This window comes from Arachis hypogaea, chromosome 6, assembly GCF_003086295.3.
Source record: "Arachis hypogaea cultivar Tifrunner chromosome 6, arahy.Tifrunner.gnm2.J5K5, whole genome shotgun sequence".
Classification (NCBI taxonomy): domain Eukaryota; kingdom Viridiplantae; phylum Streptophyta; class Magnoliopsida; order Fabales; family Fabaceae; genus Arachis; species Arachis hypogaea.
Window position 1 is genome coordinate 105,290,748 of NC_092041.1, and position 72,089 is coordinate 105,362,836.

Here is a 72,089-nt window from a genome sequence, read left to right on the forward strand (position 1 = left end):
TCTAGCCAAACTGACTACAAAAACACAATCTTTGTCTCCTGCAAGCACAAATCCCAACGCAGGTGTGGGTCCCTTTGCTCGACATCTTCTGCCTCTAGCCTTACGTGCACATTCTTTCATTTGACAAGTGGACTTCTATACATGTAGAACAAACTGCCAATCTACACACTAGCAAAGCCCTTTTTTTATAGTTCAGCTACACATCGAAATTTTTTTGGCAATAAAGTCTAATCAAGTTGGTCTAAACTCAATAAAAACTATTTTTATTACACCAGCGTGTACACATGCGTTTCACTAACGCAAACATATCCTTCTTCGTCTTCACATTCCTTCTTCTTCTTCGCGTTATTCGTTCTTCTTCTTCGCATTCCTCCTTCTTCGCCTTCGCATTACCCTTTTTCTTTTTTGCGTTCTTCCTTCTTCTTCTTCTTCGCATTCCTCCTTCTTCTTCGTCACATTCATTCTTCTTCTTCGCGTGTTTTCTCTCAATCGTTGTTCTTTTATTGCTGCTGTTATTGCTGCATTTTTTCTTTTTCTCCTTAGTTTAATTGAGGTTCATATGGATTCAAAAATAAACTCGATGCGTTTTTATAGATGATTGAGTCTTTTTGATTACTTATTCCAAACTGAACTAATTTCGATTCATTTGTGGGTTAAGTGAGGTTCACCTGATGCTGTTGTTAAGTATTGATCAAGTTTTTTATTCTTTGAGTAATTTCGGTTCATTACTTAGTTTATTTGAGATTCATTTGGATCCAGAAATGAATTCGATGTGTTTTTGTTATGATTGAGTCTTTTTGACTGCTTGTTCAAAACTGAACTAATTGAATGGAATGAAATGGAATCTAATGCAATTGAATAAAGTGATAATGAATAATTTCATTCTTTTTATTAAAAAATTTGGTCAATACTTATCAGCAGCATCAAGTAGACCTCAATTAACACTGCACACAAATGAACCGAAATTAGTTTAGTTTTGAACAAGTAGTAAAAAGACACAATCATCAACAAAACACACATCGAATTCATTTATGGATCCAAATGAACCTCAATTAAACTAAGAAGTGAACCGAAATTAGAACCAATAAAGATGGCATCAGAGAAAATATAACCAATAAAGATGTTAACAAAATATTGGTGTTATTGGTGATGACGATAATGAAAGAAAAAGAAGAAGAAGACGAAGAAGAATCTACGTGCGCAAATTTGAAAGAAGAAAAAGAAGGAGGAGGAAGAAGAAACAGAGAAGAAGGCGCATGATTTAAAAACAGTTATAACAACTTAGCTAGACTTGATTAAGTATTTTGCTTGGATGTTTTATGTTTTCATGTTGATTCTATTTGGAATGTTCTTTCTGAAATAGTTTCTATTTAGTTTTTTTTATATTCGCACCGTTATTTATGAAAACAATTTTTTTATTTGTTTATTTTTATAAGTGTATCATCAAATGATTACGTATAAATTGAAAGTATTTCATTGTAATGAATAGCAATCATAAACCCTAAACACTACAAGTTATTTACACAAATAAGTCCAACAAGTCGTTTACATTTATGTGTCTCTGCACGCTCTTCTTCTTCTTCTCCTTCTTCTTTTTCTTTGTCACCCGTAACATTTCGTCTTCTTTTTCTTCTCTTTCTTTTTCGTTATTTTTCTCTTTTGTTATCATCGTCACTAACACCACCTCCTCCTTCTCCTCCTCCTCCTCTTCCTCCTTTTTTTCTCATTGGACTTTCTTCTCCTCCTTTCTTTTTCTCCTTCTCCTCCATCATCTTCATCATCATGATCATCATCGTTATAGTCATTGTTGTCTTCTTCTTATACGTACCGTCGTTATCGTTATTATCGTTATTGTTATTGTTAACGTAGAAATTTTGTCATATTGATGACGTTGCCTGATCCAAAATTTTTGCCATAGAATTTTCTCAAGTTTCTTCTTGTTTTACTCTCTTAACAAGAATAAAAAGAAAAAAAAACAAACAAAGAAGAAAAAACACATAATGCTGCAAAATTTCTTAGAAGAAGATGAACCTACATTCATTCAATTAGAAGAAATAAAGAAATAAGGAAAAAAAGAAGAAGAAAAAAATGTAGCATCAAAGAAAATATTTTGTGTATTTGTAGCAAATTTCGGTGTAAAGCTAAGATATGTTTGTGTATTGTTAAGAAATTTCGGTGTATTTGTATTGATAAGTTCATCATATTTAAAACTCTTCCTCTTCCTCCTCATCTTTTGTTGCTTCTTCTTTTTCTTTTTCATCATCATCATCATCTTTTTTTTCTATTTATTTTTTTCTTCTTGTTTTACCTTCTCAAGTTTCTTTTTGTTTTACTCTCTTAATAAGAATAAATATAAAAAACTCAAACAAAGAAGAAGAAACACATAATGCTGCAAAATTACTTGGAAGAAAATGAACCTATATTCATTCAGCTAAAAGAAAGAAAGAGATAAGGAAAAAAAGAAGGAAAAATGCGTCATTAAAGAAAATATGTTTGTATATTTGTAGCGAATTTCGATGTAAAATAAAGACATTGATGTGTATTGTTAAGAATTTTGGTGTATTTGTATTGATAAGTTTTGCATAATTCAAAACTCTTCCTGTTCCTCATCTGTTGCTGCTTCTTCTTCTTATTTTTCATCATAATCATCATCATTATCATCATCATCATCATCTTCTTCTTCTTCTTTTCTTATTCATCTCTTTCTTCTTGTTTTACCTTCTCAAGTTTCTTCTTGTTTTACTCTCTTGAAAAGAATAAAAACAAAAAAAGTTAAATAAAGAATAAAAAGAAGCATATAATGCTACAAAATTACTTGGAAGAGGATGAACATACATTCATTCAACTAAAAATAAGAAAAAAATGCAACATTAAAGAAAACATTTGTGTATTTATAGCAAATTTCAGTATAAAACAGAGACATTTACGTGTATTGTTAAGAATTTTCGGGTTTTTATACTGATAAGTTCTACATAATTCAAAAATCTTCATTTTCCTCCTCCTCCTCATCTTCTGCTTCTTCTTCTTCTTCTTTTTCATCATCATCATCTTCTTCTTTTTTTTCTTATTTATCTTTTCCTTTTTGTTTTACCTTCTCAAGTTTTTTCTTGTTTTACTCTCTTAACAAGAATAAAAACAAAAATAATTAAACAAAGAAGAAGAAACACAAAATGCTGCAAAATTACTTGGAAGATGATGAACCTAAATTCATTCAACTAAAAGAAAGAAAAAATAAGAAAAAAAAGAAGAAGAGAAAAATGCATCATTAAAAAAAATATTTGTGTATTTGTAGCAAATTTTGGTGTAATACTAAGATATTTATATGTATTGTTAAGAATTTTCGATGTATTTGTACTAATAAGTTTTGCATAATTCAAAATTCTTTCTCTTCCTCCTCCTCATCATCTTCTACTGCTTCTTCTTTTTCTTCTTTTTCATCATCATCATCATCATCATCATCATCATCATCATCATTATCATCATCATCATCATACTTTTCTTTTTTTATTCATATTTTTTTCTTTGTTTTACCTCCTAAAAAAATACACAATATTGCAAAATCAATAGAAAGAGGAGAAAAAAAATACAGTAACAACAGCAGCAATAAAAAGAACGACGAAGAGGATAAAACACGCGAAGAAGAAGAAGAAGGAACACAAAGAAAAAGGAGGAGAAATGCAAAAAAGAAGGAGAAGAAAAAGGAGGAGGAGGAGGAAGATTAATGCGGGATACAAACATTGGAGGAGGAACAATGTGATTTTGGTTGTTTCTTTCGTGTTAAATGGATATTTTTGGAATTTAGAGTTTAGGATTTATGATTTTAGATTAAGTGTTCAGTTTTTAGGGTTTATAGTTTAGGATCCCGGTTTAGAGTACAGGGTTTAGGATTTTGGGTTTAGATTCCAGGATTTATGGCTTAGGGTTTAAGGTTTGGATTTATGGTTTAGGATTTTGAATTTATGGTTTAGGATTTAGGGTTCAGGTTTAGAGTATATGGTTTAGGTTTTGGGGTTTATATTTCAGGATTTATGGTTTAGGGTTTATGATTCAGATTTATGGTTTATGGTTTAGGGTTTCGTTGGTTTAAGGTTTAGGATTTACCGATTTACGGTTTAGGGTTCAATATTTATTTTTAGGATTTAGGGTTTAGTTGGTTTAAGGTTTAGGGTTCATGTTTTAGGATTCAGGGTTTAGTGTTCATAGTTCAGGTTTTTTATGGTTTAGGGTTTAGTGTTTAGTTGGTTTAAGGTTTAGGGTTTATGGTTTAGGGTTTAGGTTTAAGGGTTCATATTTTAGGGTTAAAGAATTAGGATTAGGGTTTATGTTTCAGGATTTAGGGTTTTAATATTTGCGGTTTATGGAATATGGGTCTAGTCTGTACGATCTTTTGGGTTTAAGGTTTAGTTGGTTTAATGTTTAAGGTTAAGGTTTAGAGTTTATGGTTTATGGTTCATGATTTAGGATTTAGGGCTTAATGTTTATGATTTATAAAAAATGGGTCTAGTGTATACGGTCTTTAGGTTTAGGGTTTAGGATTTGGGGTTTAGAATTTAAGATTTATGGTTTATGGGCCAGTATTTATGATTTTGAATTTCGTACGTTGTGTCCGTGATAAATGGTTTTTTTTATGTTAAATGGATTTTTTGTGTTTACAGGATGTTTTTCTATGTTACTATGATATGTTTTTTTTCGTGTTAATTGAATGTTTATTTTGTGTTATTATGATATTTTTCCGTGTTAATTTGTGGTTTTATATTTAAACTGGTATTTCAGATTTTTTTTTTGCACAGTATAGTGGTTCGTTTTATATATGTAATTAGGAAGGTTTTTATAGTTTTTTAAAAAAAAAAACTGAATACAACATTTGGTACAGGAAGATACTGAAATTTTTTAGTTTGCCAATGACGACATGGAAGAGGTTCATAAGGTTTGACTTGCAAATACAGAAACCATATTTTCTTGAAGTGTTAAACTCCTAACTTTTACTCAATTATGTCTTATTATTTGTGTTATAGATGCCTAACCATGATGGCATTTGTTATGAAGAAATCCCAGAACTAAGAATGGTTTTTGATGTGTTACAGCAGGCACAGGAATTTTATGCAAGTTATGCTAAGAAAGTAGGCTTTGTTACCAAGATCAGAAACACAAACTATGACAAATCCAACAAGGAACTAAAGTTATCCATCAACCAATCCATCCATTGCACTCGTGAAGTGAATCGAGTATCTCGAGTGAAGGCAGCAACTCGAGCACATAAGATATAGGCTACCAAATGCAACAAGGATGTATGTCATGTTGGACAAGGAAAAGATTATTTGGATGATGTAAAGATTAGAATTAAGGCATTTACATCTATGTTCGTCTAAATAGTCAATCCACTACCATCAAAACAGAGAGCTTAGTATCCATGTTAAGTGTGTGATTGAGGACAACGACGAGGTTCGAATACGACCAAACAAGACATACCTTGCACTTACTAATGAAGTAGGTGGTTGTTCGAATTTGAATATCTTAAAAAAGGATGTCAAAAATGACAGCTTCAAAGGGCTCGGTGTTCCAAGGATGCAATAGTTTAAATTCATTTTTGTATAGTCCGTTTTACAAGCTCTTTTTTTTAATTATGTTTAAGTTCTTGCCACAATTTTTCATACTACGAATCTCTCATTGACAAGATGCCAGTGTTCCTGTATATAAAAACTTACACTAGTAAGAACATCATTCATATAGAAATGTTTAATATGAGAAAGTCACTTACCTTTCCAGCTCAGCAAGGCACTCTTCCAAATTGGTTTTACTCTGTGCCTTGTTCAAGGGGGAATCTAGTTTCATTTTGTTGGGTTCATTTTTTGCATTTTCAATTATGTTGGTTTGTTCATTAATTCTGGCACCATCATGTTCAGGGACTCTAACAACATCAATAAAAACAAGTTGTTAGTCACAACATCTACATTTGGATGAACAAATATACTTAGTAACTAAAAAGAACATGATTTATAATATAAAAGAAACACTTAATATAACATAAAAAAACATCCATAATGATATATTTTATCAAACACTAAAGCTACGGATACTTTTCTTGTTGATTAGTCACTTCATTGGTTTCAACTGTGATTCGTTCGACAACGTATGTTTGTTGACATCATTGGATCCGTTGTCCTTTTCATCTATATTGTTGTTCTGATGAATGATTTTGTCATCCTCCTTCTTCGTCTTACCATGCCTGCGACTAGCTTGATTCAAGCGGCGTATCCTCTTTACAATGGGCTCAGTATCCTCGTCAACTTCTTCTTCAGGTGATGACACTTTCTTTTGCTACGAAGTATCTTTTTCCTTAGTTTTCTTTTGCGGTGTCCTTTTTCGCCTTTTCTTAACGAAAGTGACTTTTTCAAAAAGCATCGTAAGACAACCCTATTCAAGAAACACCAAAATTAACCAATGCCATATAAATACATTGAAATAGTACAAAGGCAATGAACGACAATCTAAACAACATTCAGTTAACTGTTTTGCTGGCCATAAAAATATTCATGGCTTTGGTTCTTCACATTGTTTTAGCAGGCCACTCTTTAGCTATTGAAAGTATAATATCTAATTTGTATTACCACAAACAACAACGGAATTATATTCATAGTTGAAAAAATTTCATCTCAAGTTCTCTAAAATAACCTTCAGTCTTACCAGCAAGGCATACAAGCATCCTTTACAGGTCTAGTTGTGTCTAAGCTGGTATCTTTGGATAGCCTTTTTTAGCCAATTGAAGATTTTCATTGGCTAGTTGAACCAACTAGGATCTGAAACATCTAGAACAGGAGAAATATGCCAAAGAGACAAGACTTGTTGTGTTATTGGGTAGAGGAACATCTGCATCAAAAGCAATATAAAATGTCTTCGAAATTCCATCCTATTAGCTTCACTGCCCATGGAGCACTCTTATATGTAGTCGTGAAGTTCTGTTGCTGTTGCACAGTTAAATTGATTCTTTATTGCCATGTGCGTTGGGTTCTCCTTGTCAAATTCTGAAAAAGTCATCCCCTACCAGATTCAATATTTTGAAAAGTAAGAAGCACAAATAATCTTAAATGATATATCGTTATGGAATAACGAAAGCAAAAGTTTACTTATCAACTTATGGCAACCCAAAGATTTGCCCAATTATTGCAGCATTAACTCTGATGGTATCAATGTCCAATACCATTTTATTTGAGGCTAGGTCATATGATCTTGCCAATGCTACCATGATTTTCTGCTTTAATGTCCATCGAGGGGTAAATCGTAAAAACTCAAATTCCATGGCATTTATCTCCAACGACTTTGCCTCAGCATTAGACTTTGTAAGCTGCTCAAAGATACTAAGTATGTAACTTGGAGTGCACCTTGTTTCCACCAATTTCTAATAACATATACAATTCTTAATGTAACACCACAAAATTCATGATAAAAATAAAGATAGATACAAATGATAAGAGTAATACCTTTTTAGGTCCGCCTTCTTTTTTTCGACGACCATATTGTTGATTGGTAAAACCTCAAAATATAAACAAACATCACGAAAAATATACGCAATATGTGATACGTAAATAACTCAACATAATGAATTAAAACACATGATACAATGTCCATTCAAATTTTACGATAACCAACACAAAATACATGGCTAATAAAATAAAAACCATCATTTTAACATAAAAAAACAACCAAATATGAGAATTTAACAATCTTGAATCGTAAACTATATATCTAAAACCCAAAATTATAACCCTAAAACTAAAACCCCACTCCTTTCCTCCAAAACACTATAAAATAATCCCTAAACCCTATACTCTAACTCGAAAAGCCTAAACCCTAAACCCTAAACAAGAAACATTAAATTCTAAACTATAAACCCTCCATTCAAACTTATAAACCCTAAACACTAAATCATAAATCATAAAATCTAAAAATAAAATGCTAATTCTAAAACCATTGAATTGTATCCAAAAACACTAACCATAAAAACCCAAAGCTCAAACCATAAATACATTAACAAATATTATTCAACTCTTAATTAAACAAAGATATCCAAAATTACATGAGATTAAACAAATGTTTGTATATATAAAGGTTTCATGTTTTTGTATGCATTACTATTAAAAAAATCTTTAAACTAACATCCATAACATATAAAAAATAAGAATACAAAACACTGAAGCCAAAAACCATTGAACTACATACTAAAAAAACGCTTCCGAAATTATCTTACAAAAGACTCCAAAAAATATATTTAAAAAATAGCCGAAATAGTATAAAAAAATAACAGAATAGCACAAAAAGAAACAACACTAAACCTTTGATAATAACATCAATTATTACATAATAATAAAAAAATACAATTTGTAACAACCGTGAAAAAATTTTTAAATAACATTCTTCACCCATTAAAAAAGATTCTAGAACACTCAAGCAAAAAAACTATTGAGCTACATTTTAAAAAATACATTCAAAATTTTCTTAAAAAATATTATAAAAATATATGAACAAAACATCTAAAACATTATTTAAAAAAAACTAAATAGCACAAGAAGAAACAACACTATACCTTTGATAACCACATCAATTACATAATAATAAATAAACTAATTCCACATACCAATTCATGAGTTCGAAAAAAAAATCAAATATATTGTAAAATTGATACTTTAGTTATAGCAATTAGAAAGCCAGGAACTAAATTGGGCGCAACTCGCCAATCTCAACGACCAAAGTGAGACTTAACTCATTTTTTCCTTTTCTCTTTCCTTTCTACCTTTTCCTCTTCTGAAATCAAAATTCTCTTCCTAAATACCATAACACCCACCAATTTTGATCTAACTGGATGTAAGAGTTAAACCATTTGGATGTGTATTAACAATATTACCTTCCAATTTAGACATAACATTAGATGCATCCGTTGAAAAATTAGTCATAATTTGAATCCCAAATTCATCTTATAATTTGCAAAAATGTAAAAAGGTTCCAAGGCTTAACTGGAAGCCATGAACCAAAATTGAAACTTTGATGAACAGTGAACACCCATCATCAAATGTTTCTCAAAGTTCAAATCTTTGGACTTCAATTAACATCTTTCTGCTAAAAACTTTCATGGTCAGGTTCAGGTTTGTTGAAACATAGTTTTAATTATTGCCACCCATCATCCAAATACAACTATTAATGAGTTAACTCCCTCACCTCTGGAGATGTCAGAAGATGAAATTAAAGCAAACCCATTGAGATTAACCACCAAAAGTTAATAACATTGGATCTTCATCGTTATCTTCAGTAACAACTCATAATAAAGTCTCTTTGGTACTGCAGCCATCAATGCCGCTAATGAGGAAATAGAGACTCGCCGCATTGTTGTTCCATCTACGGGAGCCATAGTTATGTTTTGCCTCATACTCATACTCGTCTAAGAAAAAAAAGAAGATTTTGATCGAAGGTAGATCTAGCCATTATTGAATTCATTATCGGCGGAAACTGGCGAAATTATGGGATAGGAAAACTAAAGCTAAACTATTTTTCTTCCTCCTACTCCAATTTTTCATCCTCTTATTCTTTGTTTTCTTGTTCTTGTTCTAACTCTTCATTTTTAGCTTTCTCATAGTTGTAGATTCTAAACTTTACTAAAGAACCCTCTCTTTCCAATCCCAAGATTTGCTCTCCTAGGGTTAGAGAAGTGTAGTGCTAAACATCCATTTTTCTATCGTGAAAGCCTCCGTCCCTGGTCGTGAGCCACCCCAAAGTAGCAACTAAGAAGGCATAACTCTTCTTTGGTCCTGAAACAAAACATGGCAGGTGAGTTAGAAGAACAAAATCATCAAAACACTAATGGAACAGTGGAAGAAGAAGAAGCACTGGTAATATATGACGATGAAGACATCTCTGAAGGAGTGAAAGACTACAAGAAAAGCATAGTGGGAAAGCTCATTACCAACAAACACATTAATGTAGCCTGAACACATTAATGCCTTGCTGCTAGTGAAGAGACCGGAAAGGAAAGAAGAAAAAATGGAGGAAGGATTAGACAATGATGATACTAAAATATAGATTTGGGGGTTGCCTGAACACTGTAAAACCCCTAAGTTAGGGAAGAAAATAGCGGCATGTATGGGAGATGTAAAGGAGTGTGCCATATACGAAGTAGGACGAGACCATAATAGATTTGTTAAAGCTACTGTCAAAATGAATATGGAGACATAGTTTAGGAAAGAGATACATGTGGGAAGAAGATGGACTCACTTGGGTTGACTTCAAGTATGAACAACTACTAACATGTTGCTATTATTGCGGGAGAATGGGTCATGAAGAGAGCGTGTGCGAGACAACAACAAAAGATGTGGAGGAATGTCAGGATAGTAACATGAGGCTGGAACCATGGCTGAAGGCAGATAAGGTAGGGAAAAAGTGAGCAAGAAAACCAGGAAAGAGATATAGCACCATAGCACGACGAAGGAAAAAATAGAAAACCAAAAGAAAAACTCACTGAAAAACTTATGGACAAGTTGCCTAACCTGACAATGTCGTCGGAACCAATGGTCATGATATTGGAGAAGATTTTGGCCAACCCCCTGTCACAGCAGCCCAAGTAGCCACCCATCTGAGAGTGGATCTGGGACATGTTGACAAAAAGGGGATAAAGCGAAAAGAGTTTTCAGTTGAGCTAATACGAAAAGAACTAAAAAGAGAAAGAAGAATGGAGGGAAATGGAAAGACAACAAAAAAGAGGAAGAAGTAGTCAACAATAGGAAAGGAGAAGAAGTGAAAGAGCTAGAAACCAAGAAAGGAAATGATATGGAGATAACACACACACTTAATGACATAACATATCAGCAGCTAAGGGGGAGAGGAAAAATAGTAGGAAATGGAAGAGGCAAGCCAGGGAATCAATCCCTAGCAAGGAAAACAAAATAGAGCTAGTTGAAATGAAACTGAAGAGGAAAAATCGTGGAGATGAGGGGGAGAAAGGAGAGGGAACAGAGCCACAAGCAAAGAAGATGCCGATGGAATTTGAGAGCACAACGACGGAGGCTGCTGGCAGCCCTGCCAAGCACCATGAATATACTAAGTTGGAATTACCATGGGCTTGGGAACCCATGGGCAATAAGAGCTTTTCACAAGCTCTTAAAACAGGAAGTTCTCAACCTTGTCTTTTTACATGAGGTATAAAGGAGAACTACAAAATGTTGTGGGAGTTGATTGTCACAGAGAGGGACGGCAAAGAGGAGGGGGGTTGGCTTCTCTATGGAACAATTCTTTGGAGGTCAATATAATGTGTATGTCTCCAAAACATATAAACATAGAAGTCAAGATCAAGGGAATAGATAAATGGTGGAGAGCGCGAGTTTTTATGGCTGTCCGGAAAATCAAAATAAACATACAAGCTGGAAGCTTCTCAAGACACTAGGCCAAGTCACCAACAGGCCATGGATGGTATTTGGAGATTTAACCAAGTGCTGAGCCAGCAAGAAAAAAGTAGAGGAAACCCTGTTACTTTTGCACATGTGAAAGGTTTCTAGGAAGCGGTTCAAACAAGAGAGTTGCTCGATTTAGGCTTTGTCGGACACTCTTTTATGTGGACAGGCAAGGGAGAACAATATTCAGGAAGACTAAACTGAGCGTGTGCAAACATGGACTAGAAAGAAGTGTTCCCAAAACTATTGTCCACCACCTTAATAGGTATAAATCAGACCACTGTCCAATTCTTTTAGATCTGGAAGGTGACAAAAGAAAGGTAGAAGAAGGGTGCATAGATTTCGTTTTAAAGAAATTTGGTTAACAAATGATGAATGCCAAAAGGTGGTGGAGGAAGCTTGGAAATCAAACACTAATAGCATCCATGAGAAGATAAAGCTATGCGGAGAAAAGCTAGACAGTTGGAGAGGAAAACTTTGGAAATATACCCAAGAGGATCAGAGAGGCACAAAAAACCTTGAACCAACTAAACACTTTAACACAAAGTGAAGAGTTTTGAGAAGAACAAGAAGCATAGAAGTATATTTGGATGAGCTCTTAAAGGTGGAAGAGGTGTGATGGAGTCAATGCTCAAGAGCGAATTGGCTAAAACACGGGAATTGAAATACCAAATTCTTTCATCACAAAGCTTCACAAAGAAAGAGGAGGAACCGGGTGGATGAAATTGTGGATGACAAAGGTTTTAAGCATGTTGAAGAAGAACATATTGATAGAGTAATGTCTGATTTCTTCGAGAGGCTGTTTATATCAGAAGGAACTTTTGAGGTAAAAGAGGTTGTAGAGGTGGTGATAAGGAGAGTTGATGAGGAGAAATTTAATATACTAAATGCCGACTTTACTAAAGAGGAGGTTTTCCAAGTCTTGCACTAGATGCACCCTACAAAGGCACTGACCCTGATAGAATGCCAACTCTTTTTTATCAAAAGATGTGTAAGGTTATGGGAGTGGATGTCACGGGAACGGTCCTAAGAATCTTGAATAAAGGAGCTGCCCCAAAACCATTGAACCACACACACTTATGCATGATTCTGAAGGTGGAGAAACCAAAACACACAAGAGAGTTCATGCCTATTTCTTTGTGTAATGTGGTGCTAAAATAGCAACCAAGACAATGGAAAATAGGATGAAACTTATTCTTCCCATGATTATTGGGGAGAATCAGAGTACTTTTGTTTCCGAGAGGTTGATAACGGATAATAGCTTAGTGGCTTGCGACATCTTCCACTACACGAAGAAGAAGGTGACTGGCAAAAAAGGATACACTAGGATGAAACTTGATATGGAGAAAGCTTATGATAGGATTGAATGGGAGTTCTTGAGGGAGGTTCTACAAGCTATGGGATTCTCGAAGAGATGGACCCAAACAATCTGGAATTGCATCAGCATGACATCCTTTTCCATTTTCATAAATGGTAGCCCCAGCAAACCATTCCAACCCTCAAGAGGATTAAGAGAAGGGAATCCGTTATCCCCTTATCTATTCATACTCTGTGTGGAGGTTTTATTAGGAATCTTGGTGAAGGCACCAAACAGCAAGATCATACAGGGAATAAGGATAATTAGAGACAACCTAGAAATTAATCATCTTTTCTTTGCAGACGACAGTATATTGTTTACTAGGGCATCAGGCCAAGCTATTCAAGCAGTCAAGGAAGCTTTAATTTCTTATCAAAGTGCGTCAAGACCACGAATAAACCTTGAGAAGTCGGAGTTGTCTTTTAGCCAAAATATAATAACTGACAGACAGATGATCATTCAAGATTGGGTAGGGATAAAGGCTATAAAAAGACACTCAAAGTACCATGGACTACTAACCTTTGTTGGAAGATCGAAGAAACAGGTTTCTTACCATGTCTAAGAGCAAGTTTGGAAGAAGTTGTTATCGAGAGTTGGAAAAGAGGTGTTAGTAAAGTCAGTGGCTTAAGCGATCCTAACGTACATAATGAGCTGTTTCAAACTTCCAACAAGCCTATGCTAGCACATCAGATCAATGATAAACAGATTTTATTGGGGATCAAAGAATGGAGAACGAAAGATACACTTGGTCAATTGGGATAAGCTATGCAAGTCAAAGCAATAGGGAGGCCTAGGATTCAGAGACATTGAGCCGTTCAACACGGCTCTCTTGGCGAAACAAGGTTGGAGATTAATGAAGAACCCAAATTCCCTAGCTTCCAGGATTATTGGGGGAAAATACTATAGGAGGAAAAAATTTCTGAACTCAGACTTAGGCTTCTCACCAAGTTATGCTTGGAAACGTATATGGCAAGCCAAAGGTGTAGTGGAAAGAGGAGGATACTGGAGGATAGGAGATGATAGAAATGTGAGGATATGAAGGGACCCTTGGCTACCCAAATAGAATGGCTTGAAGCCATGGACCACCCCGAATACATTGGAACATGATTCTACTATGTCAGAGCTTATAAATCAAGAGGATAAGAGCTAGAATTGGGAAGCAATTAGAGAAATCTTTTTACCATTTGAAGCTTAATAGATTACTGAAATCCCTATTTCTAGGACAGACCAATCAAACGTTTTCATATGGAAGAAGGCTAGGGATGGGAATTTCAGAGTCAAAATTGCATATCATGACATTTAAACACAGAATTAAAACCTTCATCTAGTCCAAAAATAGAGAGGAGGAGGAAAGTACCTGGAAAGAAGTGTGAAAGACAAAAGTTCTGCCAGGAGTCCTTAATTTTCTGTGACGTCTACTCCAAAGATCCCTCCCAACAAAAAAGAACCATTCAAGGAAAGGAATAGCAGGAAACCCGACATGCATAAGGTGTTGGAGCCATGAGGAAACCAAATCCCACTTGGCCAGAGACTGTACCATTGCTCGAAGATTTTTGTTTACATCCCCTTTTAATTTGAGGACTGAAGCATCAGACAGTCAAAACTTGAAGATATGGGTAATTGAGATGATGCAAAAGCTTTAGGAGAAGGAGAGATCCCTCTTTAGCTTCCTCCTGAATCAGTTATGGAGAGCCAGAAATCTGTTAGTTTTTGAAGGAATTGAGTCACAGGTTGATGAAGAAATTGGAAAGGCATGGAAGAATTGGAAAATTTTTTTGAAAGCACATTTAATTGAATAGAAGAAGATAAGACCACACTCTAACCTGCTGGCAAAATCAAGAAGCAGATGGAATTCCCAACCAAACTCCCTATTCAAAATAAATGTTGACGCAACAGTTAGGAAGAGCAATCCGAGAGGAATTGGAGCAGTGGTGAGAGACTCTTTGGGCCTTGTCTTAGCTGCAGCAATATAGCCCATCCCTTTCAGCGTACAAGTTTATGAAGCAGAAGCATTGGTTGCGTATTTTAAGAGTGAATTTTGCAAAAGATTGTTGCTTCATATATGTCATTTTGGAGAGCGATAATCTAAAAGTTGTGAACGCTTTGAAACAAGGTAAAGTCAATGGAACTTGTTTTGGCTCTCTCATCACTAATACATTATCCTTGTTAGGAGAATTTAGAGCAATTAATTTTAATCATGTAAAGAGACAAGAAAATATGGTAGCACATGAGCTTGCATAAATGGCCCTTACTAATCCTTATCAAGTGTGGATAGAAGTAACCCCACATTAAGTTCAGACTTTAGTTATGCTAGATATTTTACTAATCATTGAATGAAACAAGCTTTTTCTGTCCAAAAAAAAAAAGAATTCTAAACTTTGTTGCAAAATTGTTTTGATTAATTATAATTTTAGATTTGAAAATTTTAAGGATTGAGTATGTTGGGTGATGATGGATATTGTGTTAGTATTGTTGGTGATGATAATAGTAGCGATTCTTAGAGAATTTTAGAAGAAGAAGAGGTAGAAGAAGAAAAAAAAAGGGAGAAGGAAAAAGAGTAAAGGGTAATAATTGCATTTTAAACAAAATTAACCTATGATTAAGATTTTTGTTAGTTTTATCAACCAGACCTAATATTTTATGAATACTAAATTAGTTTTAGTGTGTTATGATTAATTTTGTCGACACTCACATTTTAATGGTCAGAAATTGTGATTTACTCATTAAAATATGTTATTGCAGAGTGAAAATACTAATTGCATTAGGAATAGTTCAACCTCCGTTTTTTATTTTTTATTTATTTTTTGTTTGAACCCTAAACTTTTGAGGTAGAGAGAGATATACCATGTGAGTTAAGGCTCATCCGCGTTTTTCATTCAATTATTACTTCATAATATCACTGTATTATCCGTGACTGATAATGGGTCTACCCCATGTAAGCATACTTTTTTGGTAAGTAGAGGCTAATAAAAAAAAAGAAAGCAAAACAAAAATAGCGATAAACAAAACAAGGATGAGTCGCCTAAATTATATTATCCATGAGCAATACGGTGGTTGTAGCCAATTTCCTGTATTTCATTTACTATGTGCCCCAAATTTTTGCCAACCAGTCAGCAACATTATTTGCACTTTGTTGTATTAACACAAAACACAATTCCCAACTTCTATGGTTCTTGAGTTCGAAATTTTTTTGTAGCAAAGCCTTCTCTTCATGTTCGCCAGGGAAGCACTAATGACTAACAAGAAGAAATGTATCCATTATTCCGCCTCACAGATAACATGGTTGCCACCAATCTCTAAAATAAAGTCATCAACAGACTACTCCAAATCGCCCAAATTTCTGCACAAAGAACACTAACTCCTGGCATTTTACCGGATCTGGCGTGAATCCAGTTGCCATATTCACCTCGTAGAACATAACCAAATCCAGCCAGCTCTTCTTCCTTGAATACACTTCTATCACATTTCAATTTCAAAATCCCATGCTCAAGTCAAGACCATAAACTAGGAGGCAGTTGAATCAGTTTATGGATTTTGAAAATTTTTCTATTTTGAAAGTTTTTGCCATAGCACACACTTTGAAACTAACCGAAAAAGCAGAGGAGCACTTATTCTTGATGAGTACTTCATTTTTGTCCAGCCAAATGCACCACAAACCCGCTACAAATATGTAGAAGTTATCACCTGCAAAACTCTTTAGAATCAAGTCTTGAAAGTTTGAATATTGGTGGGATTTGAGAATCCCAAAAGGGTCCAAACAACTTTTGACTTTGAACAATTCCTCAAGCAATGAAGGATAATCTCAGGGTGAGCTTGAGATCCAACGTAGCCAGTTTGCGTTGATATCGAAGAGCAGCGGTAAGAAGAGCATTTTAGCTCCCAACCAAAGAGCAAGTTTGAGTTTCTCCGAAATATGCAGCTTCCAAAGCCACCTCCAATCCTATGTATTTATGTTTAAATATATGTTTGATCTAATTTATTTTAAATGTGTATATTTATATTTTAACATGTATTTTACACTGATAGCTGATTTTTCTTGTTGGTTTAAGGGTTGCTGCATGCACATGCACAAGACAGAGTTCGAACTCCTGACACTTACTTAATTGGACGAGTAAGCTGACCACTCGACCAATCCAAGTTGGTTACTAATAACTGATTTTAATGTACATGTAGTATTATTCATTATAAAAATACCATTTAGCGTTTTTGCTAGTCTTATTAAAGAAAAGTGTTCATTGGTGATAAACAAAAATTTTAGGTATTTTTTTAATACCAATCTTGTTAAAAAAAAAACAGGTTTATCCATTCTAAAAGGATTTTGGATAGTCAACAAGCTATAACTTAAATAACATAGTCTTTCTGTACTCATCTAAATGGTAGCGAATTCGAATCTCCCTATTTTCGGTAAAAAATAAAAAAAAATAAAAAATTTTGAATGAGTATTGTTTTATTCTACTAATATAGTAATACTTGTCTCCTATTATATATTAATAGATGATCTGAGCGTTCAATACGTGACATGCAAATGAACTAAGCATCTCAATAGTCAATCCTAGTACAAGATTGACATATCTAAAAATTTCCCATTTTTTACATAGCAAATCTTCTTTCAGAAAATTGGGCACATGCCATTTCCAAAACTGATATAACAACAACCAACCCACATATTTATATACAATATTGCATAATGTTTGTAAAGCTATCTGAAACTACTAGGATGGAACCTGATGCAAGATTGTTTGAAGGGAAAGAACACCATAGCAACTAAGAGTTGCATAAACTACCGGAATGTACACATGATAGGATAGGCTAACAGGAGACTGTGAAGCAGAGAAAAACTGCATAAACTATCTAAACCTACAAAGGATAGAACCTGATACAAGTGAGGTGAAGGCGAAGGCCACAAAGGCCACGAAGGACAAAACCACAGATGCATTTGCCATGTCCGGGAATTTATCCTTACCCCAATTGGACTCCCAGTCATAAGCTCTAGTGGCAGCCGATGATGATGCCGACATTAGAAGATATGTCAAGATCTGTAATTGAAAACAAGCAATTCCTCAGTTTCTTTATAAGGTAAACTAGATAGCACGCCTTTCCAGATCATGATATGTGAGGCAGTTGCAAGTTCAATTATACCAAGTATGGACCACTAACAAATACTGACATAAAACATGTAGAAGCAGCCTGAAGCTATAATAAATAGAATATATAGAATGATATCTAATAATCGGTTATACACAATAAAAATAAAAATAAAATTTCAACCAAAGCTAAAATCAACACAGTGGAAAAGAGTGTAAGAAGGCATCAAAGAACTTTTTCCAAGAGCAGACCCCAAAAATTCTCAGCTGGATTTCCCAGCAAGTAGACTCAAGTTTTCCCTGTGGTCCCCTTGTTTATTACTTTTCATCATAAATCACCAGCACCAATCAATACTACAACAATTTTCTGAGTCACCATAATAACCAAAACCCAGAGATGGGGCTACTGTTTGTACAGTACTAACTAATGAACTACATAGCCATGAATTAAAACCTCTGAATGTGGGATAAGTACCTGATCCATTACAAAACTGAATAAAGCCCTCAGCTGGTGCTCCACAATGTGCTTTCTTGTGAAAATGTACTTCACTAGATCACATATCTGCAATACGGAATACATAAACCCAATAGCATTCACTGACAAGCTGTACCTGCAAAAACCATACACTAACTTTTATGTGTGTTCAAGCATGACTTGATAAACTAGCATTCACAGAAGAACTTTTGAATTAACCAACCAATTCAAGCATTACTTCATTGGGAAATATCATATTTGAGCATCTGAAATCCCATAGGGGGCATCGCTTTCCTAGCACCGATTTTTCCATACTTGGGAGTCAAATCAAGACCACGGTTAAGGGGAAGGAGTATGTGCCCCCAATCGAGTGACCAACCATGGGTTGGTTCCAATCAATCATGCTATATGTACGCCAAAAATCAGCCACCAAATCAGTTACCCATGTAAAATACATATTAATACAAAATATACATTGAAAATAAGTTTTTTTTTTTTGGTGACTACATTGAAAATAAGTTTAATAACACATGCATTTATACACAAGTATATGGTGGTAATTTGGTGGCTGATTTTTGGCGTGCACTAAACATTTTTTGTTGCAGACATTACTGACAACAAGAATCAAAATCCACTCTAAAGCACACTAACAACTTCAATAGCATAACAAAGAACCAATTCATAAAATGGGGAACCAAACCAATAAAAATTCACATAACAGAATATAACAAAAATAAAACAAAAAGCACAGAAAATAATTTTTATTTTAATTACTTTAATATGTACCTGAATTCCTTGTATCTATAGAAAGAGTCCTGTGCCCAGCCCTTTCGCTTATCGGCAGCCAGTACTGAGAGAGACATCAAACAGGATGCAAAAGTGGCGATTCGAAGACTCAGCAGAACTTTGTTCCACATCGCTATTTTCTTAGACCTCAACATACTCATCACATCTGGTCTCAACCGCCGATTAGTTCCGCCGCCTCCGCCGCCGTTGCCACCGCCATCACCTGCGGAGGCTTGTTTGACATCATTGACGCCGATGAAACCCTCTTCCGCTCCGGGATCTACCCTGGTGACCACGTTAGGCTCCACCTGGAACCGATGAGCCACCACAACCGGCACCGGCGCCGGCACAGGAGGGAACCTTTGGTCTTCGATTGGAGTGGCTTCGTCGCGGAGGGAGAAGTGGCCATCGGAGATCGAGGATTCCGGCGAGAAAACGGCTGGAGACTTCCTCGGCGGCGACGGCGAAGAGGACACGTGGCCGGTGGAGGAGTGGCCAGAGGAAATCGAAGAGTCGGAGATGGAGTGAAGCGGAGGCGAAGGGGATTTGCGGGTTCGTAGTGAAGAGGAAGGAGGAGAAGGAGAGTGGAAAGTGATGGTTGAAGATGAAGGTTCGGTGAGTGGGTTTTGGTGTTGATTTTCATTGTTACTGTTTTGGTTTTGGTTTGAAACTGAGTCTGATGCTACTGCTTCTACTTCTTTTTCCATTGTATTTGATTCTTTTTCTTCTACTTTTTCTGCGACCTCCTTTTTGGCGTCGGGATAGGCTAAGCTTTCTTTTTCGCTCATCGTATATGCTAGTTTTACCACTCAACTCTTGCCACTCAACAATGGCCACTATAAGATTTCCACTTTTGAGTTCGGAAACGGCCGATGGTAGGTGCTCTGTCTAATTGACAATCACACACAGTTTATTATCACGGCCATTACTGTTACTGTTACATGTCTACCGTCTACGCGTGTATGGCGACGTTCAATTATTTTGTACGGAATAAATAGGTATATCTAATTACGCATATTACTTTCATAAATATAATTAATTAATCATAAAAAAATTAAAATAATTAAAATTTTGTGTAAAATGTTTTATATTATTAAATAAATTAAAATTTAATTTAATTTAGAAATAAAAACATAACCTAATTAAGTTCATGAGTAGGAGCTAAATCTTAAAATAATTCTTAAACTTACACTCGAGCTTTAAAATAATTCATAAAGTTAATAATTACTCAAATTCGTCTCTCAACTTGTACTCTGGAACTTGTAATAGTTCAAGAAGCATTTTTTGTTCATCAAAACCTTAAAACGACATCGTTTTAAACAAAAAAAATTAGCGTAGAACTCCTAATTTAAAAAAAGAAAAAGAAAAAAAATATAGTGTAGAGCCTCCACCCCCTCCCAATTTCTAATTCTCTGTTTCCTTCCCATCCTATCCCCAACCCCTTTCCTCTCCCAACCTTCTCCTTTCTCTTCTTCATTCCAATCCGTCCCCTTTTTCTCCTCCAACCCTTTTCCTTCTCTAACCTGAGATCATTCTCCTTCCCCTTCTCTTTTCTAATCTGATGTCTTCTCCCTCTCCCTCCTCAACCATACTCTCATACTCACAAGAGATCTCCTCTACCTTTGTTGTCGCCGCCTCTCGCTGGCCTCCATTTCGCTGCCACCATTGCTCACCAGCCTCCATCTCCGCTTGGTCTCCCTCTTCTCTTCTTCGGCATGATTCTTTCTCTCAACTATGGTGATTTTTTTTAATTTTTTTAGTTATTCAATCATTGTTCTTTAATGTTCTGAATGATTATTACTGCTGATCCTGTTTTAATGTAACAACAATAGTTAATTTTAGTTATTTTCTATTCTGTAATTATTCTTTTTTTTGTTACTATTTTTTGTTATGCTTGTTGTTTAGGTTGATTGATGCTTAATTGCTTACTATTTAAATTGATTGATCTTTTTTAATTAATGGTGAATTTTTTTTGTGATATTTTGTGTTGTTAATTTTTATTTTTGTGATCTATTGAAGAAGAAAAAGGAGCACATAGTTGAAGAAGAAGAAGAAGGGGGTTGCTATTTTTTTTAATATAAAACGACGATGTTTTTCTATGCTTCTTTTTTTTTCTTTTTTTTCTTTTTTTTTTTGTTTTTTGTTCAAAACAACGTCGTTTCAAGGTTCCGATGAACGAAAAATGTTTTAAGGACTACTATGAGTTTCGGAGTACAAGTTTAGGGACGAATTTAAGTACCTATTAACTTCATGGATTACTTTAAGGTTCGAGTGTAAGTTCAAAGACTACTTTAAAACTTAACTCTCACGAGTAGGTTAGTATTATTCTACACATTTTTTATTTTGAAATTAAAACTATTCATCTTTTTCTGTTATTTTATTATTAAGGATGAATATGTAATGTGTTACCATTCCTGTCAATTATATTTTAACACATTTTTTCAATTATTCTCCACGAACATTTTTTTCATAGAAATCATTTATATTCATGTGTGTACGTTTTTTTGTGTTGTTACTGTACGTTCTTGTTCTTGTTCTTCTTGCTGCACGTTCTTCTTCGTTATTTTTCTCTCTTGTTTTTGTCGTCACTAACACCACCTCTTCCTCTTCCTCCTCCTCTTTCTCATTCTCTTTTCATTGGAATTTCTTCTTCCCCCCCCCCCCCCTTTTCCTCTTTCTCCTTCATTATTAGTTATCTTGTTGTTGAAGATAATGAATAATTCAAGTTCAGATTGTCAATTAAACTAAAACGAAATTGATTATTATTTTGAATCCAATCAAGTAGCTGACGTGTGGTTTGATTCTAGTTAATTTTTTTCGTTAGTAGTTTATGATTCTGTAGGTGAATAATGTTTCATCGTTGATGGTTTGAATTGAATGTAATGTAAAAATTATGTATTAAAAAAATATTTTTCTGTATTTGCAGCAATTTTGGGTGTAACACGAAGATATTTAGGTGTAACACAAAGATATTTGAGTGTATTCTTTAAGAATTTTCGGTGTATGTGTGCAGATAAATTCTGCATAATTCAAAACTCTTCTTCTCCCTCTTCCTCATCTTCTGTTGCTTCTTCTTCTTCTTTTTCATCATCATCATCATCTTCTTTTTTTTTTCTTATTCATCTTTTTTTTTCTTATTTTATCTTCTCAAATTTCTTCTTGTTTTACTCTTTTAACAATAATAAAAATAAAAAAAATCAAACAAAGAAGAAGAAGAAACACATAATGGTACAAAATTATTTAGAAGCGGATGAACTTACATTCATTCAACTAAGAAAGAAAGAAATAAGGAAAAGAAGAAGAAAAAATGCAGCATTAGAGGAAATATTTTTCTGTATTTGCAGCAAATTTGGGTGTAACACGAAAATATTTGGGTGTATTATTTAAGAATTTTTGGTGTATGTGTGCTGATAAGTTCTGTATAATTCAAAATTTTTCTTTTTCATCTTCCTCTTCTTGTGCTATTTCTTTTTCTTTTTTTCATCATTATCACCATCTTTTTTTCTTATTCATCTTTTTCTTTTTGTTTTACCCTCTCAAGTTTTTTTTTGTTTTACTCTCTCACCAACACCACTTTCTCCTCCTCATCTTCTTTCTCCTTCTTTTTTCATTGGAATTTCTTTTTCTCCTTCCTTTTCCTCCTTCTCCTCCATCATCAGTTATCTCGTTGTTGAAGATAATGAATAATTCAAGTTCAGATTGTCAATTGAACCAGAACGAAGTTTATTATTTTGAATCCAATCAAATGGTTAAGGTGTGGTTCGATCCTAGTTAATATTTTCGTTAGTAGTTTATGATTCTGTAGGTGAATAATATTTTTTTTTGTGAAAGTTGTTGTTCATCGTTGATGGTTTGAATTGAATGTAATGTAAAAGTTCTACATAAAAAAATATTTTTCTGTATTTGGGTGTAACACGAAGATATTTTGGTGTAACATGAAGATATTTGAGTGTATTGTTTAAGAACTTTTGGTATATGTGTGCTAATAAGTTTTGCATAATTCAAAACTCTTCTTCTCCCTCCTCCTCATCTTCTGCTGCTTCTTCTTCTTCTTTTCATCATCATCATCATCTTCTTCTTCTTCTTCTTTTTTATTTATCTTTTTTTATTATTTTATCTTCTCAAGTTTCTTATTGTTTTACTCTTTTAACAAGAATAAAAACAAAAAAATCAAACAAAGAAGAAGAAAAAACACATAATGGTATAAAATTACTTGGAAGACGATGGCCATACATTTATTCAACTAAAAGAAAGAAAGGAATAAGGAAAAAAAGAACAAAAAATGCAGCATTAGAGAAAATATTTTTCTGTATTTCCAGCAAATTTGGGTGTAACACAAAGATATTTGGATGTAGCGCGAAGATATTTGGATGTATTGTTTAAGAATTTTTTTTATATGTGTGCTGATAAGTTCTGCATAATTCAAAACTTTTCCTATTCCTCCTCCTCATCTTCGGCTACTTCTTCTTTTTCTTCACTTATTATTTTATATTCTCATAATTCTTCTTAAGAAGAAAAAATCAAATAAAGAAGAAAAAAACATAATGTTATAAAATTAATAGAAAAAGAAATAGAGAATGAGGGAAAAAAATACAGTAACAACTACAGTGATAAAAAACAACGATAAAGATGAAACACGCGAAAAAAAAGGAGAAACATAAAGAAAAAGGAGAAGAAGGAGAAGGAGGATGAGGGGGAACGCGAAAAAAAAAAACGACAGTTGTGGTTTTGGTCGAAGAAGAAGAAGAAGCGTCTTTTATAATGGTGAGTGAGCGTGCTATGAAAACCGTAAAGTAGCGCGCGTATTAACACACTCATATAGGTGAACGTCCTTTTTATTGAGTTTGGCTCAAATTATATATGACTTGTAAACAAAAAAATGCTTGTATGTGTAGTAAATTTACATTTTTTTATGGTGAATGCTATCCTACCCTCTCTAAAGTAACATATAAATTATCCTCTCTGATGTGTCACATTTTAATTGGGTGTTTATTTTAACCTGAGTTACTTTCTCCACTCTTTCGTCGTTGTTGTGCCTCCAAAGCATCACCGTCTCATTGGTGTTTCGTTTTTTCTTCCCAAATCATTCTTCTAGAAAAGGTACTCTAACTCTCTCTAATTGCGTTTACTCCTCCCTACTCCTTGGTCGTCCTCATTACGCCTCCCAAGCATCACGGTCTCGTTGTGTATCTTATTTTATCTTTCCAAATCATTCTTCTAAAAAAGGTACTCCAACTCTCTCTAACTGCATTTACTCCTTCCTATTGTACTCCTTTATTGTCGTCGTTATGCCTCCCAAGCATCACCGTCTCATTGGGTGTCTTGTTTTCTTTTCTTAAATTATTCTTTCAAAAAAGGTATTCCAACTCTCTCTAATTGCGTTTTTTCCTTCCCACTTCTTTGTCGTTGTCGTTGTGTCTCCTAAATATCACCGTTTTATTGGGTGTTTTATTTTCTTCTTCTGTCAGGTCCTCACCGTCTTCCAAGATATTATTAACTCTCGTGAGATTAAAGTAACTCAGGTTAAAATAAAAACTCAATTAAAATATAATATATCAAAGAGGGTAATTTACATGTTACTTTAGAGAGGGTAGGGTAGCATTTACCTTTTTTTATTTATTAATATTTTCAATTCTTTTAGTAATATCTTTGTTTAATTCACATTAATTAATATCTTTCTTATCCTCTTTTTTATTTTATTGTTTGTTTTTAAACACTCACTTAATAAATATTATTATCTTTTCATTTGGCATGAGAATCAAGTCAATTAACGTGCTAGTTTGAATTAACTTTTTTAAATAAAAAATTTATTTTATTAAATTTTAAATATATCTAAATATATTTTAAAAAATATTTTTTAAAAAATAAGTAATTTATTTTTTAAAAATTAATAATATCTTATTTTTAAAAAATTTTAAAATAAAAGATGATTTTAATATTTAAATTTTTTTAAAAAAATCTATTTAAATGTTAAAATAACTTTTTTATTAAAAAATCTTTTTATAAAAATAAAAAAATAATTTTTTTTAGAAGTCAATACAAACTAATTTTTAAATATAAGATTTGATTCATCTCAAATTACTCTAATTTTTTATGCATGGTTTTGATCCGATCTAAATCTTTAAGAGAGTCTTGGAAACATGATATGACTCAATTTATTATATTAGAGCATATTATTTCTATATATATAAAACTTCTTTTAAGATTTATCTAAAGACAAAATTTCTTAAAATAACTTTTAAATCTAAAATACTTATGTGACTCTAAGATCTTTTAAATACGTCGTCTTTTTTTAACTTTATCTTCCTTAATGAATAAAGTGATATTCTTTATATTTAAAAACGGGCCTACTATACATACAAGCAAAAAAGTCCTACAACTTTTACAAGTTTTTAGCCCATACATCATTCACACGCGCACTCATCTCAGTTTGAATGGAGCGTAAATTGCACCCGTTCCACTCAAACTGTTTCATTTCGCAAATAGCGCTCCTTAATGGCGCATTCTTCCACTTTTCTAAACCCTTCAAAGAAAACACAAACCGTCGATTTTCGAGCAACATTGCAAACTCGTCGCGAAGATCAGAACTCTCCATCAACATAAGATAGAACTCTCCATCAACAATCTCCAAAAAAAACGAAGATATATTACTCAAGGTACGTTACTATTTTACTCATCTTGTATATTTTCTACATTTCAAAATCGAAGAACTAGGTTTTAGTGTTCTTCTACGTTCTTCTAGGTTTTAATCTTCTTCTTGTTCTAGGTCTCATTTTATAGTTTTTAATGTTCTACTTGTTTTAGGTTTTACTGTTATTCTTGGTTCTAGGTTATACTGTTCTTCTTAGTTGTTCTAGGTGTTACTGTTCTTGTTGTTCTAGTTCTTCTCGTAACTAATTTTTGTGAGTATATTGCATAATTTGGTGGGTGTATATGGAATAATTTGTTGGGTGTATATGGCATAATTTGTTGGGTGTATATTTCTGAACTGATATACTGTAATATAGTAAACAATTGCAACTGTTCTAATATTTGCTTGTCCATGGGTGTATATTGCTTGACCTTGTAATGTTGCTTGACCTTGTATATTAATGCATGTTTGAGTGATATCTGACTGATATCTATGGGTGTATCTGACTGATATCTATGGGTGTATCTGACTAATATCTATGGGTGTATCTTACTGATATCTATGGGTGTATTTTTCATTTCAGAAAAAATGGTAGGCAGAAACCAAGCTGAAAAAAATATAAGAACAAATATATGTCTTAGATGAAATCAATTTTATATAATAGAAATATATCTGATTATAATTTTGCTTTGTTTACAGCAAACCAAAGACCTTAAGTGTGCAACCCATTTGTTAAATGAGAAATTCAGAAATATGAGTGAGGAGAAGAAAACAATTGTTAGGAATTTGGGATTTGGTGGCCTGATGCACATCCCGCCACTGATTAATGCAAACGAATACACAACTTACACCCAAGTGTCAGATAGATTCTAAGGATATTGACACTGATTAATGTAACTATTATATGATTGATGTAACTGATTAATGTAACAAATTGAACACATGCTGTAAAAATTTGCCAATTATGAGTAAAATTCTCTCTACTCTATTCAAAATGTCTGAATTACAGGTACAATAATATGAAGGAAAACATAAAACTAAATATACACCCATGAATTGACATCTTTTACACCCAAAGAAAGTTGAATATACACCCAAAATTCTATTCCCCTAATGCTTTATCCCTAAAACCCTGAACCCTAAACCCTAAATACTAAAAACCTAAACCCTAAATCCTAAAACCCTAAACCCTAAACCATAAAACCTAAACTCTAAACCCTAAACCCTAAAACCATAAACCTTAAACTCTAAACCCTAAACGCTAAACCATAAACCCTAAACCCTAAAGTCTAAAACCCTAAACCAAATGTCTGAATTACATGTACTATAATATGAAGGAAAATATCAAACCAAATACACACCCATGACCTGAAATTTTCTACACCCAAATAAAGTTGAATATACACCAAAAATTCTATCCCCCTGATGCTTTATCCCTAAAACCCTGAATCCTAAACCCTAAACCCTAAACCCTAAAAACTAAACCATAAACCCTAAACCCTAAAACCTAAACACTAAACCCTAAACCCTAAACCCTAAAATCCTAAAACCCTAAACCCTTACATCATAAAACCCTAAAACCCTAAAACTTAAAACCCTAAACCCTAAAATCCTGAACCCTTAAACTCTTAAACCATAATATAAAAAAAACAAACAATATTTTATAACATAAACAACATATTGTGAAATATATATATATATATATATATATGTAAAATATGAAACACAAGAAAATTCACAAAAATACACCTAAAACAACAGTGTCTTTACACCCATATTCTGTAACTATACACCCAAAGAGTTATCCGCTGCTACTGGTGCCCTGAACTGATAATTCATAATACATCTTTGAGCATCTCTGCTTAGTTTTCTGTGCTGTTTGAGCATCTCTACTTTACTTAGACAGCAAGGGTGTGAATGATCCAGCACAACCTTTGAAATTATCCAAGCACCAACATCCTTCAATGTGTGTATATAAATTCTTGCAAGGACAGTTTAAACCGGCTGTCGGATTCATCTTCTCGGTCGGAGATATTTTAGATTTTCATTTTCCCTCTCTGCTACATGTAATCAATTAATTCTTAATCTCATTTTCCTTCCTATTTGTACTCCGAACTCTTGTAGAAAAACCTGCAGCCTTGGCATAGTTCCTGTAAAGTTTTCTAGCATCTTCAAGGGTGGTAAAGGTCATTCCAACTTTGGAAACAAACTGGTCATCAACAACAGAGAGAGGCTGCAGAATACACCATGTCAAAAACTAAAAATACACCCAATCATGTCTGATATAATACACCCGAACGACAACAACTCAACTAAAATAACAAAAAAAAGTCATAAACTGTAAATACACCCACACTTCCCCCTAAAATACACCCAAAAAATTCTGATCTACCCCTGAGCGTCTGCTATAAATTGCAAATAATTAATCAAAATTAATACATTAGATTCAATCCACAGATTTATGTTCACGCGTTAATTTCATAGTCAATGTTCACGAATTAGTCAGCTACACAATGCTATACAAATAACTGCAATAATATTCAGAGTAATCATATGTAAATCAAACCTCAGGAACTTCGTTAGATTCAAATTCATAATCCACTTCGCCCTGATTCAGCTGACAATCTGAGGTTGAATCATCCATTATCTTCAAAACGAGTTTAAAATTTGATTTCAAAAACCCGAAAATCGAAAAGAAAATGAAGCTGGAGTTACAGAGAGAGGAACTCACGTCAATGACGAAGAACAAATCAGTGAGAAAGTAGGGGAAAAGAACGATCGAAAAAGCAGGGGAAGACACGCGAGAAAAAGAACGAAGAAATTTGGAAAGAAGGAGAACGAAGAAGGACGCAGGATCTGTTATATAGCGCGTGTAAGGGAGTAATACTAGAAGCGCGTTTTGGGAAGTTAGTGGTTAATTGACTTGTAATGCTTACAAGCCCTAATCACTTGTATGCAGAGCTTTTCCGATTTTAAAAAATGAAGATTTATGAGGCACATTCTATATGAGATATTAGCATATTACCTCAGAAGCTGCTTTCTCAAGCGCTCTTAAATTTGTTTCAAAAAAAATTAATTCATCTCTATTTATATTCGATTAAAAAATATAGTTAAACTCAAAATAAATGAAAGTTTATCTAAAAAATTGGCCTCATTTATACTTACTTAATTTTATAAAGGTTACAACAGGAGGAGTTCAACCCTACTTATCTAAATAAGTAACTAATTTTTAAAATATCTTTTATTTATTTAAAAAAAATATCTCAATAATTTTTTTAAAAAAGTCATCAATGATAAATCTAAAAAATTTTGATAATGGAAGCAAAATATATATAATATAATAATAATTTTATAATAAAAATATTATGTGAAAAATATTATGTGTAAATAAAAATTATTTATCAAATTATCTGTTAATCATTATATATTTGTGTATATATATATATATATATATATATATATATATATATATATATATATATATATAGTATTTAACTTATTTTTAATATATATTTTATATTTTAATATATATTTTATATGAATGATATTTTTTATGTAAATATGATTATTGTTATAATTATATTTTGTTATTATAAAATATAATTAATCTTTAAAATATCTAATTTACAAATTAAAATACTAAAATAGTAATTTAAATAAGGTGATACAAGAAATCTAAGTGGGCTTGGGTAGTGGCTCAAGTCATGGAGTGGTCCAAAATAAAGTGAAACAGGGTACTGCAGTTCATATAGTAGACGATGATGAGTCTATATCTGCCTCCTATATCTACCGAATTTTGAAGAAGCTATTATAAATAGAAGTCTTCATAATGGACAAAGTAATGACAACAAAGTCCAGAAGAATAAGGTGGATATATTCTAAAATCATAGATGGAGAGAAAAAAGTACATATCAGCAAGACCTATAAGAAGATTGAGAGCGGATATCGTAGCTAATAAACGTGTGAAGGATGAGAGAACGAAGGCGTAAAACTCTAGAAACAAGAAGAGATCTGTAAAAAAAATCAGCAAAAAGAGAAGTTAGACGAGTGCTCACCAGAAAAAAAAAGAGGCTAGTTTGGTGTGAGACCTTAGTAGAGAATATGAGGAGGTAAAGTCTGAAGATAAAGTTATCAAAAATTAGAGAGTGAAACTCAATTGAAGTTGACCTGCAGCAATGATGAAGCAGCAGTAGCATATTTCATAAAGGAACTAGCTGAAACTAAGAAGGTAGATGAGATTTCCATCAGAATAAGAGTAAGAAGGAGAAGAATGATAAACTATAAGCAATAAAGGTGGCATATTTTAAGAGGCTTTCTCTCATGTAAAGAGAAGAGATCTTACATAGTAAAGTCTTTTGTAAGTGATATCAGATTGCTTGGTTGGTGTTTCTGTGGTGTTTTGCTTAGGTATAGCTGCTAGTAAGGATGTGAAAATCTTTAGTGATTTGTGTTTAGGGTTACTTGTGTGTTTGATTGTTTGTCATTTTTTGAATTTGAGGAGTTGTGAACTTCTATTTGTTGTCTTATTAGCACGGAGTGCTAATCTTTTCTCCCCGTTTGGGTCGAGAGTCATACCAACTGTTGAATTAAGAAATTAACTAAATTAATTAGTGATGACAAACATTATTTTTGGACAAAATAAATAATTAGTGTTGATTATTGATAATTGCATATTGCTAATTTTTATTAAATGTTGCTGGCCAAAATTCAATAGCCCAAAATGGAATAAAAATAAAACATCAAGGCTAATGGGCTGGTTAATCAAGTGGAGCCCAAAAGAAACAAAGTCAAAGACTTTTTGAAAATAAAATAAAAGTTACCTAATCTAAGCAACAAGATGAACCGTCAGCTGTCCAAACTCGAACAATCCCCGGCAACGGCGCCAAAAACATGGTGCACAAAATTGTGATACACAATGGCGCCAACAACTTGGTACGCACAATTGTAATCTCACTTCTTTTTCACAACTTCGCACAACTAACCAGCAAGTGCACTGGGTTGTCCAAGTAATACCTTACGTGAGTAAGGCGGATTCAAATGGGTTATGCGATTTTGATAATTAAAATATAAATAAAACATAAAATAGAGATAGAGATACTTATGTAATTCATTGGTGAAAATTTCAGATAAGTGTATAGAGATGCTTTGTTCCTTTTGAATCTCTGCTTTCCTACTGCATTCATCCAATCCTTCATACTCCTTTCCATGGCAAGTTGTATGTTGGGCATCACCGTTCTCAATGGCTACTTTCCGTCCTCTCAGTGAAAATATCCAAATGTGTTGTCACCGCACGGCTAATCATCGTCGGTTCACGATCATGTTAGAATAGAATCCAGTGATCCTTTTGCGTCTGTCACTACGCCCAACATTCGCGAGTTTGAAGCTCGTCACAGTCATCCCTTTCCAGATCCTACTCGGAATACCACAGACAAGGTTTAGACTTTTCGGACCTCAGGAATGTCTGCCAATAATTCTAGCTTATACCACGAAGACTCCAATCTTTTGAAATGGAGGCTAAGAGATACACGCTCAATCTTAAGTAGAACGGAAGTGGTTGTCAGTCACGCGTTCATAGGTGAGAATGATGATGAGTGTCACAGATCATCACATTCATCAGCTTCAAGAGCGAGTGAATATCTTAGAACAAGAATAAGCTGAATTGAATAGAAAATAATAGTAATTGCATTAATACTCGAGGAATAGCAGAGCTCCACACCTTAATCTATGGTGTGTAGAAACTCCACCGTTGAAAATACATAAGTGGTCTGGAGGTCTAGGCATGGCCGAATGGCCAGCCTCCCCAAGTATAAAAATATGATATCCAGAATGTCTCTATGATCCAGAGATTCCAAAGATGAAAATACAATAGTAAAAGGTCCTATTTATAATGAAACTAGCTACTAGGGTTTACAGAAATAGGTAAATGATGCAGAAATCTACTTCTGGGCCCACTTGGTGTGTGCTTGGACTGAGCATTGAGCTTCACACGTGTAGAGGCTTCTCTTGGAGTTAAACGCCAGCTTTTATGCCAGTTTGGGCGTTTAACTCCAATTTTTATGCCAGTTCTGGGGTTGTGACGTTAGAAAAGGACAGAGAGCTGGCGTTTTGACGCCATTTTATGTCATCAAAACTCGCGCAAGGTATGGACTATTATATATTGCTGGAAAGCCCTGGATGTCTACTTTCCAACGCAATATAGAACGTGCCATTTGGAATTCTGTAGTTCCAGAAAATCCACTTCGAGTGTAGGGAGGTCAGAATCCAACAGCATCTGCAGTCCTTTGTCAACCTTTGAATCAGATTTTTGCTTAGGTCCCTCAATTTCAGCCAGAAAATACCTGAAATTATAGAAAAACACACAAACTCATAGTAAAGTCCAGAAATGTGAATTTTGCTTAAAAACTAATTAAAATATACTAAAAACTAACTAAATCATACTAAAAACTATATAAAAACAATGCCAAAAAACGTATAAATTATCCGCTCATCACAACACCAAACTTAATTTGTTGCTTGTCCCCAAGCAACTGAAAATAAAATAGGATAAAAAGAAGAGAATATACAATGAATCCCACAGTATCAATGAAACTCAGTTCTAATTAGATGAGCGGGGCTTGTAGCTTTTTGCTTCTGAACAGTTTTGGCATGTCACTTTTTCCTTTGAAATTCAGAATGATTGGCATCTATAGGAACTCAGAATTTTAGATAGTGTTATTGATTCTCCTAATTCAGTACGTTGATTCTTGAACACAGCTATTTTATGAGTCTTGGTCGTGGCCCTAAGCACTTTGTTTTCCAGTATTACCACCGATACATAAATGCCACAGACACATAACTGGGTGAACCTTTTCAGATTGTGACTCAGCTTTGCTAAAGTCCCCAGTTAGAGGTGTCCAGAACTCTTAAGCACACTCTTTTTTCTTTGGATCACGACTTTAACCACTCAGTCTCAAGCTTTTTACTTGGACCTTCTTGCCACAAGCACATGGTTAAGGACAGCTTGATTTAGCCGCTTAGGCCTGGATTTTATTTCCTTGGGCCCTCCTATCCATTAATGCTCAAAGCCTTGGATCCTTTTTACCCTCGCCTTTTGGTTTAAAGGGCTATTGGCTTTTTCTGCTTGCTTTTTCTTTCTCTTTCTCTTTTTCTTCTTTTTTTTGCCATTTTTTTCACTGCTTTTTCTTGCTTCAATAATCAATTTCATGATTTTTCAGATTATCAATAACATTTCTCTTTGTTCATCATTCTTTCAAGAGCTAACAATTTTAACATTCATAAACAACAAGATAAAAAATATGCACTGTTCAAGCATTCATTCAGAAAACAAAAATTATTGCCACCACATCAAAATAATTAAACTAGTTTCAGGATAAAATTTGAAATCCAAGTACTTCTTGTTCTTTTGTAATTAAGCACATTTTTCGTTTAAGAGAGGTGAAGGATTCATGGAGTTATTCATAGCTTTAAGACATAGACACTAGACGCTAATGATCATGTAGTGAAGACACAAACATAGATAGAACCTACAGCATAAAGCTGAAAACAGAAAAATAGATAGTCAAGGAGATTAAGGAATGAGTCCACCTTAGTGAGGGTGGCGTCTTCCTCCTCTTGAAGAACCAATAGTTCTCTTGAGCTCCTCTATGTCTCTTCCTTGCCTTTGTTGCTCCTCCCTCATAGCTCTTTGATCTTCTCTAATCTCATGGAGAATGATGAAGTGCTCTTGGTGTTCCACCCTTAATTGGTCTATGTTGTAACTCAAGCTTTCCAAAGAAGTGTTGAGTTGCTCCCAATAATTGTGTGGAGAAAATTGCATCACTTGAGGCATCTCAGGGATTTCTTGATGAGGGACTTCCTCATGCTCTTGTTGAGTGCCATGAATGGGCTCTCTAGTTTGCTCCATCCTCTTCTTAGTGATGGGCTTGTCCTCTTCAATGAGGATGTCTCCCTCTATGACAATCCCAGCTGAATAGCAAAGGTGACATATGAGATGAGGAAAGGCTAATCTTGCCAAAGGTGAGGACTTGTTAGCCACCTTGTAGAGTTTTAGAGGTATGATTTCATGAACTTCTACTTCCTCTCCAATCATGATACTATGGATCATGATGGCCCGATCCACAGTTACCTCAGATCGGTTGCTAGTGGGAATGATAGAGCGTTGGATGAACTCCAACCATCCTCTAGCCACAGGCTTAAGGTCTGGTCTTCTCAATTGAACCGGATTGCCTCTTGAGTCTTTTTTCCATTGAGCTCCTTCCACACATATGTCCATGAGGACTTGGTCCAACCTTTGATCAAAGTTGACCCTTCTAGGGTAGGGGCGTGCGTTTTCTTCCATCATTGGCAAGTTGAACGCTAGCCTCACATTTTCCAGACTGAAATCTAAGTATTTCTCTCGAACCATTGTAAGCTAATTCTTTGGGTTTGGGTTCATACTTTGATCATGGTTCCTAGTGATCCATGCGTTTGTATAGAACTCTTGAACCATTAAGATTTCGACTTGTTGAATGGGGTTGGCAAGAACTTCCCAACCTCTTCTTCGAATCTCTTGTTGGATCTCCGGATATTCGCCCTTTTTTTTAGCCTAAAAGGGACCTCAGAGATCACCTTTTTCTTAGCCACAACTTCATAAAAGTGGTCTTGATGGACCTTTGAGATGAATCTCTCCATCTTCCATGACTCAGAGGTGGAGGCAGTTGCCTTTCCTTTCCTCTTTTTAGAGGTTTTTCTGGCCTTAGGTGCCATAAATGGTTATGGAAAAACAAAAAGTAATGCTTTTACCATACCAAACTTAAAATATTTTCTCGTCCTTGAGCAAAAGAAGAAGGAAAGATGTAAAAAAAGAAGAAAATGGAGGAGATGGAGGGTGTATAGGGTTCGGCCAAGAGGGGAAGAAGGTGTTTGTGATGTGTGAAAATGAAGGTGTGAAGGGGGGTATTTATAGGGAGAGTGGCCGAATGGTTTGGGTGGGTTTGGGAGGGAAATGGTTTTGAATTTTGAAGGTGGGTGGGGTTTTTGGGGAAGAGTTAAGGAAGTGATTGGTGAAGGGTATTTGGGGAAGAGATATGGAGGTGATTAGTGAAGGGTATTTGGGGAAGAGTGTTGTAGAAAGGTGTGAAGAGGAGAGAGAGTGAGTTGAGGTTGGTAGGGATCCTGTGGGGTCCACAGATCCTGAGGGGTCAAGAAATTCTCATCCCTGCTCCAATTGGGCGTTCACAACGCCTTAGAGTGCAATTTGGTGTTTAAACACCAGTCTGATGTCCTGTTCTGGCGTTTAAACGCCAGCTTTCCTTCCTATTCTAGCGTCTAAACGCCAGTTTGTTGTCATGTTCTGGCGTTTAAACGCTAGTCTGGTGCCATATTCTGGCGTTTAAACGCCCAAAAAGGTGCCAGATTGGGCGTTTAAATGCCCATTCTGCTACCCTTTCTGGCGTTTAAACGCCAGTAAGTCCTTCCTCTAAGGCGTGCTGTTTTCAATGCTGTTTTTGATTTTTTTCTTTATTTTTGTAATTGTCTTTGTGACTTCACATGATCATCAACCTAAAAGAAAACAAAATAATATAGATAAAATTAAAATAAAATTGGGTTGCCTCCTAATAAGCGCTTCTTTAATGTCAATATCTTGACAGTGAGCTCTCATGGAGCTTCACAGATGAAGGATCAACTCTCCTCTATCAACATCAATCACAACTCTTGCTGTGGCTAGGAAGGGTCTTCCAAGGATGATGGATTCATCCTCATCCCTCCTAGTGTCTAAGATTATGAAATCAGCAGGGAAGTAAAGGCCTTCAACCTTTACTAACACGTCCTCTACTAGTCCATAAGCCTTTTTCATAGATTTATCTGCCATCTCCAATGAGAATTTGGCAGCCTGTACCTCATAGATTTCTAGTTTCTCCATTACAGAGAGTGGCATCATGTTTATCCCTGACCCCAGGTCACACAGAGCTTTTTCAAAGGTCATGGTGCCTATGGTACAGGGTATTAAGAATTTACCAGGATCCTGTTTCTTTTGAGGTAAATTTTACTGAACCAATGTATTCAGTTCATTGGTGAGTAAGGGAGGCTCTTCCTCCCAAGTCTCATTACCAAATAGCTTGGCATTCAGCTTCATGATTGCTCCTAAATATTGGACAACTTGCCCTTCAACAATGTCTTCATCCTCTTCAGAAGATGAATAGTCATCAAAGCTCATGAATGGTAAAAGGAGGTCCAAGGGAATCTCTATGGTCTTTGTATGAGTCTCAGATTCCTTTGGTTCCTCATTAGGGAACTCCGTACTGACCATTGGACGTCCCCTGAGGTCTTCCTCATTGGGATTCACGTCCTCCTCCTCCTCTAAGGTTTCGGCCATGTTGATTATATCAATGGCCTTGCACTCTCCTTTGGAATTCTCTTCTGTATCGCTTGGGAGAGTGCTAGGAGGAGTTTCAGTAACCCTTTTACTCAGCTGGCCCACTTGTACCTCCAAATTTCTAATGGAGGATCTTGTTTCTGTCATGAAACTAAGAGTGGCATTAGATAGATCAGAGACTATGTTTGCTAAGCTAGAAGGGTTCTGCTCAGAATGCTCTGTCTGTTGCTGAGATGATGATGGGAAAGGTTTGCTATTGCTAAACCTGTTTCTTCCACCATTGTTATTATTGAAGCCTTGCTTCTGTTGATCCTTTCATGAAAAATTTGGATGATTTTCCCATGAAGGATTATAGATGTTGCCAAAGGCTTCACCCATGTAATTCACCTCTGCCATTGCAGGGTTCTCAAGATCATAAGCTTCTTCTTCAGAAGATGCTTCTTTAGTACTGTTGGATGCATTTTGCAATCCATTCAGACTCTGAGAGATCATATTGACTTGTTGGGTCAATATTTTGTTCTGAGCTAGTATGTCATTCAGAGCATCAATTTCAAGAACTCCTCTCTTTTGAGGCGTCTTATTACTCACAGGATTCCTCTCAGATGTATACATGAATTGGTTATTTGCAACCATTTCAATAAGTTTCTGAGCTTCTGCAGGCGTTTTCTTTAGGTGAATGGATCCACCTGCAGAGTGGTCCAGTGACATCTTGGAAAATTCAGACAGACCATCATAGAATATGTCTAATGTGGTCCATTCTAAAAGCATGTCAGAAATACACTTTTTGGTCAGCTGCTTGTATCTTTCCCAAGTTTCATAGAGGGACTCACCATCTTTTTGTCTGAAGGTCTGAACATCCACTCTAAGCTTGCTCAGCTTTTGAGGAAGAAAGAACTTGGCTAAGAAAGCCGTGACCAGCTTATCCCAAGAGTCCAGGCTATCTTTGGGTTGTGAGTCCAACCATGTTCTAGCTCTGTCTCTTACAGCAAAAGGGAAAAGCATAAGCTTGTAGACTTCAGGATCAACTCCATTGGTCTTAACAGTATCACAGATCTGCAAGAACTCAGTTAAAAACTGATAAGGGTCTTCTGATGGAAGTTCATGAAACTTGCAGTTCTGTTGCAGTAGAGAAACTAATTGAGGCTTTAGCTCAAAATTATTTGCTCCTATGGCATGGATTGAGATGCTTCTTCCATAAAAGTTGGAAGTTGGTGTAGTAAAATCACCAATCATCTTTCTTGCATTGTTGTTTGGTTTGGACATAATTGTTTCTTTTGCTGCTTCCTTTTTGAAAATTTCAGTGAGGTCTTCTTCAGAGTTTTGTGCTTTAGCTACTCTTAGCTTCCTCTTCAGAGTCCTTTCAGGTTCAAGATCAGCTTCAACAAGTATACCTTTATCTTTATTCTTGCTCATATGAAAGAGAAGAAAACAAAGAAAATATGGAATCCTTTATGTCACAAGTATAGAGATTTCTTGAGGTGTCAGAGGAAAACAAGAATAGAGGGATGAGGTAGGTAAGGAAGAATTCGAACACACAAAGAGAGATGGAGTTCGAATTAACAATGGAGGAAGAATGTTAGTGTTTAAATAGAAAAAGATAAGAGAGGGGGGAGAATTTTCAAAAATAAAAAAGATAAAATTTAAAATAAATTTTTGAAAAATTGGTTGTGGTTTTGAAAAAGATAAGAAATAGTAAAACAAACAAAAAAAATCAATTAGTTAGTTGAAAAAGATTTGAAAATCAATTTTGAAAAGATAGGAAATTTAGAAAAGATTTTTGAAATCAAATTTTTGAAAAAGATATTATTTGTAAAAGATATGATTAAAAAGATATGATTGAAATTTATTTTGAAAAATATTTGAAAAAGAAATTTTAAAAATATTTGATTTTGAAAATTGAAGTTGATGACTTGACTAACAAGAAACTAAAAGATATGATTCTAGAATTTAAAGATTGAATCTTTCTTAACATGAAAGTAACAAACTTGAAATTTTTGAATCAAGATTTTTGAAAATATGAGGAAAAGATTTGATTTTTGAAAAAGATATGTTTGAAAAGATTTGATTTTGGAAAAGATATGATTGAAAATATTTGAATTGAAAAAGATTTCATTTTGAAAAAAAATATGAAGATTTGAAAAAGATTTGATTTGAGAACAAAATTCCTCTCATTGTGTCATCCTGGTGTTAAACGCCCAGGAGCTGCATGTTTTGGGCGTTTAACACCCAATTGCTGCATGGTTTGGGCGTTTAAACGCCCAGCCAGGGTTTTCCTTCTTAACTGGCCGTTTTAAACGCCCAACTTTTTCTCTGTAATTCTTCTGTTTTATGTTCTTGGATCTTCATTTTGCTAAATCATTTATTCAAGAAGATATGTTTTCAATTTTGAAAAACAACAAAATGAGTCAAAACATATAATTCTTGGATCAAAACACAAGATATATGCAAGAACATTATGAACATCAAGATGAACACCAAGAACAATCTTGAAGATCAAGATGAACATCAAGAACTCAGTTTTCTTAATAAAAGAAAACATGGAGGACACCAAACTTAGAGCTTTCTCATGTTTGGGCCATATGAATGCAAGAATGCATATGTAGAACATCATGCAGTGCAAATCAATAAATCATGAAGATCCAACAAGGCAATTCATCAAGAACGACTTGAAGATCATCAAGAACACAATGCATGTGTTTTGAAAATTGCAAGACAATTAAAATCATGCAATTGACACCAAACTTAAAATTTGGCACTAGATTCAAACAAGAACCATGAAATATTTTTTGAGTTTTAATGATTTTATAATTTTTTTTGGATTTTTCGAAAATAAATTTTGGAAAAATGAAAAAGAAGAAAAATTTTGAAAACTTTTTGAAAATAAAATAAAAGTTACCTAATCTAAGCAACAAGATGAACCGTCATTTGTCCAAACTCGAACAATCCCCGGCAACGGCGCAAAAAATTTGGTGCACAAAATTGTGATACATAATGGCGCCAACAACTTGGTATGCACAATTGTAATCTCACTTCTTTTTCACAACTTCGCACAACTAACCAGCAAGTGCACTAGGTCGTCCAAGTAATACCTTACGTGAGTAAGGGTCGATCCCACGAAGATTGTTGGCTTGAAGCAAGCTATGGTCACCTTGTAAATCTCAGTCAGGCGGATTTAAATGGGTTATGGGGTTTTGATAATTAAAATATAAATAAAACATAAAATAGAGATAGAGATACTTATGTAATTCATTGGTGAGAATTTCAGATAAGTATATAGAGATGCTTTGTTCCTTTTGAATCTCTGCTTTCCTACTGCATTCATCCAATCCTTCATACTCCTTTCCATGGCAAGCTGTATGTTGGGCATCACCGGTTTCAATGGCTACTTCCCGTCCTCTCAGTGAAAATGGTCCAAATGTGCTGTCACCGCACGGCTAATCATCTGTCGGTTCTCGATCATGTTGGAATAGAATCCAATGATCCTTTTGCGTCTGTCACTACGCCCAACACTCGCGAGTTTGAAGCTCGTCACAGTCATCCCTTCCCAGATCCTACTCGGAATACCACAGACAAGGTTTAGACTTTTCGGATCTCAGGAATGACCGCCAATAATTCTAGCTTATACCACGAAGACTCCGATCTTTTGGAATGGAGGCTAAGAGATACACGCTCAATCTTAAGTAGAACGGAAGTGGTTGTGAGTCACGCGTTCATAGGTGAGAATGATGATGAGTGTCACGGATCATCACATTCATCAGGTTGAAGAGCGAGTGAATATCTTAGAACAAGAATAAGCTGAATTGAATAGAAAATAGTAGTAATTGCATTAATACTCGAGGAACAACAGAGCTCCACACCTTAATCTATGGTGTGTAGAAACTCCACCGTTGAAAATACATAAGTGGTCTGGAGGTCTAGGCATGGCCGAATGGCCAGCCTCCCCAAGTATAAAAATATGATATCCAGAATGTCTCTATGATCCAGAGATTCCAAAGATGAAAATACAATAGTAAAAGGTCCTATTTATAATGAAAATAGCTACTAGGGTTTACAGAAATAGGTAAATAATGCAGAAATCCACTTTCGGGCCCACTTGGTGTGTGCTTGGACTGAGCATTGAGGTTCACACGTGTAGAGGCTTCTCTTGGAGTTAAACGCCAGCTTTTATGCCAGTTTGGGTGTTTAACTCCAACTTTTATGCCAGTTCTGGCGTTGTGATGTCAGAAAAGGGCAGAGAGCTAGCATTTTGATGCCATTTTACGTCATCAAAACTCGCGCAAGGTATGAACTATTATATATTGCTGGAAAGCTCTGGATGTCTACTTTTCAACGCAATTGAGAGTGCACCATTTGGAGTTCTATAGCTCCAGAAAATTCACTTCGAGGGCAGGAAGGTCAGAATCCAACAACATCTGCAGTCCTTTGTCAGCCTCTGAATCAGTTTTTTGTTCAGGTCCTTCAATTTCAGCCAGAAAATACCTGAAATCACAGAAAAACACACAAACTCATAATAAAGTCCAGAAATGTGAATTTTTCTTAAAAACTAATAAAAATATACTAAAAACTAACTAAATCATACTAAAAAATATATAAAAACATTGCCAAAAAGCGTATAAATTATCCGTTTATCAATCTTTCTATAATTTTTGAGTGAAAAGGCATATTGAGAGAGCTCGAGTAAAAGTTACGAGTGAAAAGAGGCTGAGTGATACACTTGAGAGAAAAGTCTAGAGTTATTTTCTGATTTCTTTAGATATGTCTATGTCTTGTATCTTGTGCCTGTAAGGTATTCATTTCTTAGTTGGGTTAGCACTAAGAGTGAAGAGTTAGGTATTAGCATAGCCAATGTCAAGTTAGGTTAGAACTTGAGTGTGAAAGAATTGTGTCAATCTTGTGGAATTGGTGTATGTAATACTTTTAACTATAGTGAAATTCCTCCGTGGTTGTGGAGGAGACTGGACGTAGGTTGCATTGCACAAGGCAACCGAACCAGGATACATGCTGGTGTTAGCTTCTCTCTTCTCTGCTGTGTTCTGTTTTCTTATATTCATGAGACAAAAATAAATTGTCTCATAAATTTCGCTGCTGAGTTCAAACATAATCAAAATTGAAAGTTTGTTTTAAAAAGGGTCATAACAGCAACTTAAAGAAAGGCATAGATTTAATCCCCATCTCTAAGCTTACCACAACCTTCACCAACCATCTAAACAAATATTAATAACATATAATTTAGAATTCTATTTTAGATTTCATATTTTAAAAAAAATTGAGTAATCTTTTTCTTAACATTACAATCGAAATGTCTCTCTTTATATGTGTATGTATTTATATTAGTAAATAATTATTTAAAAATTTACTTCTCATATAATTAGAAGCCAACTCTTACTAATATTCATAGTTAAAAAAGTTATTTCAATTAATACAGTTGTTACGGAAAAATTAGCGCTAATTTCAAAAGAAGATAAATAATACTCTTTCGAATTGATTTATAAAAAAACATCAATCTCATTTAAATTGAGAATTGATCACTCTAATATACATCTAATATAAAATTTTTAAATTGATTATTAAGTATAAAAAATTGAATAAAAAATTATTGTGGAGTCAAATTCAATAACTTAATGGGACAAATAAATATTATTATCATATACTACTAAAAAAATTTTAAATTGTAATGGGAGCGCTTGCCTCGACAACAACACGCATGTCCCTAACGGTCATCTATTATAAAAATTGGAACTACTCTAAAAGATGGTTATTTACTCTATTATAAATACACTAACACCCTCAAGTATATTAAGAACCCAATCTACTAAAAATTTACTTAAATAATTGCTAATTTAAGTATCAGAGTCACTTGTAAGTACTACCCCCAACCTCCTCATGAGAAACTCGAACGACAGCACCGCTAACACCAATAAAAATCAGACATTGCGTTTAAAAAAGTCTAAACCTCACATTTAGCCTAAAAAACCTCCATTTTAGATAATCCATAGAACAATACCTAAGCATGATTCAAATTTCGATCTCTCTTCTCGAGTATATTTAATAATTTCAAATACATTAAAGTACCAAATCTGGTATACTATGTTTTCTTTCTTTCCAAGGCCCATAAGAAGTTAATCTAAAAATTGATCTTATAAAAATTATATTTTAAGTATGACATGCTATATTTACTTTCTCAGTCCAAAATATTTTTGGCATATCAGTTTTTAGAAGTATTGTTCTTCTTATTTCTTACAAACTTATTTTCTTCTAGTCAACAACTTTATTTGTTGAGGTGTTTCAAGAACTTAGTAGGTAAAAAAATTTTGCAAAATATTTCAAAATATAAATTTACAAACTCACCATTATAATTAAATCTTAGGATTAAAATTGTAAGTTCTTTTTCATTATAAAATTTGTAGCAAATTCAACAAATTGAAAAAAAAATCATCTTTTGAAAATTAAGAAAATAATTCACGTATATCTAAATTAATCATCAACAATCACAAAGCCATGTCTTCTACCACTTAGACTTGCAATATTGGTTGGACCAAATTAATTAAGATGTAATAATTCAAGAAATTTTGGTGTAGACATTGTATGTATATATACTTTTAGAGTACACTTTTACTTTAAACTTTTCTAAACTAAAATGATTCACATCACAATTAATCTAAGAAATTATTAGATATTATTACTTTAAATTTTCTCATGATATGCGTGACTAAAATTAATTGCCACGAAGCTAAAAAGTTTAAATATTCTTAAAACTTTTTTAAGTATCACAATGACTCTGATCTATCAAGTGATCTAAAAAACTTACATATTCTTTCTTTAATCCTTCTTAATTTAAATTTGATCACTAAGGGATCAGATTACCAAGAGTAACAAATGTTACAATTTCTAAGATCCTTGTTCATGATATATCAAGTGCACAAATTAAACTGATTCAGATTATGTTTGTAAATATAATGTGTGGTAAAATAGATAAATTTTAGATACAACCCACTTATATTGACGCTTCTAAAATGTGAATGTGAAGTAAGAGTGAACATGGATAGAATAATATCCGCCGATTTAGAATATAAATCCATATTCAATCCGTAAATTGTGAATATTATCCGATTCACAGAGTCATCAAGATTGGATTCAATCTGCAGTTAAATAGAAATCGGATTACGAATTTTACATATGTATTTGTAAATTCGGTTTATAGATTCAAAAATTAAATTTTAAAATTATAAATAAATAAATAATATATATATATATATATATATATATATATATATATATATATATATATATATATATATATATAATACTCATTCACTCAAATCAAAATCCTAATCCCTATTCTCTCCCCTTTGGCTGCAGCCCCCATCTCACCTCACTCCCTCTAAACTCTCCTCTCCTCACCGGCCCTTTATCTTATTGTTTAACCTTGTCACCACGTCAGAGGCTGTTAGCTCATCTCACCTCCACATTCTTTCTCTGCGTTGCAAGATGTTTTAAATTGTCCAATCCTCTCTTCCTCAGTCACATTGTGAAGAGTCTGTAATAAAGAAATAATAGGAGAGAATGAAAATTTTTTTAATACAAATGAGTATCAATTAATTTTGGTCCAGATTATTTATTGCTCAAAAATTTCCTTAACTTATATTTATAATATTGCTTGAAAAAGTAGTGTTGAAAATCCTTTTTTTAATTAGAGTGATTCTTTAAAATGTATAAGAAGTACAAGTATTTTTTTCCTAATACAATGCTTTTAGCTAATTTGATAATATTTTTTATATAGCAGTGAAGTGAGAAAAAAAATTTAAAAATAAAAAAAATTGTGTCTATATTTAAAAATTTGTGTTCCACTTTTTAATGTTTGTGTACTCTTATGTCTATTAAAAATTTGTATCTTAGTAAATAAATAGTAAATATGTATTACTGTATCATGTTTCAGTATCTATGTCTCTTAGATCAAATACTATCTTATTTTCAAGGTCCAAAATTCAGCATTTTGTAGCTTTTAAGATAGCTTTTAAACTCATATTCAAGTATTGAGGTGTTTTTGCATTAAATATGTCAATTTCAAGTTCCAATCATTTCGTTTACAATAAGGTTGTGCTTGTTTGCAGACACTAAAACAGGGACATTGAAACATAAAATTGTGTTTGACAGATGAGACATGGATAGAGACATTATATTCAGAGACATTAAATTTGTAAAATCCGAAGCGGTTCCTAAGATTGGTGAATGGTATTCAAAAGGTCTCCAAAATCGCAATTATACAATTTTAGTCTCCGAAATTCGAAAAAATATACCACGTTAGTCCATTCTCATTTTCTATCAATTGAGTGTTGAAGATTTCAAGTGAATTGAGAAGGATTGAATCAAAGAACCGCTTTTAGATTTGAATAAATAAGTTATACAAAAATATGGTTTTATGAGAGTATTTCCGGTTTTGTCTCGTAAGAAACAGTGAAAAAAAGAAAAAAGGAGAAGAATGACGCCTCGATATATATTGGTTCAGCCACGATGACTTACGTCTAGTCTCCACCACAACAATGATAAAATTTTCACTATAATCAAGATAGATTAGAATCAACAATTTCAAGAGACTCACACTCTTGTAAATCACCTAAGCTATTTTAAGCTTAGTAAAATACCTAGGTGCTAACCTAACCTAATTAAGAAAAACCAAGTGTACTCTAACTAGCACAACACTTTCAAATACAAACACTCAAACAATGATTGAATTTTGGCTTTTGTATGAACTCCTCTCTTTATCTTTTTTATCTTTCAAATTAATCTTAATTCTAGACATGAGAAAACAAGAACACACTCAATATGACAAAGGAATGGGCTTGTTATTAAATCAGATTTTACTTCCAATAGTTGCCTTCTTTCTTGTCTTTGTTCTTCTTATATGGAGGTTGATATACTCTTCTTCAAGGTTGATATAATTTTCTTTTTTACAAAACTAGTCGTTGCACTAATTATGCTTATGGCTACTGGTATTAAGGAGAAGACCTTTCCTTTTTTGTTCCTCAAGTTCAAATGCTGCAGCTCTTTATGAATATGATATGATTTTGAAGTGCATTACTTCTTGTCTTGATTGTGCATATTCTTTCCTAACTTGGCTTGATATCATCTTTGGTTGATTCCCTAATACTCATCAATAATGGTTAGTTATAATAAAAAATAGTTGATTATGTTTATCATCATAAGGTATCAAATTCATTTTTGACTCAACAATCTCTTTTTTATGATAAATATGATTAAATTTTTAAATTAAAGAGAGAGATTTGAGAGACTTTCTTGAATTTCAGCAAGTTCTCCCACTTTATAAGCATCCTCCAATAAAGAGATGGTCCATATGATAATAAGGTATAAAATACATATACTAAATAAAAGTTAGTTTAATCTTTACTTTCTCCCTTTTTGTTATTAATGAGAAAAATAGAGGTTCAAACATTAGTAGTAGCAGCGGAACGACCTTTGGAAGACTAGAGACATTAATAACTGATGCAAGAATAAGAACTCCATAAAAAAAAATATTGAAATAGATTTGAAAAGAAATGTTTAAAAAGATTTTTTAAAATAAATAAGATAATTAATGCAAAAAATACTTCGACTAAAAAATCTGTTTTAATATAGTAAGAAAAGGTTTCTGAAATAACTGCAGAAGTTACATAATCATTCAAATGAACTTATTCATCATCTGTTTAAAAAATCTTGTCTCGACCTGAGAGAAAAAAATTTAAAAAATATCGTCAAATAAAAAAAAAGATCAACAGTATTTACAGAAATTGGTTATACCTTAGCTGTAATGCCTTGTCCAGCAACTCCTTTTTGGATGCATGTAAGAAAAACCTACAATACTTTTAAAAAGTTTTAAGTATCCAAACTAATTTAAATCTTTTGATGTTAATTCTTTTTCGTTATTCCATTCACCATCCTCTTTCGGAATAACATTTACTTTCTCATCAAGTTTTGTAGGAATATTTGATCAACTGAGAATGATTTTTCAGATGTTATAATCAATGAATTACACGAAAATTCTCATTTTTTTTTCAATAGGTATAGTTAGTACTATTAAAGAATAGCAGCCTATTGTTGGATTGTCTTTCTATCAGAGTGAATGCAACAATATTGTTTGTGATGGATTGTTAACTCCAAGGTGTGAAGCTTGTCCTTTGAGCCTAAACTCTGATGCCAATTGAAAGTTTTAAGTGAGTTGAGAAGGGAGTTGAATCAAAGAACTACTTTTAGACTTGAATAAATAAGTTATGCAGAAATCTGATTTTATAAGATTATTTTTGGTTTTATCTCGTAAATGCATAACATAATTGAAACAGTGAAAAAAATAGAGAAGGAGAAAAGTGACGCTTCGATATATCTTAGTTCGGCCACAATGACCTACATCCACTCTCCACCATAACAATAGTAGAATTTTCACTATAATCAAGATAAATTACAATCACCAATTTTAAAAGACTCACACTCTTATAAACCACCTAAACTATATTAAGCTTATTAAAGCACATAGATGCCAACCCAACCTAGTTGAGGAAAACCAAATGTACTCTAACCAGCACACTTTCAAATACAAACACTCAAACAATGATTGAATTTTAGTTTTTGTATGAACTCTTTTCTTTGTTTTTTTTATCTTTCAGATTAATCTTAATTCTAGACACAAGAGAATAATAAAACACTCAATATGACAAAAAAAAAATAGGCTTGTGTATCAAATCGGATTTTATTTCCAATGATTACCTTCTTTCTTGTCTTCATTCTTCTTATATAGAGATTGAAATACTCTTTTTCAAGGTTGATATCATTTTTTTTCACAAAACTAGTTGTTGTACCAATTATGTTTGTCATCATAAGGTACCAAATCAATTCTTGACTCAACAAGTGTTAACGCCATGAGTGATATAGCACAATCTCAGTCACACCTTAACTTATACATTCTAGGACAATAACTACAAATTTACTATGGCGATGATTAGTAGCTGGTTTGAGAGGATGGTTCAATTCACCCTCTTCTTCTTAAAGATTAAAGGCAATAACTACAAACTTAATGATTAGTAGCTAGTTTGAGAAGATGGTCAGTCTCAATGGGACTAAGACACAAGCCAAACTCCTACAGAAAATAGTAATAGAGAATTTTTTATAACGGGTGCTAGCCTGATAGAACAATACCACATAGAGGTAGAAGACCTACCGATCGTGAATTACCTTTTTTGGAAAAGAAGCAATAATGGTATCTAGAAAATAAGTATCAACTAACTATATGCTAGTAATCGCGGTAAAACACATAATGCAAAAATTATTCAGAATGATTGGGTGTAAAGTGTATGTAGGTGGCTTTTTAAATTTGTTGTCAAAATTCAGAGTTCAATATTAGACAAATAGTGAAAACTATCAAATTGAAGTACAATAAAGATAGAATATATTTTTAGTAGATTGGTAAAATGCATAAATAACAAAAAGAATACTAACTTTTATAACTTAATTTTTAGGATTTTAAAAATAATGATAATGAGCTGGATAATGTATAAATTTAGAGTTATAATCAGAATAAGAAACACAATTGTGTTAGGTCATTCAGCATCAACACTAAATTAACAAAAAATGAGAATATGATTAACGTGGTGTAATTTTTTTAATTTAAAAAATTAAAATAATATAATTGAAAATTTGAAAACTTTTGTAGTATATTTTATAATTTTTAGAGATTACTATAAAATTTAACTTAAAAAAAAGAACAAGTAAATATGAAATTTGAACAAATCTGATCATATATTTTCTGAATTTGGATATTCAAAATTTTATATTTTTACTTTAAAAAATAAAATAAAATCTTTTATTATTAAATATTTTATATATATTTTTTATCCTATTTATAAAATAAATAGTAATAAATAATATTTTATTTTTTAAAATAAAATTCAAAATTTAAAATCTAAATTCGTATTTCCTTTGGTAGCAGATATACATAGATAAAACATGAAATTTGAACAAGATAAATATGTTTAGGAAAAAAAAAAAGAGAAAAAACAGAAAGAAATAATATACTTGCAGAAAAAGAAACAAGATAAATTCGTTCCATGCGTAGTGATATGGTATATATACAATGTAGACAACATGTGTTGTACATATTGGTTTCTCGAGGAGGGGAAAAAGTTATGTTGCAAAATTATATATGAAACAAAAATACAAAATCCAAAAATATCTATAAACTATTATTTTGCTTTGATTAAAAACTTCAATTTTTTTCTATAAAATTATCAAAAGAATCCAATTTTTTTAGAATACAAAATGATATCTTCATAAGTAATCTTGTTTGAAACATAAAAAAATAAAAAAATTCTTTCAACTACCGAATATTCTTTTATTTACTTGTAACTTTTTTCTACAAAATAAAAAATAAAAAATCCATTTTTGCTTTTGCACTTCCAATTTTCCATTATCATTTGCCATAAACTCCTAGCACGCTCCGATCCTCAAGCACGAAACATCCATTGAGATAACTCGAGAGAGAGAGAATCGCTAAAGCCACAATCCTTCCCGATTGGCAGAAAATAGAAAGTGCTGGAAAAAAAAAAAGGAAAAGTGACAAGACAAAATTTCAATTTCAAAATCAAACCCAAAGCATACGCCAAAACCAAGAGCTCAGACACGAACCCACGTAGAAATTAGGAAGTTAGAATAGAGTAGAATAGAAAGCAAGCAAGCAAGCTATCCCCAACACCAGAAAGAAATCCACAAGAAGAAAGAAAGAAAGAAAGAAAAAAGGGGAAAAGGGAGGAGAAAATCAAACGGAGCCCAAGCCAAAGGAGAAAGAAATTCAGAGAGCCATAGAAAAAAAAAAAAAAAGGAAGACTGGCGTGTAAAGAAAGAATCGAGTGAGAGTAATCAAGATAGGAAGATACTTGTGTTTCCTTTATGCAATGCATCAGAAGAAATCAGAGGTTCAGATCGGAAAAGAAAGCGTTGGCGTCTCTTCCGATTTCAATCCAACACCACCACTACATCACCCATCTTCAATTCACCAGAAACACCATAATCACCACCAAAGCTATCAAGTTTTCCCTCAATTAAGCAGCGCCACACACAACGAGAAAACTGCACCAACAACTGCAACCCAATCATCTGCACCCTACAAGAGACCGTTATTGACCCAAACCCCTTCTACCCTCTCCAAATCCCCAACCCTCCACCAATTCCCAACCACCCCACCCTCCCCTTTCAAGCACCACAACGCCGCCTTCTTCTCCGTCACTATCGCCGCCAGGAGCGCCGCCTACCGGATACTCCGCCGCCTCAAGCACGTCCGCTGCTTCCGCCTCCGCCGCCTTCGGCTCCGACTCCGCGCCGTCCTTCTCCTCTCGCTGCCCCTTTTCTACTTCCTTGTCTCCCACCCGACCCATTCCTTCCTCCTTGACTTCCTCTCCGCCTTCGCCTTCTCCGCCGCGCTCCTCCTCTCCCTCAACCTCGCTGTCCCCCGGCTGCCATCCATCCGCCTCCTCCTCGCCCGCTCCCTCCCCATCGGCCTCAAGGCCCGTTCCTCCCTCTGCAAGCCGGCGCCGACTCTCCCCGTCTTTTGGACCATCGGTTCCCACCAAAAGGTTGCTGCCTCCCCCGACTCTGCCGCCGCCACCACAACGTCCGGGTGCTGGGTGCAGGTCTACGGCAACGGCGACGTCTACGAGGGAGAGTTTCACAAGGGAAAGTGCTGTGGGAGTGGTGTTTATTATTACAGCATGAGTGGGCGGTATGAGGGGGATTGGATTGATGGCAAGTATGATGGGCATGGGGTGGAGACTTGGGCTAGGGGAAGCCGGTACCGGGGGCAGTACCGGCAAGGATTGCGGCACGGTTTTGGTGTGTATAGGTTCTACACTGGGGATGTATATGCTGGAGAGTGGTCTAATGGGCAGAGCCATGGGTGTGGGGTTCATACTTGTGAGGACGGAAGTAGGTATGTTGGGGAATTCAAGTGGGGCGTTAAACATGGCCTTGGTCACTACCATTTCAGGTGAATTTTTCAAATTGCTTTGGTTGATTTGAGTTGTTTGATGCATTTAAATTTGGATGGATTTTATATCTTTTGGGGTTGTTTTTAATGAATAGGTTTGCCAATTGGTGTTGCATCTTGAATAAAGTTTCATGTATTTGTGGTTGTTTTAACATGCTGATGAAAATGGTTTGTTATTGGTGCTTCTAAGTAGTTGAGTATGTGTGTATTTTGTTTTAGGGTGTTGCATCATCCATCTTTAGAGATTGATATCTTTGTTGTTCTCTTACTCTTAACTTGCTTGTTGAATTGTTTGGTGTTGGAGCATCTGCTATATGGGTTTGAAACAATTTTGAATAACAGGGTGGTTAAGTTCGTGCTTATGTTATTCTCTTGTCCTCTTGTCCTCTTGGTGTTGCTTTTTTAGAATTTTACCATCAAGAATGATTATATCGTGATTACATGCCTATTTGTTTGTTGCATATGGAATTGATTACACAAATAGGGTTTATTTTGTGCCTTTTTTGCAGCTTCGAGTTGTCTAAAGTCGGTGCAACATGCAAAACGTTATACTTTAGTTTCATCAAAATACCATTATAGGGCTTTAAAAATACTGATTAGCCATTCTTTACACTAAAATGAAACAATTGTTCTGAGGATGTTCTTATAACAAGCGTAACCAAGGAAAGAACTAAGAAATTTATTTTTATTTGATTACACCAATCAGATCTATTCAGTTCAAAGCTGTAGATTTTTTGGATTTTTTATTTTTTTATTTTTTTTTTAATGTGGAGTATGTAAGAGGTAAACATATCTACTAAAATGAAGGAACGATGTCTGACATTTTAAATATAAACTAAAATTGTACATGATTAATTTATCATATTCTCAGTGTTTATCTAATTAGAAGTATTTATACCCATTGTCTTTGCTTTCTCTTCACAAGAAAAATATGGAATTGGTTGTAAGACTTCACAATTGTTTTGTTCCCCTAGAAGCTTGATGTTGAAAATTTCTTTTCATCAGTAGAAGCAATAACTTACTTATTCTGAGAGGATAGTGTTTTTTATACTTCTTCTCATGATAACTTATCCAGATCTTTTTGGGATTTGTTTTGATTATGCTGTCACTATAAACCTTTATGTACCCTTTGGGTGTTTTTAGTCATACAACTACCTATTCAGTTCCAACTTTAGTGGCTCTTTATGCCTTTTTCCCTGTTTCAATCTAGTTTCAAAAACACGAGACTATATTCTGTATGATATAATGAGTTCACCTTGGTACATACTCTGTTGAATATCTACTAAGACATCAACTGTTTTCTATCTTGAAAACTGATTATGTGAATCCAAGGTTCCTATAAACATAAATAAGCTCGGGAAGTCTCAATATAATTAAATTGCAAGTTGTAACCTAGACTAGCAGACTTGTAAGAGTTTCTGTACACAATTGAATAATATATTTTTACTGTTTTAGTTAATATTCAACTATTTCAATGTTATCTGAAAACAAATTTAAGACATTACAAAAGTATATCTTAGTTCATGACTCAATTGTTCTATGATCTTATAATTTGTACATGTTAATATTCTGTATTTCAGAAAAAATAAATATTGCATGATATAAACAAGTCAACTCAAGTATCCAATAAAACTGATCAAAATTTTACATTTTGGAAAATAAAAAGAAAAACTATGTAAGTTTGAATTTGTAATCTCTGTAGTATAATTAAGAGTTCACTGATTTTGTTAGAGTTTAAAGTCGCAATAGTTTGACATCAAGCGAATTTGAATGTGGGTTAACTTGTTTTTGAATTCTAGAATCCTAAACTAATTAAGAGTTTAACTTGAGAATTTGTGAACCGCCTAATCTCTTAGGCATATAGCAGTCGGTGGTGCTTATTTATGTAATGCAAGAATTCTTATTTCTGGGTTTGTTTATATGTCCTTGCATTAGGGATCCGTTCTTAATTGAATTATGTATGGAGTTGTATGCACCTTATTCTTTCTTCACCATGAGAAGTTTTTTTTTTTGGTATTTTTGTTGGCTAATTAGAAATGGGGATACATATGCTGGTGAGTACTTTGCTGACAAGATGCACGGGTTTGGGGTATACCGATTTGCAAATGGCCATCGATATGAAGGAGCCTGGCATGAAGGTCGAAGGCAAGGACTTGGAATGTATACATTTAGAAATGGTGAAACCCAGTCTGGTCACTGGCAAAATGGAGTCCTTGACATCCCCAGCACACATAACACTGCTTATCCAGTTTCTCCTGTGGCTGTCTATCATTCCAAAGTACTCAATGTGGTGCAGGTACGTGCTTGTTATTTATGGTTAATTTACATTAGCACTTGACCTGGTTTGGTTTTCTTTTTCATTTTCTGTTTTTATTTTCAGTTTTCATAATTTTTATGAAAGAAAAAGAGAAAACAGTGATAAGTGAAAAGAATAAAATTTTGGTTAATGTTTTAAAAATGGAAACAGACAATGCAAATACAAACTAAACAGGCTCTGAATGTTCTTTCTCCAGCATTAACACCATTCTGTTTTAATTCCTACTTCTGGGCTTTGTTTGGGAAAACTAGGAAGCAAGACGAGCGGCAGAGAAAGCATATGATGTGGCCAAGGTTGATGAAAGGGTGAACAGAGCAGTAGCGGCTGCTAATAGAGCGGCCAATGCAGCTAGAGTAGCTGCAGTCAAGGCTGTACAAATGCAAATGAATCATGTTAACAATGAGAGCTTCCGTATTCCTGTTGTGTAAGACTATCGAGTATCGACCGCTGCTTTTATGTTAGTAGAGAAGCTTGAGATTGTAGCAGAGGGTGCTGGCTGAGCTACATAGTTCGTACAGCGCATCGCCCATTTCGATAAGCTCTTTGGCATAACGCGCTCTTTCGTTTCAAATTTTGAACTTTTGATTGATTTGCTTCAAGAATCTTACCACCAGGTAGCTGGCTGAGAACAAGCAGATTTGTCGTCTATCAGCTACAGGTCATGTATAGAGGGAGAAGGGTGATGGTGTCCATACGGTAAAAAAACTATTTTATAAATATATTTTTTAATATTGTCCTCTTATACTACATTTTTGTAAATTTTATGTAGATGTAAAAATGCTGGTGTTGTAGGTGAAACCTCAAACCAGCTACTGTTGTATTGTGGCTTGGTTAAATAACGAGATGATATCTTTTATTTTCCCCCCAAATTGAAGTAGTTTGTGATGTGTAGATCCCATTAACTGGTAAACAGTGTTGATATCTATCATGAAAAAAGATATGTGCAAGAGATAAATAGTTACATTTTTTTTTAAAGAAAAAGACAAATAGGTCTTTGATCTTTTATTCCGCATACATTTTTGCCTCGCACCATTTAAAAATATTTTTAAGTTTTTAACATCTTTAAAAGTTGGACATATATATTCTTCTGTTTATACGAGTCTGTCAGATCTAAACAGAAAAGTCTGATATGGCTTCTATTGTACTAACCTGACTGTTATGGATGTACTGGAGGGAGAATTTTTAAAATAGAGCAAATTAATCACTCTTTTTTAAAATAATAGGACATATAAATTCTTGATCGTCACCGATCCAATGTGCAACGTATTTTCCTTAACCGATGTAAGTTAATTGAGACAAAATGAATGGCCTTTTGCCTTGAAGGCCTTGGAGGGTTTTGTGAGTTGCAATGGACTGAGAGAAACACCATAAAGACTATGAGCATCATACTCCAGAACACCATTATAGTGGACTGCTGCACTTGTGGCTATTGTTTTGTAGCCAATTGGAACCTGTGTTTTTGAGACGTTTATCTTATATGGAGGATCGTTCCATCGCGTTTTGGTGATATTCTTGCAATTCAAGCAGCATATCCATCCAGGCCCTGTACTACTTGGCATATCTTTTTCTTAGAAATCTTGCACTTTCCAGAGCAAAAATTAAAAGCTTCATTCCTATGTTCCTTTATGAAAATTTTTGAATTTTTTATTTAGAAATTAGGTCGGCATAAAGTCTTGGTTGAATTTAATGTTGTTTGATAGTCAAAAGATTCTGGTTTGATTTGCTAATTTTGTGGTATGTTGTTGTAGCTTGTTTTAAATTAGGAACAAATTATGTGAAGAGCATTGTTGTGGGAGCACTTTGAACAAATTTTCAGGAAATTAATTAGTTTTTGCAATTAATGAATGTGTTTTGTGTTAGCTGAATTTGATGTTGGGTCATGAATCATTCAAGATTCAATAGATTGATCTTGTAAAGTGGTGACACACACTATTAATCAATAATATCAGTCTTCTTTTATAAGTCTAGGGTTCAATTTTTTTCTGTTTTGATTCTGTATAATCTAGTCCATGATCTTTTTCTGATCATACCAAAGTTTAATACAAAGCTTCATGGTATTTAGAGTCTTTTATTGCGTGATTTAGATTCTCGATCCTCATTTTTTGAATAAGTTCTTGATTAATTCTCTTTTTTTTTCTCTTTTTTTTTTCTACCATGTCAATTACCTTATTAGATTTATCTACCACCAAACACTCAATTTTTTCAATTTCTGATAAATTGGTGGATAATAATTTCAATAGTTGGAGACACCAAATTTTTCTTACAATTCAAAGTCTCAGCCCAGATCACTTGTATCCAAAGTTCTTATGCAATTTGAAGAAGATGCTGCCAAGAAAACAAAAGTTGAAGCCACTAAATTGAAGAATTGTATCATGAAATCACTTATCCAGCTTATTAAGCTGATAGGAGACAGTAATATTAATAGTTATATCTCTAACACTCTCTTTCAAGTAAAAGCCTCATTTTGGGTTTGCTTGATTTTTGCATAGAGTTTTTTTTCTTTTTTATTTGTCTTATGCTATTTTTTTACTTGTAGGATTTACCAAGTATCGAACTTTAGACCTTTTGAAAATAGAGCTCTGATACCATGAAAGTTTTGTATTAAGCTTTGGTATGATCAGAGAAAGATCATGGAGTAGACTTGATTATGCAGGGAGTGTTAGATATACAACCATTAGTGTTATCTTATCATATCAATTTAAACTTTTAGGATAAGTGGTTTCATGATATGGTATCAGAATTTTGTCCAAAAGGTCTTGAGTTTGATTTTTTGGTGAACCCAAAAAGTGAAAAAAAATAGCATAAGGCAAATAAAAAAGAAAAAAAAAGTCTATACAAAATCAAGCAAACCAAAAAAAGTTCTTGTTTGAAGGCGAGTGTTAGAGATATAATCATTAGTGTTACTTTCTCCTATCAGTTTAAGATTTTGGAATAAGTGATTTCATGATAGAATGTATATTATTATTATTTGAAGAAGAACAAGAAGAAAGGGTGAAAGAGGCAGGAGAAAAATGAAAATGGTGGTATGTGAATGCAAGTACAAAAAAAGAGAAGAAAAAATGAAAATGATGGCATGTGAATGCAAGTACAAGAAAAGAGAAGAAGGATTTATGTGTTCTATTATTTTAAAGAAGAAGGACTAATTTGTCTCATTTTAAAAACTCTCCCTCCACGTGTGTATTTCTAACGGCCAGATCAGTACAACGAAAATCACATTATATTTTTTCGTTGAGTCTGACGGACTTATATGAATGGAGGGATATATATGTCTAACTTTTAAAAATATTAGAGACTTAAAAATATTTTTAAATAGTGAGAAACGAAAATGTCTACAGACTTTTTATCCTTTTCTCTTCTTTATATGATGGACTTTCTACTGGATTTTCTTGTGATTAGTCATTTAACCGCCTAGAACTGTCATATAAGGGAAAAAATTTTTAAAGAAAGCAATTAGGTTTAATAAAAAGAAATCTAAAACAATGTTCAGTATGTTGAGATAATCATTAAAATGATATGATATAACATACTTTACTATAATTAATCATTAAATATTAATAAATATTATTATGTAATATATAATATTTTTAAGAGTAAATTATCATTTTTATTTATAACAATCGGGATAAGTTTTAAAATTATCCGTAGCGTTTATATCGATCTATTTAAGTCCATAATATTTTAAAATCGTCTCAATATTGTCCTGTTGTTAGTGATATATTAACAAAATTGACACTAAAATAAAGTTGAGATAATTTTAAAACGTTAAAGACTTAAATAGGATGAGAATGTTGGGAACAAAAGTGGTACATTACTCTTAGAAGAATGATCAAATCAAGTAAAAATGATAGTAAATTTTAATAAAATAAATTGCATTACGAATTGAATATATTTTTTTTTAAAATTAGGAGTGAGACTCGAACCCAAGACTTCTAAGTGAGAATGGGAAAACTATGCCATTTGAGTTATATCTCATTGGCTACAAATTTAATACTTTTACTCATGCTTGTAGAATGGCTAGTATATAAATTTTCGGAAAAAGAAAAAAAGAGCATAATATATATACAATAACGTATTATAGATTTTTGTCTCTAATATACCGAACTATTTTAATATTTAATTCAATTAAATTTTATTTAACTTTTAAATCAATTTAATTTTTTCTTTAATAATTTTATTTTTTTAATTTAAAAATAAATTTTCTTAAAATAAAAGTAATGTGACTAAGAGTATTTTATTTAAATGTAATTAGAAAAATAATTAAATAATTAGCTACTATAAAAAAATTAATATTATTAAATTATAAAATTAAAAAAAAAGTTTAACTAAATTAAACATTAAAGAATTTCAGTATATTAGAGATAAAAATATATAATTATTTATACTTTATTGTATATATATCATGCTTTTTTTTCGCAAATTTATATACTAGTTATTCTATAAATATTTCATAATGAGTAAAAACCTTTAAAAATTAAAAAATAAATTTATTTAGAATAAAAGTAATATGATTAAGAGTAATTTACTTAGATGTGATTAAAAATAATTTAATAACTTTGTACCATAAAAAAATTAGTATTATTGAAGAATAAAATAAAATTTATTTTGAAATTAAAATAATTTACAAGTATTCTATCATTGAGTAAAAATCTTAAAATCTTAATGCAATATATTTTGTTAAAATTTACTTTTTCTTGATTTGGAATTATTCTAAGAGTAACATATCTTTTTATCCCTAACTTTTTCGTGCTATTTAAGTTCTTAATATTTTAAAATCATCTCAATTTTATCCTATCGTCAATTTTAAAATGTTAGGGACAACTTTACAATTTATTCTTAATCTTAAAGACAAAAATAATACTTATTCATAAGGCCCAAAACTTAAAGTCAAGCCTAAAAACAGACAAATCCTAGTCACCAAAGCCAAATCCACTCTAGCAATACGCCCGACCTCAGGGGGGCAACCTGGTGTGCAGAACCTTAACTGCACCTACAAATAAGTCCATCTCTTTAAATATGGGATCATAACTGCACCTAGATAAAAGGGGAAAATAATCATCCATTAGAATAGGAGGGGAGGTTACAGAGGTGACCACTAGGTCATCACCCAAACTATATAAATACTCCCTCCATCTTAGGTATTTTTTCAACTCTAATCTACTAAAAACTGCCTAAAACCCTTACTAACTTAAACATCGAAGTCTCTTGCAGGTACCACCCCTCATTCGCAAGACGTCGGACAATGACACCTCTTCCACAAAGACGTCAGATCCAACACCTAAAAAAGTCTGGACCTCACGTTAGGTCCAATCCACCAGTTTTAGGTAACCGACGCAACATTGCCCTCGTTGCCAGGGATCTGGAAGTCAACACCCAACAATGACAGACGACCAACCATCAGACGGACATACTGCCTTCGAATCAGAAGCATACGAAGAAGCTCAACCCAACAACAATCAAGCAATTATTATTTCTCCACTACCTGAAAGAGGGTGAGACAGCCATGAGAACCAAGATCCTCCAGGTCGAAGGATAGGATCAGAAGTCCACCAACCTAGAGGAGAAGGATACCCCCACAGAACTCATAGGATTAGTCCATGGGCACCAAGATCGACTGCAACAGCTTGAACACGAGCTAGAATGACAACGAGAGTCAGAGATAGCCTTGCAAAGCAAAGTAAGATGATGTAAGGAATTGGAAGAAAAACTAGAGAAGTTAGAATCCGACCTCAGGGGCAGAAGGGAGGAGAAAACCCGTTTTCAGAATAGATCAGGCGAAAAAAATTTTCTAGAAACTTTAAAAGTCCAGACATAGACCTCTACGATGGGACAACCGACCCACGACAATACCTAACCAATTTCAAGAGTCGTATATGCTTAGCTAGTCCATAAGATGCAGCTCGGTGCAAAGTCTTTCCGACTACCCTAACAAAAGCAGCAATGAAGTGGTTTGATAGTCTTTTACCCAGATCGGTCACATGCTTCAATGACCTGGCTAGGAGCTTTCTCGCTTGATTTTCCATTCAGAAGGACAAAACTAAGCACGTCTCAAGCCTCTTGGGTGTTAAGCAAGAGCTCGGGGAATCGCCCCGGACCTATATGGAAAGGTTCAACAAAGCGTGATTAGAGATCCAGAACTTGCCCACGAAAGCGCAATTATGGGGCTAGTCAATAGTCTCAGAGAAGTTTCATTCTCACAATCCATATCAAAGAGACATCCAAGCTCTTTGTATGGTACAAGAACGAGCTAAGAAGTACATCAACATGGAGGAAATTACACAATTGAAAAAGCGTGCATTAGGGCAAGGCAGCCAAGGAAAATCCAGAGATAAAGAGAAGAAGACCAACAAAAAGGAATACTATAGCTCGAAAAAACCACGAAAATACCACTCCTACATTCCTTTTCCAGTATCCCTTATCAATGTCTACAGAGAAATTTTTGCCATACGAAGAAAGTACCACTTCTCAGACCCATTCAAAGCTGTGAGTACCACAAGAGTTATGACCATTCCATCAATAATTTCTATTATTTGAAGAATGTAATTGAAAAATTGGCCAGAGAAGGTCGACTAGATAAATACCTAGCTAGGAGGTCGGAAGATAGCAGCAAAAGAAAAAGAGATAAAGATGGCAGACAAAAGCGAGACTAGCTACAAAGAACCTTTGAGAGACACATCACATGATTGTAGAAGGATTTGCGAGCAGAGGAATAACAAAATTCTCTCGTAAAAGGCACTTAAAAGAAGTCTATCAGGTCAGCGAAGAAATAGAAACACCCATCCTTCCCGAGATCACTTTCAAAGGAGGATGCCCGAGGCATCATGACCGGACACGAATTTCCTGTAGTGATAACTATGATCCTCACCAACACAAACCTCCACAGGACCTTGATAGATCAAGGGAGTTCAGCTAACATACTATTCAAACCAGCTTTCAACAAGCTGGGCTTGGAAGAAAAAGATTTAAAGGCATATCCAAATACCATCTTTGGTTTGGGCGACTCTCCTATCCGACCTTTGGGATTTATATCCCTCTACACGCCCTTCGGTAAATGAACAATGGTAAGAACTCTGAGCATAGATTATATTATAGTTGATGTCGCATCAGCCTACAACACTCTGATAGGTCAAACAACACTTAACTGGCTTGCTGTCGTAGTATCAACTCTCCACCTTTGCATGAAATTCTCTACCTAGAGGGAATAATGACTATAAGGGGAGATCAAAAGTTGGCTAGAAGATGCAATAATGAGAGCTTGAATTTGCGAGGTTGTGCAAAGAAAAAAGAGGTTAACTCAATAGAACTCGGAGCATTTCGAGCTCTTGAAGAACTGAGGCCTCAACCTAGAATAAGTACAAATAGGGCACAAACTCAAATAAAGTACAAATGTAGGAGCAAATCTGGATGGCAAATTAAAACAAGAGCCCATCGAGCTCCTGAGAGCAAATTCTGACTTCTTCGCATGGAAAGCCTCTGATATGCCTAGCATTCATCCTGACCTCATGTGCCACAAGCTCTCTGTGTACCCCGGATCTCGACCTATACAACAAAAGTGACAAAAGTTTAGTCCTAAAAGAGCACAAGTCGTTGAAGAATAAGTCCAAGCCTTATTAGAAACTGGATTCATAAGGAAAGTCAAATACCTCTTATGGTTGGCCAACGTAGTGCTCGTGAAAAAGCAAAACGGAAAATAAAAGATGTGTATCGACTATACCGACCTTAATAAAGTTTGCCTGAAGGACCCTAATCCCTTACCAAGCATTGATACCTTGGTATATTCAGCTTCTGGACATAGGTTCCTTTACTTTGTGGATGCTTACTCTAGATACAATCAAATCTCAATGTATAAACCATACAAGGAGAAAACATCCTTTCTTATCCCTAAGGCCAATTGCTATATGGTCATGCTTTCAAGTTAAAAAATGCCAAGGCAATATATCAGCGACTAATGAACAAGTTATTTTCTACACACCTCGAAAAACTGATGGAGGTTTATGTGAATGACATGCTGGTTAAAATCACAGATAATTCCTACTTGATGTCTGACTTGATGGAGGTCTTTAGCACAATAAGGCAGCACATGATGAGGTTAAATTCCACCAAATGTACTTTTGCAGTAGAAGCTGGAAAGTTCCTAGAGTTCATGCTCACTCAAATGGGACTTGAAACCAACCCAGATAAATGTAAAGCTAGTCTAGAAATATGAAGCTCGACCTGCCTAAAAGAAATGCAACAACTAAATGGTAGGCCCATAGCCTTGTCTAGGTTTTTGGCTACATCAGTTTTGAAGTCCCTACCATTGTTCACACTCCTTAGAAAAGGGGAATTATTTCCAATGGACTCAGGAATGCAAACAAGCCTTTCAAGAGTTCAAAAAATTCTTGAGTCAGGCCCCTATATTAATCCATCTTAAGGGGGGCGAAGAACTCGTACTGTATCTGGCAATTGCTGACAAAGCCACAACTTTGGCCCTCATCCAAGAAGACGAGGAGGGTCAAAAACCTATTTATTTCACAAGTAAAGCACTACATGGGGTAGAACTGAATTACCAGAGGATAGAAAAAGTGGCTTATGCCATTATTTTAGCCTCCAGAAGATTGCGACCCTATTTTCAAACCCACACAATTAAAATATGAACTAATCAACCCATGAAGCATATCCTAAAAAAAAACGAATATTCCAGGGCAGATGTTGTAGTGTGCTATAGAGCTATCTGAGTTCGATTTCAAGTATGAAGCTCGGACAACCACTAAGTTGCAATTTTTGGCTGACTTCATTACCGAGTATACGGGAGAGCCACAAAAGAGCTCCACGAACTAGAGTCTCTATATAGATGTTTCATCAAACAAAGCTGGTAGTGGAGCTGGAATTATCCTCGAGAATGATAAAGGAACTCGAATGGATATTTCTCTAAAATTCGAATTCCCAGCATTCAACAACCAAGCTAAGTATGAAGTGGTGCTTGTAGGTCTTCGAATGGCCAAATAAGTTAGCGCATTGAAGGTAACAGGGTTTAGTGATTCTTACGTGATACACAAGTGAATGGTGGTTACGAAGCAAAAGATCACAACATGAAGAGGTATCTAGAGTAAACACTAAACCAGTTGGCCCAGTTTTAGGAATCTGAAATCATACACATAACTCGAAAACACAATACCTGAGCTAATGCACTCTCAAAACTCGCTAGTACAAAGCCATGAGGGAATAATATAAGTCTGATCCAAGAAACCTTGCAATCTCCCTCAGTGGCGAAAGAGATCAACAAGTCGAACACATGGATAGTTTCCAACATGAACTTAGGGTGTATGACTCCCATTATCGAATATTAAAAATTCGATATTCTTCCAAAAAAAGAAAGAAAAATAAAGAGGTTGATAAAAGAAGCTCAAAATTACACCCTAGTTTACAATGTCCTCTACAGAAAAGGGATTTCTACCCCCTTGCTAAAGTGTGTCATGACTTCAAAGATAGAAGAAGTCTTTGATGAAATCCACAGTGGTATCTGTGAAAATTATCTAGGGGCTGGTGCGGAATTCAAGGTTCACAAACTAACCGACAAGTGCACCGGGTTGTACCAAGTAATACCTCCGGTGAGTGAGGGTCGATCCTACGAGGATTGATGGACCAAGCAACAATAGTCAAATGATTCACTTAGTCAGGCAAGCATAAAATGGTGTTTGGAGGTTCAAAAGTATTAAACAGTAATCCAGAAGTTTGGAAAGTAACCAGTAAACGGGTTGTAAGAAATATATGAGAGAATAGTTAAGCTTTTAGAGATATTTATTTTTCCAGATTTATATTTTTTACGGACTATTTTAATCATGCAAGATTCATTTCATGGAAAACTGTAATTGACTAAACCCTAATTCCTTAGTGATTTAGTCTCCTCTAACCTAATCAACCGCCAATTTCTTGGTCACTTAATATAGATTAGAGAGTTAGGTTCAATTCTAGTTTATTAGCCACGAATACCCTAATTACCAAAATATAAGAGGATTATATGTCACGTAACCTGTTAAGTCCAAGTAATTAGTGGTTTAGGAGGAATTTACTTTCAAGCTGGTATTCAAGTGAGATAACTTTTCCAAGACTCAGCAAGAATTCATCTAGAATAAGAATTATTTTCCAATACACTTAAATTCATAAGATGAAGAACGAAAATAATCCTTGAAATTAAATTAATACATGAATTAAAATAGAGTGGCAATAATATCAATCCATAGAATAAACAGAGCTCCTAACCTTAACCAAGGAGGTTTAGTTACTCATGACTCAGAAAAAAGCTAGGGTTTCAAAATGTGTAAAGTGCGGAATGAGGCAGAAGAGATGAGAGAAGACCAAAGGGCTAAATCTTTTTCCTTTTTATACCTAACCTAATTTGATTTTAAAATAAAATAAAATAATAAAATTGAGACCTAAAAAATTTTGTTTGTAAATAAAAAAAACTAAAATTAAATAAAATACAATAATTAAAAGTCAAATCTAACTAAAGAGACTCCTTTGGGTGAGGTTGGATCCGCTCATTAGCGTTTAGCACCCCAGGTGGTAGTAAGCTCCAAATTCGTTTCTGACTTCCTGGCGCTAAACGCCAGGTCTGACATTTAGTGCCCTATGAGGCTAAGAGTTCGCCCACATTACGAGGCACCTGGCGCTAAACTCTCAAGTCTGCGTTTAGAACCAGCTTGACAAAATGGCTGCACGCAATCCAAGGTACTTGGGCGCCAAACGCCAGACGCGGCGTTTAGTGCCAGCTCAGCAAAATCAAAATTCTTCTCTTTTTTCTGCACAGACTTTGTCAAATCGATCCAGACTTCACCTAAAATAATCAAAATAATAAAACGACTCAAAGTATCATCCAAACAGCCTTCAAATACTAAAATCTCAATAAAACTCAAGAAATTTATATCTAAAATAATAAGAAAATAAAGAAAAGATGCTCACGCATCAGGGGCAAAGTCACTAGTAAAGAAAGTGTTACAAGTCGGCTTCTACTGGACGATCTTGAGACAATATGCGACCGACTTTGTCAAGAGATGCCCTCCTTGTCAACTACAAGCCAACTTTCATATGGCACCACCAGAAGAATTCATCAGCATCACCTTTCCTTGGTCCTTTGCAAAATGGGTATTAAACCTACTCGGGCCATTTTCACAAGCGCTCGGACAAGTGAAATATCTCATAGTAGGGATTGACTACTTCACTAAGTGGATTAAAGAAGAACCACTAGCATCCATCACAGCTCAAAGAAATAAAAAATTCCTTTACAAGATCATTGTTACAAGGTATGGAGTTCCACACTCCATTATCACAAATAATAGCACCCAGTTCACTGACTCAACATTCCGAAGCTTGGTGAAAAATATCAAAATAAAGCATCAATTCACCTCAGTAAAACACTCTCAAGCCAATAGACAAGTAGAAGCTGCAAATAAAGTTATATTGGCAGGACTTAAGAAAAGGTTACAAAGCACAAAAGAAGGCATGGGCTGAAGAGTTCCCACAAGTCTTGTGGGCATATCGGACAACTCTCTAATCTGCAATGAGAGAATCTACTTTCCAACTTGCCTACGCTGTTGAAGCCATGATCCTTGTAGAAGTATACGAAGAAAGTCCAAGGGTAAAATTCTACAAAGAATTCGACAATGTGCAAGCTAAAAAAGAAGAGCTCGACCTCCTTCTAGAAATTTGAAAACAAGCTCGAATAAGGGAGGAAGCGTTGAAACAAAGAATGGTTGTAAGGTACAACAAAAAATTCATAAGAAGAAACTTCACTGTATATGACCTCATCCTAATCCGAAATGACATCGGAGTACAGAATTCGGGGAAAGAAAAACTGACAGCCAATTGGAAAGGATCCTATAAGATCACTGAAGTCTTGGAAAAGAGTTACTATAAAGTGCCTGACCTTAGATGTATCGATCTACCCAAGTCGTGGCATGTATATAATATGAAGATGTATTGCAGCTAGAAAGCGAAATTTGCTCCCTGATGTACTCTTTTTTCCAACTTCATATTTTTTCTTTAAAAGGATTTTCTTGAAGGGAATTTTAACAAGGCATAAAAGTAGAGTTAAAAACTCTTGGTAGCAACTAGCAAAAAATCAAGTAAATCATTTCTTATTAATGATATCTTCTTTTTACTAAATTTTTTTACTATTTGCACCAACTTAAGCTCGATAAAACGTGAAAATCATGACCGACTTTTCGAAAGTCGACACGATAAAGCAACGAGATCCAAGACGGTGTATGAGTTATATAAGCAATCTACGAACAATTCAAACAAAATGAGTTAACACTATAAAAATAACTTGCAAAAATAACTTAGAAATATTAATCAAAAGGGGTTAGGCGAGTAAGTCTGCACCTGTTCTCTTTAACAACTCGCACAAGACGAGTTGATAAGAAAATACATGGGTAGCTTAGTATCATACAAATACTAGTACATATCATAAAATTTTATGAACATGTCTTTGTCAACTTCCAATGATCAAGAAATATAAAATAAGCTATCACTAACCTCACTTCGCACAAAACGAGTTGATCAAAGGGGTACAAGTTTAGCAAAATAACTTCAAATTGGAAATAAGATTGCAAAAGTGCAAGCAAAGCACAAAGCACTTAACTGACCTTAGTGGTCGGCACAACTGCAATTCCAAAACATTCGTATAAGTTATAAAAGCAAGTTCTTAAGTAGCTGGAAAATTAGAGCCACAATAAAACTTGCAAATATAACTTAACACCATAACACTTGTCATAGCATCATAAAAGACAAATGGAGAAAAAATAGTATAAGAAAAAGAGTAGTTTGAACCCAAGCACCCATAAAACTTAGCCACTACAATTCAAGAATAAAAGATAAAATTCAAATTAAGGTAAGGAGGCCTTTTTAGCAAATGGAGCTTTCTCTGGGGAGTTAGGCTGGGGAACCATTTTAAGCTCATTTTAAAGGATCTCACCAGAGCTAGTCGACCAGTCTTTTCAACATTAAGAGAAGAAAGAACTTGAGCAGCACCTGTGGAATCTGCGAAAACAATCCTCCCATCCATCACAACCTTATCAAGGTCGATGAGGGAGAGGTCAACCTCGGGCGCCAGAACTTGGAACTGAGCTTTCAAGTTTTCAGTCATCTCATCCATGCCTTGTACCACCGATAGCTCCAGCTCCTCATTCCTACTTTAACTTTTCAAGTTCTTTTTCTCTTTCAAGCCTTTTCCCAAAAGACTCGTCGATAACTCTCTTCAGACTTCTTCTGTAAGCCCTTTGCCATGGCGCAAGCTGCCTCAAAAGCTTCACCCTTTCATGAAGCTTAGCATCATCAAATGTTAAAGTCTCCTTCTCAACCTCCAGTTCTGACTTGGTCTCCTTTAAAGAAGCCAACTCCGTTAAAAGATCAGATAACTGCCTTTGAGTGGCATCAAGAGGGATTTCATGAAGTTTCTTCAACAAAGGTGTACACACCCCACTGTCTAGATTCCACCTCGGGCCAACACTCCAAATGTGTTTCCATAGACACATCATCCATGCCTATGGAACTTTGGGAAAGAATATACTCTTCACAGAACCCAATAGCATTATAACCCTGTTCGTAGGCACTCCCGAATTGTGAAGGATGAGTTTTTCTTTTTCGAGAGTCACTCGTGTCAGACTCTTTTAAAGGTTCTTTAAAGGGAGAACAGGAAGAACAATTCGGGGTATGAGCTCCTTGATAGGAGGAGGAAGAGATGTTAATTTTCCTATCTGAGAGGCAGAGGAATCTGACTTTGAAGGCGATGAAGTCCCACCTGACTTCTCAACCTCTTTCAATTGAACAAGTCAGGGAGATGCATTCTTCTTTGCTTTTTGTAACCTCTGCAAAGTGTCTGAGCCACTAGTCATTCTCGTTACAAAAAACAAAAAAATTACAACCCACAATTTATCAAATAAAATGGGATTGTCTACAAAAGTAAAAGGCTAGCTACCTAGTTCGGTACGGACATAGCTGGACTTGGCTACAAAAAATTTCTTTGTGTCAAGGTGAGAAGATCGACCCCAACACTCCTGAAATAGAGATATTACACATCCCTCCACTTCATTAAGATCATCAAGGTTAAATTTTACAACATTGGAGGGTTCTTCTCAGTATAGACAAAAACGAGGCTCATCTTTCTCATTATTGAAAAAGATTGGACTCCCTCCACAAGTTGAACTTTGAAAAAATAATTATTAAAGTCATGAAAAGAATCATCAAAAATGAAAAAAACTTTCCTATCTTGAATAGCTCGGAAAGAAGCCCAATATTGCTTCTTAGAGCTAAAAGATTTGGTAAGTTGAAAGTGGTAAAATAAAACCTTGAGAAATAAAGAAAGCTCAAGTTCCCGACTAACCAATTGATAAACTTTCATGAAACCACAGGAGATTGGATGGAGTTGAGACGGGACAACCCTACAAGTTTGAAGAATTTCTGCTCAAAGTCGTTGAAAGGAAGTGTCCCCTGAAGCCTGGTGAACAAACACTCGTACATATGCAAAAAATGGTTTTCTAAACTGTTAAGTCGGGAAAAACAAATCCTATCCTCAGGGTTGGGGGCTCTAATTCATACTTTTTCTCCTCCTCTTGGTCTCTACAAATTCTGTGTTGCAAGCAAAATTTCTCTATATACTCGTTATCAACTACGGAGATAGCAGACAAAACGGTACTATCTACCCAATATAAACTGAAAAAAACTCTAGAAGAAATGCTGAGAATTACTGAGAGAGACATAAAAATATACCTACAAAAAGGAAAAACAACTACGTTACTACGAATAATAACTCGGGTAATTAATACACAAGTTAGAAATCATCATCACAGCAAACGTCTACATCCTCAAATATTAAAATGGTGACAACATCTCCCATGTTCGCAAAATAAAAAATCATGTTATCATCAAAGACAACAAAAATACCATTTAGGGGCAAACACAAAATCCCAATTTAGGTCTCTTTAAAATTACTCCAAGAAAAATAAATTGTCACCATATAGCAACCATTATGATACCAGAACGAAGTAACATAAGAGAAAAAAAATTCACAAACAAACAACTACCACTACATTTTTCAGAAGCCACATCTTTGAAAGGAAGAAGAGCAAGAAAATGTCATTGAAAGAAATCATAATGGAGTCATAAAACCATCTACTAGCAATGTAAAAAATCCTAATAAAATGGGGTGCACCAATCATCAAGAAAAAATTGCTAACCTTTGACAATGAAGATGGAAGTTGCGTGCAAAAATCCTGGGAAAAAATTTGTAAGTAACAATGGCCAGGAAAATGAAAAAAATTCAAAGAAAACAAAAACTTGAAATGAAGATGGCTTTGCAAGGGAACGGAAACAGTTTTAGAGAAAGCTTTCAAGAAAAATAGAGAGACGAAAAAAGAAAGAAAAGAAAAAGGAACCGCCTTATATAAGTAGCAGGGGCAAAAAAGTAACTCCACCTTGCATTAAATGTTGTGCACAATTACCAATGTAACTGAAGAAGCGTGCAAACAGTTACAAAAGTGTAATGTTACATAATTTCAAAATCACGTCGAGTTTGCCGACCTGTTATGTAGGGAAATTCAATATGATTGATGCACGTAAAGCCTAAAGTGACTACGCAAGAACGACTTGACCAAAATGCTCAAGCCCGACTTAAAATCAATCGGTCTCAAGTAGGGATACTATTCATACCCTAATCCACAACTTAAAGGCATGCCTAAAAACAGACAAAGCCTAGTCACCAAAGTCAAATCTACTCTACCAACAGGGGCAAAGCTAAGATAAAATTTAGGGAGGGGCCAAAGTTTAAATTTTTTAAATGTAAAGAGACTAAAATTAAAATTTTAAGGGGCTAAACCAAAGTTTACACATAACTTATAAGAAAAAGTTGAAGTTTAAGGAGGGCCACTGCCCTCCTTTATGTATGAGTGGCTTTGCCCCTGCCTACCAATACGCCTGACCTCAGGAGGCCGACCTGGCATGCAGAACCTTAGTTGCATCTACAAATAAGGCCATATCTTTACATATGGAATCATAACAACTCTTAGATTTAAAAAAAAAAAAAGATAACTACCCATCAGAGTAGGATGAGAGGTTTCAGATGTGACCACTTGGTCACCACCCCAACTATATATATACCTCCTCCATCTCAAGTATTTTTTTAACACTAATCTACTAAAAATCTGTCTTTTGCTAATTTAAATATTGGAATTCTTTATAAGTATAATCTCCTTCTTAAGACATCGGATCCAACACTTAAAGAAGTCTAAATCTCACGTTTAGGTCCAATCCACTAATTTTCGGTAATCGACGCAATAATATTCTATCTTATTTTTAAAAATAATAATGAGAAGAGAGACACGTACGTAAATATTGATATCAAAATGTGTTAACATTTGACGGTAGAATGCAATGCATTCTAGAATCATGCAATGATAATAAAGTTAAAACCTTAAACTATTAAATGTATAGACCAAATATTACTCTCTATTAAAGAATATTTGTTAAAAATTTATTTTTTAAAATAACTACATATTTTGATATCATGCCCATATTGATGAATTTTGAAAATAATATCTTAAATTTAATTATGATAGTTGAATAATTGATATATATATATATATATATATATATATATATATATATATATATATATATATATATAATGTGTGTATTTTTTGTGTGATTATTATGCAATTTTTTTAGCAAATATGAATTGATTTGATATTTATTATTTAGGAGCAAAATTTATTTTTTTGTGAGTATCAATTTTATCATGTATCAAAGTCTTTTACTTTTGTCACGAAGGAGAAGATATTTTTTGTATTTTTCTTTAAATGAAATCAAAATAAAATTGACTTGCAAATCGAAATAACTGAATGCAAAGTTTGCTATAAATGTAAATAAAAGAAAATAATGAAAAATTCTGGAATGTAAAAATGACTAAATTTAAATTTGCAATAAAAGTAAATTGCTGAATTTTAAAATACAGAATTCAAAAGAACAATGAAAAAAATGATAGAAGGAATTCAACAGAAAATAAACTTGTTACAGACTCAAAAAGTCACTAGAGAAGTGAGTGTGCGAGAGTATTTTTTGAAGTGAAATTCTAACCCTTTATTATTTGGTCGCTCTTCTATTTATACACACCTTCGATCAATCATTTCTTGATACATAACCACATACAATTATCTCGTCAATAACCGTTTTCGCCAAAGACACTTCACTTTTTTCGGCATTAACCTCCTCTTCGACCATATCTTTTTAATATGCCACAGATACTGAAATCTTCAAACTCTTTAACGCTTTATATCTCTCTTTGATTAAATCTTCCTCGACGTCGACATCAAATAACATTGACACACCTCTGTCTTTGATCGAATCTTTCTTGTCGATATACAAAACGACAATATAATTTTCAGAGAGTACATAGCTGAATACTTGACCGCTCTCAAAGAAGTTCTAATTTGTACTTATAAGTTGATCGACAATGCAATATTTTTGGCATTTGTTAATAATCGAAGTCTAAAAACTTGTTGAGTACTGAGCTTATCAAAAAGTTTAATAATATCTTTGTCGAAAATATTATTTTTGATATAACAGTGATTTAGTATGTAGGCTAATTTTTCTTATATGAAAAAATAATTGGTATTTTTATTAAAAATAAAATTATTTGATGTAATTACATGTATGTAGATTTTGCAGGTAAATAATCAACACGCAAGTACGTGTCGTATCATTATTAAAATACGTATTGAACACGAGTCATTATCTTGACAACATACAAAATACGTGTTGAATACTTTTTTACACTTTCACAATATTATAATATATTTTAAATATTAATATTCAATTAAAATATTATCTTTATCTCCGTGGTAAAAATAATTTTTGTAGTCTGTATATGTATATGTATTAATATCACATGTTTGTTTACTAAAGGAATAAATTTAGAATAATTTTGTAACTTTAATTTTTTTCGAATCATTTTCTTAAAGATGAATACAAAACGCAAGGGAGTAAGAAAAAATATTCTAGAATCATCGTAAAAAGATGTAAAGTTACGGAAAAGACACAGAGAAAGTCAGAGATAAAGTTTTTCCCTTTCCAATCAAAATAAATGAAATTAGAAACCGTGTCCCACCCAGGCAACTAACCTGATCACAAACGCAGATCTTCACCTAAACTGCGCCGTCGGTAACAACCACTGATAAACGCACACGCTCTCCATCTTCTTTTCCCTTCTCCTTCACTTCCACCAAACTGAGAAAACACCATATTCCAATTCTACCCCTACCCAAGGCAATCATGTACAGCAACATGCTCGTCAACTGCTCTGGCTGCCACACGCCTCTGCAGTTGCCACCTGGCGCCACCTCAATCCGCTGCGCGTTGTGCCATGCCGTCACTCATATTGCCGACCCACGCGCCCTCCCGCACCAGCCACACTCATCGACCCACGCGCCTCCACCGCCGCCGCACACGGCCCCTTCCCCCTACAACCACGCACCGCCGGGCCCCCCGCCGAATGCTCACGGCCGCAAGAAGGCGGTGGTCGTCGGCATTTCGTACAAATACTCCCGGCACGAATTGAAGGGTTGCATCAACGACGCCAAGTGCATGAAATACCTTCTCATGAACAAGTTCAACTTCCCCGAATCTTGCATCATCATGCTCACCGGTAATTCCTCTGATCTTGTTTTCGTTGCTTATTCTTCGGTGAAATCAATTATTGCAGGAAGAAGTGGAATTGGGAATTTTGCTTGTAATTGCGATTTACTCAGTAATGTATGATTTTAGAGTTTTGATTTCTACTCTTATTCCATTTACAATTAATGAGTTACTTCATTCAAAGCCTAGGGAATATAGCAATTGTTTAATTAATTTCTCTATTGTTGCATCTGTCATCATTTACATTTAGTGTCACTTGTCTTCTTATCCTTTTGGCAAATCAAGGAGTCCCCAGTCTAGTGTCTTTGTTGACATATGCATTCCTCTCTTTGATAACTCATCATTCCCAATATGGGTCATGTAGGGTTTCTCTATTGTTTCCATTGAGGTGGAAACTCCCGTGCAGTGAAATTGATAGCTAAAACTTAAAATTCATTAGATGACAATTTAGTCAAATATATCAAATCAAGATAATCATTGACAATTGATGGATCACATAGTAGTGGGATAGGTGATCTCCTTCCACAATAGATCGTTTGTTTGGAAAGCTTTTAGTGTGAGAAAAGAATTCTAATTCTATTAAGAAATTACTTCTAACTCTATTTCAAACTCAAGTCTATGGTTTGAAACAACTTATTGTATTGATAAATGAATTCTGTGTTTTGATGTCTTTATCCATAATTCTGTGGTAACATCCAACAACGGTAGACAAACACGAATTTAACTCCTCTAAAGTGGGGAGATTGGTAAAGTGATAAAGTGAGGGGTTAATCACCATTGAATTGTAATTCCCATCATATCTGAACCCCACAATCGTAATTTAAGAGTGATTAACCTCACACTTTATCGCTTTATCGACTCCCTCACTTTAGAGGAGCTTGATCCGACAAACACAGCAGATAAACATTGTTGCTGGGTGAAGAAATAAGTTGCAGCTTCCACAATTAACATCAAACAAACTAGATAA

General features: G+C 34.2%; 4 protein-coding genes and 1 long non-coding RNA gene across 36 annotated transcripts in view; 3 read left to right on the top strand and 2 right to left on the bottom strand.

The window, feature by feature from the left end:
- Positions 1–2,449: 2,449 nt before the first annotated feature.
- On the bottom strand, positions 2,450–15,074 carry LOC112697316 (uncharacterized). Of its 32 annotated transcripts, XR_011862596.1 has the most exons (11): positions 14,613–15,062; positions 14,147–14,462; positions 10,533–10,630; positions 10,261–10,399; positions 7,479–9,797; positions 7,199–7,396; positions 6,685–7,022; positions 6,078–6,414; positions 5,759–5,908; positions 5,470–5,687; positions 2,687–2,746 (listed from the first exon to the last, which is right to left on the bottom strand). XR_011862596.1 is itself a non-coding variant. In XM_072197513.1 (4 exons), the coding sequence occupies exons 2-4, from the start codon at positions 14,327–14,329 to the stop codon at positions 9,722–9,724; spliced, it is 357 nt and encodes a 118-aa protein (XP_072053614.1). In that variant the 5' UTR covers positions 14,330–14,462; positions 14,613–15,062; the 3' UTR covers positions 9,139–9,721. The 32 variants fall into 32 exon arrangements, 2 of the variants coding, with proteins under 2 accessions (XP_072053614.1, XP_072053615.1); XR_011862595.1 differs by lacking the exon at positions 5,470–5,687 and having other exon boundaries at positions 2,450–2,746; XR_011862588.1 differs by lacking the exons at positions 5,470–5,687; positions 10,533–10,630 and having other exon boundaries at positions 2,450–2,746; positions 7,125–7,396; positions 14,613–15,074.
- A 74-nt stretch (positions 15,075–15,148) lies between these two features.
- On the top strand, positions 15,149–17,006 carry LOC112697319 (uncharacterized). Its single transcript, XR_003151198.2, has 2 exons — positions 15,149–16,733; positions 16,839–17,006. It is a non-coding gene; the product is annotated as an uncharacterized lncRNA (long non-coding RNA).
- A 429-nt stretch (positions 17,007–17,435) lies between these two features.
- Positions 17,436–20,108, bottom strand: LOC112697318 (CASP-like protein 4A3). The gene is made up of 3 exons (XM_025750446.3): positions 19,135–20,108; positions 18,349–18,484; positions 17,436–17,825 (listed from the first exon to the last, which is right to left on the bottom strand). The coding sequence occupies exons 1-3, from the start codon at positions 19,920–19,922 to the stop codon at positions 17,637–17,639; spliced, it is 1,113 nt and encodes a 370-aa protein (XP_025606231.1). The 5' UTR covers positions 19,923–20,108; the 3' UTR covers positions 17,436–17,636.
- A 28,181-nt stretch (positions 20,109–48,289) lies between these two features.
- Positions 48,290–53,328, top strand: LOC112697320 (uncharacterized). Its single transcript, XM_025750447.3, has 3 exons — positions 48,290–50,142; positions 52,177–52,438; positions 52,711–53,328. The coding sequence occupies exons 1-3, from the start codon at positions 49,055–49,057 to the stop codon at positions 52,885–52,887; spliced, it is 1,527 nt and encodes a 508-aa protein (XP_025606232.1). The 5' UTR covers positions 48,290–49,054; the 3' UTR covers positions 52,888–53,328.
- A 17,199-nt stretch (positions 53,329–70,527) lies between these two features.
- Positions 70,528–72,089, top strand: part of LOC112697321 (metacaspase-1) — an 8,195-nt gene continuing 6,633 nt past the window's right edge. The window contains exon 1 of the mRNA XM_025750448.3: positions 70,528–71,132. Coding sequence (XP_025606233.1) covers positions 70,760–71,132 — 373 coding nt within the window. The 5' untranslated portion in view covers positions 70,528–70,759. The remainder of the gene's footprint in view (positions 71,133–72,089) is intronic.

Bases quoted from the DNA above. Each gene is read 5' to 3' on its own strand.
- LOC112697318 (XM_025750446.3), bottom strand. From the start codon at position 19,922: ATGAGCGAAAAAGAAAGCTTAGCCTATCCCGACGCCAAAAAGGAGGTC. The intron at 18,485-19,134 runs GTACATATTAAA...TGGTTTTTGCAG, and splicing joins TATAGATACAAGGAATTCAG to GTACAGCTTGTCAGTGAATG. The intron at 17,826-18,348 runs GTACTTATCCCA...TTTCAATTACAG, and splicing joins TCAGTTTTGTAATGGATCAG to ATCTTGACATATCTTCTAAT.
- LOC112697316 (XM_072197513.1), bottom strand. From the start codon at position 14,329: ATGGTACAGTCTCTGGCCAAGTGGGATTTGGTTTCCTCATGGCTCCAA. The intron at 10,631-14,146 runs GTACTTTCCTCC...AACATGTCCCAG, and splicing joins TCTTTCACACTTCTTTCCAG to ATCCACTCTCAGATGGGTGG. The intron at 9,798-10,532 runs GTTAGGCAACTT...GTTTTGTTTCAG, and splicing joins GGTTCCGACGACATTGTCAG to GACCAAAGAAGAGTTATGCC.
- LOC112697320 (XM_025750447.3), top strand. From the start codon at position 49,055: ATGCATCAGAAGAAATCAGAGGTTCAGATCGGAAAAGAAAGCGTTGGC. The intron at 50,143-52,176 runs GTGAATTTTTCA...TTGGCTAATTAG, and splicing joins CTTGGTCACTACCATTTCAG to AAATGGGGATACATATGCTG. The intron at 52,439-52,710 runs GTACGTGCTTGT...TGGGAAAACTAG, and splicing joins AAGTACTCAATGTGGTGCAG to GAAGCAAGACGAGCGGCAGA.